We start from the raw sequence: 72,089 nt of genomic DNA, 5'->3' as shown, positions 1-72,089 counted from the left end.
TAGCCTACCAACCAAAAAAAGTCCAGGACCAGACGGATTCACAGCCAAATTTTACCAGAGGTACAAGGAGGAGCTGGTACCATTCCTTCTGAAACTATTCCAATCAATAGAAAAAGAGGGAATCCTTCCTAACTCATTTTATGAGGCCAACATCATCCTGCAACCAAAGCCTGGCAGAGACACAACAAAAAAAGAGAATTTTAGGCCAATATCCCTGATGATCATCGATGAAAAGATCCTCAACAAAATACTGGCAAACCGAATCCAGCAGCACATCAAAAAGCTTATCCACCATGATCAAGTGGGCTTCATCCCTGGGATGCAAGGCTGGTTCAACATACGCAAATCAATAAACATAATCCAGCATATAAACAGAACCAAAGACAAAAACCACATGATTATCTCAATAGATGCAGAAAAGGCCTTTGACAAACAGATATTTTAAACGCTCCCTTTCCTGATGATGAGGAATAGTTTAGGCCCTAATTTTGTACCCCCACTCCCACTAAGAAACCCTTAGTGTTCTCTGTGATAGGTACCTGGGTGGTATCTGATCTGTGTCTTTTACAGTATTCTTTGATAACAAAGAATACTTCTTGGAGTTAAGCAGATTTTGCAGCCTGTAACTTGCCAACGTGTGGTGGGAGACCCAAAGCTCGTTTTCAGTCTTAAGCACTCACAATTTCTTTTAAACAAGGCTGATGGTTTTTTTTATAGTAGTAATTTCCAAATGACTTAGGAAATTTCTGGAGATGAGAATATAATCAATTTGGTATCAGTCATTTCAGTCATTTCCATGTTGCAATAGCCATATCCTCAGTTCTTCTCTAGCTATATCTCTAACATTTGCTATATTTCTTTTTTTATTTATTTTATTTTTTTACATGGAGTTTCACTTTGTTGCCCAGGCTGGAGTGCAGTGGCCCGATCTCAGCTCCCTGTAACCTCCATCTCCTGGGTTCAAGTGATTCTCCTGCCTCAGCCTCCCGAGTAGCTGGGATTACAGGCACGTGCCACCAAGCCTGGCTAAGTTTCATATTTTTAATTGAGACGGGATTCCACCATGTTGGTAAGGCTGGTCTCCAACTGCTGACCTCATGATCCACCCCCCTTGGCCTCCCAAAGTGCTAGGATTACAGGTGTGAGTCACCTCGCCCAGCAGATTTGTTGTATTTCTATGCTTTTTTCTACTCTCGATTATTTCTTTCTCTAGAATTAACTGTGGGCATTTTGAGCTTTTTATACATCTATGTGATAGCAGCAGGAGGCAGACAAACGCCTAGGCAGATAGGGGCGTGTTCCTGGTGAAATTCCACCTTGAAGCTCAAAAAACAGCCTGAAGACTGGAAGACTGGACTGCTGGTCCCAGATGAAACTCGCCACCCAGAGTGACAACTTCTGTTCCTGTTTGCCTCCCGTTTCCCTATTGATTTTTCTGAATAAGGCCTTTTAACCAATTGAATGTTGCCTTTTCCAATACTACCTATGGCCTGCCCCTCCTCTATTCTGAGCCCATGGGTGCCCAGGACTACCCGGGACTGAGCCGCATTGGGGGAACTTTTCAGTCTTTGGGTAGGGGGACCACCTCCGCATCCCCTCTCGCAGAAAGCTGTTTCATCACTCAATAAAACTCCCTGCCTTGCTCCCTCTTCAATTGTTAGCATATCCTCATTCTTCCTGGATGCTAGATGAGAGCTCAGGACCCACTGAATGTGGGTACTCCAAAAGGCTGTCCCATTGCCCTTTTGTCCTTGCCAGCAGAGGGCAGCTGCCCCATGCAATGTGGCCTGGGGCCGACGACTGAGCTGTTAACACATCAGTGTCCATCTGGCTGTGGACAGCAGAATTAAAAGAGCTAATTAGCACACTAACACCCCCGCTGGGGCTTCGGGGTTGTGGGTACCCTTGCCTGGGTGCTGCCACATTCCCCTTGAGGTGATATGCCTGGTCTGGCTGTGAGCCCCGCATGGAGCTTGATCCTTTGTCAGTGCTTAGAGTGGCTGGCCGGATCCTGCACTCACTCAGGCGCTCCCTCCCACAAAGGACTGAGCATGGCAGGCAGAGTAGACGGGACACCCCTGCTGCAAGTCTGGTGTAGAGGCTGGGAGAAAATTCTTGTGTCATTTGGGAAAATCACACATTGATCTTATATATCTGAGTCATGTTGTCCAATTCAAAGCAATTGAACACGACATTTTCAACTGGATCTTTGACCTAAATCTAGTTAAATTTATTTTGTGGTTTTAGCAATACATGTGAGGACTATGTTATTGATTTGATTCTTGCTACAAAATTAAATTTTAATTGTCATTGTTTCCTCAAAGATTTTCTCGGTTTAATTTTTTTCTAGTACGTGATGAAAAGCAGTTGGATTTTCATTTTTCAGCCCTGAAATTTCCCAAATTTCAGGACTCTCCTGATTTCTTATTCCTGTTCTAAAAGCAGCAAATTATTTCCTGACAAACACCTTCTTTGCAGTAAGTTGCCAAACTCAGTCAATAACTCAGTCAACAACAACCAAAACACACCGGTAATATTTTGTTTTTTAACCTTTTCCCTTCAAGCTAATATCAACAAGCTCTATTACTTGTTACCTGGTCCCTAAACCAGTGCCACATATTTCTAATCAGGAGAGGTTACATTGTTCTTGTGTAATGACAAAGTCCAAAATATCAGTAGTTTAGTAGAACAGGCTATTTTTTTTTTGTTTCTATTACATTTCCCTTGTGGTTAGTGGAATGGGAAGTGAGGATAGGAAGGGAGTGTCTTCTCAGAAGAGACCTAAGTGAGTAACTCTCTTAAATGTAGCTGTTCACCCAGTCCAAAGGAGAGATTTTTGGAGGGTTCTGTATCAACCATTATATATTCTGTTACTTGACAGACTTATGCCACTTCCTACTTGCAGCTCATTGGCTAGAATTATTGACACAGTTTCATCCAGTCACAAAGGGGCCAGCAAATGCAGTTCGCTCATGTGCATTCAGGTGGAAAACATCATGAATGGCTGAGGCAACATGGTTGTTACCAGAGTTAGGAAAGAAAAAGATCATGAAACCAACCTCCCAAGCGACAGGTAGCCTGCTCTATGTTGACCTCTGCCAGGGAAGGAAATAATATTTAATTGTAAACAATCTTCAGAGTTTTGATTATTGCATTATATTGAGATCACCCTAAGTCAATTGTGTTTTATGACTCTAGATGACATTGGACTGTTTATTATCTAATAGCAAGAAAAAATTATGGATCTATCTATAGTTTTCATCCAGTGGCCCTACTGGATAAATTTCAAGGTGACAAAAGTGAGACAAAAATTTTCCTTCTGATGACAAGGGTTGTACCTCTTTGGGCATTAAATGAACATTTAAATCACCATTAAATGTCCACCTCCATCATCATCATCAGTTGCACTTATGTTTAGGAAAGCCTTGGATTGGTGAGCACATCAGCTCAAGCTCACCTAGCTGTCATCAGTCAATAATCCATAAAGGAGAAGGAAAAATTTCCTCCAGAATCAAAACCCATACCTGGCTCTTTGATTGAAAGTACCATACAGCAATTCATTTTTAGAGTTGTTTTTTTTTTTTTTTTTTAATTCCCCAAAGCACTCTGTCTCAGGTTGCAAGCACTACCAGGTGACTTCGGCAAAATTAAGCTAAAATATATTTAATGGGTGGACATGAGGCAGCTCACAGGGTTTTAATGAGGGCTAGAGAACTAAACTCAAAACAGATACAAAAAGGAAGCTGTAGAGACTCAATGGCACTAATTGTTAGGTTGTTTCTACATTGTTAGGATGGATAAACAAATTCCAAATTTTCTCTTGTCTTAGTCACTCCCCTAATGATTCGATTTCTGAGGAGAGAGAGAGGGTTGATTGGTTAAGCTTAGTTTGCTTGCATGCCCACTCATTCTTTACCGTATCTTTGTGGTGAGAAGAATTATGTAGTTTTAATGGAAGAAGTCTCCAGGGTTTCAAATTTTCTCTTCTTCTCTTGGTGGCAGAGCACAGCACCTTATGTTACCATTCTTAGGAACAGTGATATTGGTTGTGTGGTAGCTGTAAAACAAAACAAAAATGCCTGTAATCAGTTCACCCTGTTATATGAATGTAAAATGTTTGAAGAATATAACTTTAATAATTTTTTCCTTAATGTAAAGAACAACATTTTCAGGGAAACATTCTGGGAAGAATTTTTGGGTCAATAACATGCTTCCTAGGTAAATTATCAACAATAAGGTACAAAAAGACATGCTAGAAAAAAATGATAAAATCATCTTATCTAAGCCACTTGATTCTTGATCCCCTCTTTCCTGGTGTTGTACTCTGCTTTGAAAATCAAGCAGAGTAGCAACTAAAAGTTTCAGACTTTATAAAGACATGTCTTTGGCAAAATTTCCTGCTCTGTCCCCAGATATAGTCATTCCCTAGATGCTTGTTACCTAATGTAATTTCCTCAATGCAAATTAACTGATTTATTTGAGCCTTTCCCTGACACTGACTATTAATTCTTGGTGGAGGCGAGGCCCTGAGGTTGGTAATGTGATGGTAGCGGAGGGAGTGAATTATGACTGTGTTGATTTCTTGGAGCCTTCTATAACACGTTGAAGGATTATTCAATGCCTTGTCATTACAAATAAGCTAGTACAAAACAAAGAAGCAGTATTCAGTCCCTCTATAATATAAGTATTAGAGCTAACATGGTAGAATGGGGGAAGTTCTAGAAAGAAAAGAAAACTATGTTTTCTGTCTGCATGAAAGACAGCAAGAAAAAGCTACTTTAACATGCATTGTGCGTTAATGTTTTCTGTGCACTTCTCTGTCTACACATAAAAAATAAAACCTTTTGACTGGTTAGCAGTTGGCCATGATTCATTTTTATTCACCACTGTCCATAACTGGATTAAATAATTACAATTTATCTTACCATCTGAGACTCTCCCTGATATGTGGATGCCTCTGCCTTGCTGCTCACTTATGCTTAAGTTTGTATTTGCTCATTAACTGATTTGTCCTAAAAATAACTTTGAAAGTCTCAGTTCCTGAGCTGTTAGCCGTTAGCCTACAAAGCTAAGGTTATAAAATCAGCATCTGGCTAGAGCTCAAAAAGCTGACTCTGTTCTCATTTTTAAGGCTAACATAAAGAAATGTATATTTAAACCTGTTTCTAATTAGCTCTTAAACTGTAAGACACTGAAGGCTATCATGAAGGAGGTGTCTCATTGCACTGAAGAGTTTGTTACTTCCTTCCTGGCTTCAGAATTCATTAAGGCATCTCTCTTAGACATGTGAAAGCTACCATCTCTTGTCTATCCCACAAAATCTCAAGGTAAAATACCTAATAATGGTACTCTGCTTTGTTGTTAAATATTTCCATTCAGAAGGGGTTTTGCATTTTTGAGAAATAAACTTATCAGCCTGCTTTAACTTGATTTAATTCTAGATGTTTCAGAATCACTGCATTTGGGGGTGCCAGAATTTATTTGATAATATTTGCATTTCATATTTAAGTGTTTACAGGTCTGACTAAAACAATTCTAAACTTTCTTAGTAAAAGACAATTCAGAGATAATTCCATGTATATAAATATTCTAGAGAAAAGAAACATTTTATCTTCTCCTATGTTCACATGGGGGCATAATGGGTAATTTCCTTTCTGAAAAAGAAGCAAAACTACTTTATATTTTAATACTAATTAATTAGACATTTAATTCAGTTAACAAAATAGACTGGTTAACAAGCTGTGGGGAAGAGTAGAGCACACAGTTTAACAATTTGAAGTATTATAGTTTAAAGTTAAATTGTATAACATTTTGTATGTCTTCATCCACCAATTTGTCACTTGTAGCTTGTACAATTGTTGGTTCACAAAACATTATTTTGTATTCTAAACTATGTGAGGACAGACGTCTTGAAGTGCTTTTCTTTTTATATCTAGCAAATAACTTAGCATATATAATGAATGAGATAAAAATGCTTATTAATGGTATGCATATTCTATAATTTTTAATAAACTATCATCCCAAATATTTATAGAATTCTCATAGTGTGTCTCTTTTTGTCTTCTCAGACTGTTTATCTGAACAAAATATAATACAAATACGCAATATGAATTTTCTTCCTAAATCTCAGTCACCTCAGGTTAAATGACATTTCAAGCAGACTATAACTGTTTTTATTATTTTGTTGTTCCTTATTATTGTTATAAAAATAAAGCATAAGTAATATAAATTAAAATGTTTCAGAGAGATGCAGTGAAAAGTGAAATTTATACTTAAGAAACACGACGTCCCACTATACTGATTAGTACAATAGCCATCAACAATATTTTGTGTTTTTTTCAGAAAGTTCACAAGTATGTACATGTAGCTGTAACTATTGTAGAGATATAAAGGAAAAATACATACACATATAATATGCATAAAGTACTGTTATGGACTGAATTGTATTCCCCCACAAATTCATATGAAGACTTATCCCCCAGTGTGCTTATACTAGGAGACTGGACCTTTGGGAGGTAATTAGGTTTGAATGAGGCCCCGAGGGTGGGGCCCTGGGATTAATGACTTTATAATAAAGAGGCACCCGAGAACTTGTTTGCTTTCCTTGTGCCATTTGAGAACACAGCAAGAGGGAAGTCTTCTGTTTGGAAGTCAGGAAGGAGGCACTCACTAGGAACTGATTATGCTGGCAACTTTATCGCAGACTTTCAGCTGCCAGAACTGTAAAAAATAAATTTATGTTGATTAAGCCACACAATCTATGTCATTATGGCAACCCAAGTTGACTCAAACAGGTGTGATATAAAGGGGATGTATATGTCCCTTGAAAACTACTTTTGCATTTGAAAATTTCTGTCCAATAACAAAACTGAGAGATCTGTTGATATCAACATATATGAATATAGTTAATCACTGATCAGGATTCTGTCATACAAAATTATGATTTAACTTACCAAGTTCCTATAGATAAATATGTCCATTGATTCTGGATCTCAGCTATTACAAACAACATTTTAGTGTACATTCTTGTAGGCACATATTTGAGTAAAGCAGAATATATTTCTATGATAAAATCCTAGAAATGCTTCTATAATTCTATCTAAATGATTCTATGATATAATCATAGAAATGATCATCTGGGTAGATACCCAGTAGTGAGATTGCTGGATCAAATGATGAATCTACTCAGTTCTTTAAGGAATCGCCACACTGTTTTCCATAGTGGTTGTACCAAGATTTTGGTGCACCTATCACTAGAGCACTGTACCCTGCACCCAATGTATATAGTCTTTTATCCCTCACCTCCCTCCCACGCTTCTCCCTGAGTCTCCAAATTCCAATGGTTCCTTCTTATGCCTTTGTGTCTTCATAGCTTAGCTCTGACTTATAAGTGAGAATATATGATGTTTGGTTTTCTATTCCTGAGTTACTTCACTTAGAATAATGGTGTCCAGTTCCATCCAGGTTGCTGTAAATGCCATTATTTCATTCCTTTTATGGCTGAGTAGTATTCCATGGTGTATACATATGTGTGTGTATATATATAATTTTCTTTATCCATTTGTTCTTTGATGGGCATTTGGACTGGCTCCATATTTTCATAATTGTGAATTGTGCTGCTATAAACACATCTGCAAATGTCTTTTTCATATAAAGACTTCTATTCCTCTGGATCAATACCCAGTAGTAGGATTGCCAGATCAAACGGTGGATCTACTTTTAGTTTTTAAGGTATCTTCACACTGTTTTACATAGTTATTGTACAGATTTACATTCCTACTGCAAGTGTAAAAGTGTTCCCTTTTCATCACCTCCAAGACAACATCTATTATTTATTTTTTAATTATGGCCATTCTTGCATGAGTAAGGCGGTATTGCATTGTGGTTTTGATTTGAATTTCCCTGATAATTAGTAATGTTGAGCATTTTTTTTTCATATGTTTGTTGGCCATTTGTCTATCTCTTTTTGCGAATTGTCTGTTCATGTCCTTAGCTCACTTTTTGATGTGATTATTTGTTTTTTTTTCTTGCTGATTTGTTTGTTTAAGTTACTTGCAGCTTCTGAATACTAGTCCTTTGTCAAATGCATAGTTTGCAAAGATTTTCTCCTATTCCGTGGGTTGTCTGTTTACTCAGCTTATTATTTATTTTGCTGTGCAGAGCTTTTTAGCCTAATTAAGTATAATCTATTTATCTTTGTTTTTGTTTTTGTTGAATTTGCTTTTGGTTTATTGGTCATGAAATCTTTGCCTAAGCAAGTGTCTAGAATTTTTATGGTTTCAGGCCTTATAAGTCCTTAATTCATCTTGAGTTGATGTTTGTGTGAGGTGAGAGATGAGGATCTCGTTTCATTCTTCTACATGTGGCTTGCCAATTATCCTAACACCATTTGTTGAATAGGGTATCCTTTCCCCACTTCATGCTTTTGTTTGCTTTGTTGAAGATCAAAGTATTTGGCTTTATTTCTGAGATCTCTATTCTATTCCATTGGTCTATGTGCCTATTTTTTTTTTTTAACAGTACTATGCTGTTTTGGTGAATATAGCCTTGTAGTATAGTTTGACACTGGGTAATATGACGCCTCCCAATTTGCTTTTTTTGCTTAGTCTTGCTTTGGCTCTGCAGGCTCATTTTTGGTTCCATATGAATTTTGTGATTGTTTTATCTAGTTCTATGAAGAAGGAAGGTGGTATTTTGATGGGAATTGCACTGAATTTGTAGATTGATCTTGGCAGTATGGTCATTTTCACAATATTGATTTTACCTATCCATGAGCATGGGATGTGTTTCCATTTGTTTGTGACATCTATGATTTCTTTCAGTAGTGTTTCATAGTTTTCCTTGTAGAGGTTTTTTACCTCCTCCTTTAGGTATATTCCTACGTTTTTAATTTATTTTTCAGCTATTGTAAAAGGGGTTGAGTTCTTGATTTGATTCTCAGCTTGGTGTATAGCAGTGCTACTCATTTGTGTGCATCAATTTTTGTATCCTGAAACTTTACTGAATTCATTTATTAGATCTTGGAGCTGTTTAGATGAGTCTTTAAGGTTTTCTAGGTATGCAATCATATCATCAGTAAACAGTGACTGTTTGACTTCCACTTTACCAAACTGAATGCCCTTTTAATTTCTTTCTTTTATCTGATTGCTCTGGCTAGCACTTTCAGTGCTATGTTGACTAGAAGTAATGAATGTTGGGCATCTTTGTCTTGTTTCAGTTCTTAGGAGGAATGCTTTCAACTTTTCCCCATTTAGTATAATGTTGGCTGTGGGTTTATCATAGGTGACTTTTATTACCTTTAGGTATGTCCCTTCTATGCCAATTTTGCTAAGGGCTTTACTCATAAAGGGATACAGATTTTGTCAAATGCTTTTTCTTCATCTATTGAGATGATAATGTAATTTTTGTTTTTAATTCTGTTTATGTGGCGTATTACATTTATTCACTTGTGAATGTTAAACCATTCCTGCATCCCTGATATAAAACCCACTTGATCATGGTGGTTATCTATTTGATATGCTGTTGGAGTCAGTTAGCTATTATTTTGGTGAGGATTTTTGCCTCTATGTTTATCAGGAATGTTGGTCTGTAGTTTTCTTTTTTTGTTATGTCCATTCCTGGTTTTGGTGTTAAGGTGAAGCTGGTTTCATAGAATGATTTAGGGAGGATTCCCTCTTTCTCTGTGTTTTGGAATAGTTTCAATAGGATTATCACCAATTCTTTGAATGTCTGATGTAATTCAGCTGTGAATTAATCTCATCCTGAACTCTTTTTTGTTGGCCAATTTTTTACTACCATTTCAATCTCACTGCTTGTTGTTAATCTATTCAGAGTTTCTATTTCTTCCTGTTTAGTCTAGAAGGATTGTGTATTTCCAGGAATTCATCTATCTCCTCTAGGTTTTCTAGTTAGTGTGCATGAAGATATTCATAACAGCCTTGAATGATCTTTTGTATTTCTGTGGTATTGGTCATAATATCTCCTCTTTCATTTCTAATTGAGATTATTTGGATCTTCTCTCTTTTTCGTGGTAAATCTTGCTAGTGGTCTATTTTGTTTATCTTTTGAAAGAACTGGCTTTTAAAAAAATTTATCTTTTGTATTGCTTGTTTTTTAAAATTTCATTTAGTTCTGCTCTGATTTTGTCATTTCTTTTCTTCTGCTGGGTTTGGGTTTGGTTTGTTCTTGTTTTTCTAGTTCCTTGATGTGTGACCTTAGATTATCTATTTGTGCTCTTTCAGGCTTTTTGATGTAGGTATTTAATGCTATAAACCTTTCTCTTAGCACTGCTTTTGCTGTATCCCAGAGATTCTGATAGATTTTGTCACTATTATAATTCAGTTCAAATAATTTTTTAATTTCAATCATGATTTCATTGTTGACCTAACAATCATTTGGAGCAGATTACTTAATTTTCATGTATTTGCATGGTTTTGAGTGTTCCTTTTTGAGTTGATTTTTAATTTTCTTCCACTGTAGTCTGAGAGAATACTTGATATGGTTTCAGTTTTCTTAAATTTATTGAGACTTGTTTTGTAACTTGTCATATGCTCTGTCTTGGAGAATGCCCTGTGTGCTGATGAATAGAAAGTATATTTGGCAGTTGTTAGGTAGAATGTTCTGTAAATATTTGTTACGTTTATATGTTCTAGGGTATAGTTTTGTTATAGGAAAGCAAGTTTATTAAGAAAGTAAAGGAATAAAAGGATGGCTACTCCATAGACAGAGCAGCACCGAAGGCTGCTAGTTGACCATTTTTATACTTATTTTTTGATTATATGGTAAACAACGTGTGGATTATTCATGCCTCCCCTTTCTAGATCACATAGGGTAACTTCCTGCCATTGCCATCGTATTTGTAAACTGTCATGGCACTGGTGAGAGTGTAGCAGTGAGGACGACTAGAGGTCACTCTTGTCGCCATTTTAGTTTTGGTCAGTTTTGGGCAACTCTTTTACTGTAAACTGTTTTATCAGCAAGATCTTTATGACCTGTATTTTGGGCTGACCTCTTATCTGATCCTGTGACTTAGAATGCCTCAACCATCTGGGAATGCTGCCCAGTAGGTTTCAGCACCATTTTACCCAGCTCCTATTTAAGATGGAGTTGCTCTGGTTCACATGCCTCTGACAGTTTAAGTCCATTGTTTTTTGTTGACTTTCTGTCTTGATGACCTGTCTTGTGCTGTCAGTGGAGTATTTAAGTCCTCCATTATTACTGTGTTGCCATCTATCTCATTTCTTAGGTATAGTAGTAATTGCTTTAAAAATTTGGGAGCTCCAGTGTTAGGTGTATATATATTTATGATTATGATATTTTTCCTGTCAGACTAGTCCTTTTATCATTATATAATGTCCTTCTTTGTCTTTTTCAACTATTGTTACTTTAAAGTCTATTTTGTCTGATATAAGAATAACTATTCTTGTTCACTTTTTGGTGACATGGAATGTCTTTTTCCTTCCCTTTACCTTAAGTGTATGTGAGTCCTTATATTTTAGGTGAGTCTCTTGAAGACTGCAGATACTTGGTTGGTTAAACGTATCCATTCTGCCATTCTATAGCTTTTAAGGAGTATTCAGGCTATTTACATTCAATGCTTGAATTGAGATGTTAGGTATGATTGTACTCATTATATTAGTTGTTGCCTGAATACCTTGTTGTGGTTGTTTTATTGTGTTATTGTTTTATAGGTCCTATGAAATTTTTGCTTTAAGGAGGTTCATTTTTGGTGTATTTTGATGTTTTGTTTTAATAATTAGAGCTGTTTTTAGCAGTTCTTGTGGCACTGGCCTGATTGTGGTAAATCTCTCAGCATGTTTGTCTAAAAAAGACTTTATTTCTCCTTCATTTATGAAGCTTAGTTTGCCCAGATTCAACATTCTTGATTGATAATTGTCTTGTTTAAGAAGGCTATAGGTCAGTCTCCAATCCCTTCTACCTTATAGGGTTTCCACTGAGAAATCTGTTGCTAATCTGACAGATTTTCCTTTATAGATTACCTGATGCTTTTGCCTCACTGCTCTTAAGACTCTTTCCTTTGTCTTGACTTCAGATAACCTGATGACTGTGTGTTGTGGGAAGTCAGAGACCTGCAAATGGAGGGACTGGCCGGAGTTGTGGCAGAGGAACATAAATTGTGAAGATTTAATTTGAATATGGACATATATCAGTTCCCAAAATTAATACTTCTATAATTTCTTACTCCTGTCTTTACTGCAATCTCTGAACATAAATTGTGAAGATTTCATTTTAATATGGACATTTATCAATTCCCAAAATTAATACTTTTATAATTTCTTATGCCTGTCTTACTTTAATCTCTTAATCCCATTATCTTCATAAGCTGAGGATGTATGTCACCTCAGGACCACTATTGTGTTAACTGTACAAATTGATTGTAAAATATATGTGTTTGAACAGTATGAAATCAGTGCACCTTGAAAAAAACAGAATAACAGCGATTTTAGGGAACAAGGGAAGACAACCATAAGGTCTGACTGCCTGAGGAGTGAGGCAGAATACAGCCATATTTTTCTTCTTGCAGAGAGCCTATAAATGGATGTACAAGTAGGAAAGATATTGCTAAATTATTTTACTGGCAAGGAATATTAATAATTAAGACCCTGGGAAAGGAATGCATTCCTGGGTGGAGGTCTATAGATGGTCACTCTGGGGTGTCTGTCTTATGTGGTTGAGATAAGGACTGAAATATGCCCTGGTCTCCTGCAGTATCCTCAGGCTTACTGGGATTGGGAAACCCTGCCCTGGTAAATTTGAGATCAGACTGGTTCTCTACTCTTGAATCCTATTTTCTGTTGTTTAAGATGTTTATCAAGACAATATGTGCACAACTGAACACAGACCCTTATCAGTAGTTCTGTTTTGTTCTTGTCCTGTTTCTTCAGAAGCATGTGACCTTTGTTCCCCTTTTTGCCCTTTGAAGCATGTGATCTTTGTGACCTACTCCCTGTTCTTACACCCCATCCCCTTTTGAAATCCTTAATAAAACTTGCTGGCTTTAAGACTCAGGTGGGCATCATGGTCCTACCGATATGTGATGTTACCCCCGGAGGACCAGCTATAAAATTCCTCTCCTTGTACTCTTTCTCTTTATTTCTCAGCCGGCCGACATTTATGGAAAATAGAAAGAACCTACATGGCAATATTGGGGGTGGGTTCCCCTGATGACTGTGTGCCTAGGTGATGATCTTTTTGTGGATACATTTTCTGGGTGTTATTTGAGCTGCTTTTATTTGGAGGTCTAGATCTCTAGCAATGCCAAGGAAGTTTTTCTCAATTACTCCCTCAAGTAAGTTTTCCAAACTTTGAGATTTCTCTTCTTCCTTGGGAACACAAATTTTTCTTAGGTTTGGTCATTTAGCATAATCCCAGTCTTCCTGGAGGCTTTTTTGCTTGTTTGTTTTCATTTTGGTTTGTTGTTTGTTCTTTGATGCTTTTTCCCTTATCTTATTGGGTTAATTCAAAATCCTTGTCTTCAAGCTCTGAAGTTCTTTTTTCTACTTGTTCTAGTCTGTCATTGAAACTTTCCAGTTCATTTTGTATTTCTCTAAGTATGTCTTTCATATCTGGAAGTTGTGATTTTTTTTTTTATTCCTGCTATCTATTTATATGGAAGCTTTTTGATCCACGTGCTGTATTATTCTTTTACTTTATTTAAGTTCATTTTCAGCATTCTCTGCTGCCTCCTTGAGTAGCTTAATAATTGACCTTCTGGATTCTTTTTCTGGCAATTCAGAGATTGTTTCTTGGTTTAGATCCATTGCTGGTGAGCTAGTGTGATCTTTTGGTGGTACTAAAGAACTTTGCTTTGTTATGTTACCAGAATTTTTTTTCTGATTCCTTCTCATTTGGTTCGACTGTGTCAGAGGAAAGACCTGGGTCACAACACACTGCTGTTCAGATTTTTTTTGTTTGACAGGGTGATCCTTTGATGTGGTATTCTCTCTCTTCCCTTAGGGATGAGACTTCCTGAGAGCTGGACTACAGTTATTCTTGTTGCTCTTCTGGGTCTAGCCACTCCACAGAGCTACTGGACTCTGAGCTGGTACTGGGAAATATCTGCACAGAGTCCTGTGATGCGATTCATCTTCACGTCTCTCAGCCATGGATACCAGCACCTGCTTCAGTGAAGGTAACAGGAGAGTAAAGTGGACTCTGTGAGGGGCCTTGGTTGTAGTTTTTTTAGTGTGCTGGTTCTCGAATGCTTGTTGTGCTAGCAGTGAAGCTGTCATGTGGACAGACGCAAGACCTCTGGTTAGCCAGGATGTTACAGGTGTTGGAATTAGCTGTTGTTTTCTCTCTTCTTGGAGCAGCTTTACTCTTGTATTAATTGCTGTAATGACTTGAGTTGGTTGGCCTCCAGTCAGGAGGTGGCACTTTCAAGACAGCATTAGTGGTAGTATAGGGGTATATGAGATAGTTCTAAGGTCACCTGAATAAATATTTGAATTTCTCAGATGATGGACAGGGCCGTAGAGCTCCCAAGAGATTATGTCTTGTGTATTCAGCTACCAGAGCAAGTAGAGAAAGGCCATTAGGTGGGGGCAGGGTTAGGTGTGTTTGAGCTCAGACTCTCCTTGGGTGAGGCTTGCTGCAGCCACTGTGGGGGATGAGGGTATGGTTCTCAGGCTAAGGGAGTTATGTTCCTGGGGGAATTATGGTAGCCTCTCCTGCATCACAGAGGTCACTAGGGAAGTGGGTGAAAGCTGGCAAGGACCGGACTTACTCAGTTCCCATGTAGCCAGCAAGGTCAGTCTCACTCCCAACCATATCCATCAACAGCACTGAATTTATATCCAGGCAGCTGGTAAGGAGGACTGCAATCTTACCTCAGGCTACAAGCATCCCTGCTGGAATTTCAGACCCTCCCCCTCCCCACCTGTCTTGTCTTCTGTGCTCCTATCTGCACTTCTAATTCGCGCCTCGCCCGCCTCCCCCCATCCCCCACCCTGCCCAGGTTCTGCTCAGGAAAGTCTGTGCTCAGTCTAAATTATTACAAAGTTCAGCTGGAAGTTTCCTTCTCCCTGCAGTCATTCTCCAGTTCCATGGGCAGCCCTCCCCAAGGACCCATGTGAGATAAAGTCAGAAATGGTTTCCCTGCCAAACAGGAGTGCCTATATGGCTCTTCCCACTGCTTCTTCTACTTGTATATTTCCTTCCTCTCTCTAAATTTGTTTTGGCTCTAGGTAATGAAACCGCCTTTGCAAAATCATGACTGAGACAGTGAAAAAGGTCTAACTTAACTGACTCCATCTTGTTTCTAACCTCCAAGCTGTCCTTGTTCATTCCTGGGCATAGGCTGAACTAACTTTCGGAGAAATTTATACTTTATAGTTTAATCAAAGATGGTAACAGCCCTTTCCCAAAGCAGACCTCATTCTTGCTTGCGGACTAGATTGCCTTTGTAGGACTAACATTAGTCACATGATTAGAAATTATGGTTTAGGAATCATGCAGCTAGAGGCTACAAGATTCTGACCCTTCCTAAACTGCTCCTAAATTCAGTGCTTGAGATATTTTGCAGACCTTGCACTTGATGGATTAGCTGGCATCACCCAGATCAATAAACTGGCTCACCAGATCTTATGGCCCCCACCCAACAACTGTCTCAGTGCAAGAAGACAGCTTTAGCTTCCCATGATTTCATATCTGACCAATCAGCACTCTTGACTCACTGGCTCCCCACAACCCACCAAGTTATCCTTAAAAACTCTGCTCCCCAAATGCTGGGGAGACTGATTTGAGTAATAATAAAACTCTGGTCTCCCACACAGCCGCCTCTGCGTGAATTACTCTTTCTCTATTGCAATTCCCCTGTCTTGATGAATCAGCTCTGTCTAGGCAGCAGGCAAGGTGAACCCCGTGGGCCCTTACAGTAAGGTTAAATCCTTCTCCTGTGATCTGGATTTTCAGGTTCCCCAGTGAGGATGTGTGCTCGAGGTAGACTTTCCCCCTCTCACACTATGGGTACTCAGTTTTTTGGCTGCCTCGTGGAGTTTGCAGCCACAAACTGCTTGTTTCAAAGGGTCTGTGAATTCTTTCAGTTTTCTTGGTATGTTCCTGTGGTAGTTCTTGGGCAAACATTTACAAAGTGAGTCTCTACATGCTGTTCTGTCTATCCGAGTGGGAACTGCAAGTTAGTACTGCCTCCTAGCTGTCTTTTTTTCCTATAAGTTATTTTTTGAGTAAATTTAGGTAATTTATTTTTATTTTTTATTTTTATTTTTTTTGAGACGGAGTCTCGCGCTGTCGCCGGACTGGAGTGCAGTGGTGGGATCTCAGCTCACTGCAAGCTCTGCCTCCCGGGTTTGCGCCATTCTCCTGCCTCAGCCTCCCGAGTAGCTGGGACTACAGGCGCCTGCCACCTCGCCCGGCTAGTTTTTTGTATTTTTTAGTAGAGACGGGGTTTCACTGTGTTAGCCAGGATGGTCTTGATCTGCTGACGTCATGATCCGCCCGTCTCGGCCTCCCAAAGTGCTGGGATTACAAGTTTGAGCCACCGCGCCTGGCCGGTAATTTATATTTTTCTAAAAAATCTGTTTTATCCAGATTTTAAGGCTAATATGAATATGTTTTAGCAAAGGGTTTTCTTTTCTTTTATTTCCCAATGTAACAGTTTTTCCATTTTTACTTTTAAGCTAGCATATTTTTTTATCTTTCCAGTCTCTCTTGTTTAACTAGTAGATTATCTAGTTTCCAAAAAGAACTTCTTTGTTTTCAAATATTCTTTAAGGTTTTAACTTTATTAATCTCTACTTTTTAAAATTAAATGATCTCTGCTTTCCTTACACTTCTTTGCATTTTCTAACTACTTTAGGTAATATTTAATTAATTTATCAAGACTATATGCTTCATCTAAAATGAATCTTATTTCACATTTTTAATCTATAAACACCTTCCTGTCAAAAATGCTAAAATCAATTTGTTTATATTTCATTTTTTTCTAATTTTCCCCTTGACCCTTCTCCCCTAAATTTTATGTTCTAATTTTGCTATAGTCTCATTTCTATATCACCAGAATATATAACATAAATATTCTCTCAATAATTACATTTCCCATAATTTCTTAACATAGTTGAATATAGTTTTCTGTTTTTAAGTTTTTGACACTCATTACCAGGTATTTCAGCATAGCTTTTTCACTCCTTTCCTGATTAAATCAACTTCATCATCTTAAGTTTTTCTAAGAAAGAGTCTTAAGGTACATTGTTCCTTTTTGCTTGCCTAATGTATCATATTTTAACATTTTAGTAATATACCTTCTTATATGAAACCAACCTCTCCTAGTCTTAGTACTTATGGCTTAGATGAGGCTGGCTTTAACGTCTAGCAGCAAGAATAACCCAAATATAACCAAATAGGTGATCCTATCCAATTGGCCACAGCAATTGACTCAATCTTTGTCAACATAGAATGGTGAGATTTAGTGTTTGAATATTTACTGAAATCACAGGAACAAAGTGCTGTCTTTGGAGACATTTTCAATAATAAATCTGTACCCATCATTGCCATTAGGAGAAGTATTCTAAGAATAAAGATAATACAGAGGAAAGCAAAGTTTGTACATAAAGAAACAGAGAATCTTGATGTGATTTTTTTGAAGCTCTGCACTCAATTTTGGTTCAATCCACCTGCAATCTCCAGTGATATTAATACAGAGCCAATTCTCACCAGCATCACCACTCCAGTGTCCTTTCCATCCTGGTCATTTATCATTGATCACAGTATTGAGTGATCCACCATTCCCTTTTTATCAGGAATAAGACTTATTTATGGCTCACAATTAATCCAATATTTTAAAGGTTTTTTGCTTTTTGTATGTAATGAGTTAAGACTAAGATAATTCATTATAACAGTATTTTTACCAGACACAAATCTAATCACCACCCGCCAACACTCCTTCAATCTTTCATGCTAACAATGCGCATCAAATGCATTCAGGGTCTTTTTATTCAGCCCAATTTACTTGCTATAATATAACGTGACACAGAGTCACATGTCCTCCAGCCTTCATGCTACCAGAATTTCCTGTTCCAAGAATCTACAGACCATTGGTTAGGAGCTCTGAGAACTCATTGTGAAGTCCTTGTGTGTCTTCTGCTCAATTTTATCTAACACTCATTGTGGTTGACAGCTATTTTTTGTAGTTTGTGGTTTGCAGTTTTCTCTACTTTCTGGTTTTACCAAATATTAAATTTCTTCCTCAATTCGTTTGTTAGTTTGGCCAGAATCAAAGAAGAGGGTGGAATACAAATGTCCAGGGGAATTTTTAGGTGACTCCAGCATTAATATATATGATATGATGCAAATGTTTTCTGAAAGAATGCAGATATTACATAGTATTTTTTGCCATTCTTGTCATTATTCTTATGGAAGTTATGATAAATTGTTATATATTTTTCATAATTTTCTATTCAATAGATACTAACAAGACACTTGTCAATTTGCTTCACACTCTGCATATTGTACATAAGCTTTTGCTTATCATTTTGTATCCCCAAATACAATGTGATTTCTAGGAGGAGAGAAACTGTTTCATTTATATTTAACACAATTCTTGGCAAATATCAGGCATACAAATAATTGTTGTTGAATAAATGAGTAAACAGACAAAAGCTTAGAAAAGAGGAGAGGATCTTGTAATAATTTTCCATCCAAGAAACTATATTATTCAGTTTCATCAAGGATACATTAAATCAATTTATAAGTTGGCAATGAGATTCAATATGTATTTCTGTTCATTTAAGCATTCTTTTAAAAATGATAAACGCTATCCTCATGATATTTAAGATAGTTAATAATTGCTTAATAATATAAAATAGTGTTCAAGTTTCTCTATTTATTTAATTATTTGTTACTGTTGGTTGTTTAAAACAAGAGAGTCATTCAATTTTATTTTTAAAGCTTTTATTCAGAGACATAGAGTTATACTTTGGTAGATACATTCTTTCTTTACTACAGAAATGTATGCAGAAATATAATTTAATTATTGGCTTATAATATTTCTTTTAGCTCTTAGTTTCATTATTTTACCCCCATTTTCTCTCTTTTTACCATATGGTTGTTTTTAAGATTTTTTTTGTCTTTAGTTTTCAACAGTTTTACTAAAATTTGTATAAGTGTACATTCTGGTTTGATTTGTAGTGCTTTTTGAATCTGTGCTTCAATGCCACTCATGATTTAGAAAAAGAAAAGTCTATTTTATTTTCAAATATGGGTTCTGTACCTATTCTATTTCTGAAATTGAAATTACATGCATATTGTAAGTTTTCATTTTACCATCTACAGAGTTATACTCTTTTGTGAATTTTCATTTTTTTCTTTCTGTACTTCGTTCTGGATTTTTTAAAACATATTTTCCAAGTCACTAATTCTTTCTTCAGATGAATCTAATTTGCTAATAAAACCAGCTGTTGAATTGTTTATTTCAGTTTTTATATTATCCATTTCAGAATTTTTATTGGGATATTTACTATGATTTGTAGTAGTCTGTTGACATTTTCAATATCTTCTTTTATTTTCTGGAACTCGTTGCCATATTAATAGTTAAATCCGTATCTGATATCTTCATTATCTAAATACCAAATGGGCTGCTTCTATTCTTTATTTTTAAAAACGGTTGTGAGTCATGTGTTGTTACCACCTGTGTCTGATTATTTTTATTGAATTACATATACGAATTCATGAATTACATACATTTTACAGCTTGAAACATTACGGAAGTAACTTGAGACATCAGATCACGTTATCTTTTCCACAGAGAATTACAGATATTTCCTCAGGAGGACTAAGTGCACTCAGATATCCAAGACCACCTTATTCAACCAGGAATTGAAATGATTCGAAGCTGAGCCACGGTCCTTTCAAGAGCTGTTTCTACTTTTCCCTTAATCCTCAGATGTAAGCCTGCACAAATCATGGCAGGTTTGCCACGGTCTAAAGATCTGGTGCTCAAACTACATTTGATTTTCCTAGTCCTGTGAGTCTTTTGAAAGCTCTGCTCAGCTTATCAGCCCCTTAGTTATCTTACCATAATATAAATGCCATATACATCCTTCAGTTAAAAATAACCTTCAATATCAGAGCCCATATCATTGTCCTTTCTTGTTCCAGAAACGGACTCTCTAATTCCTCATTGCCTTGCTATTCAATGTATTTAAACATTAAAGTTTTCCATCTTTTTCAGTGGCTCTCAGCTGACACTTTAATCTGAAGTAATTAGTCTTTACCAGAGGAGAAATGCTGATTTTTCTTTGTGCTTTCTTAATTTTGATTTTTTATGTGTTCTGACACCTCCCAGAACATTTTGATATAACTGAATTTATAGTTAAAAAGGTACTGAAGGTATTTTTAAAAAATAGATTCTTTCAATTTTGAGGGAGCAATCATTTTTAAAATCATATTATACTGACAAAAGCATAACATATGGATGATAGTTATTAAATTCTGGAGTGGTTTTTCTACCATCCTGTATTTCATAATCAGAATAACTTTCTAAAAAACAATTTTTATCTTGCCACTCTCAATTTAAAAGCCTTCCATCTTAGCTGTATTTATTATATTTATTCTCTCTTACAATTAAAACCAACTTATGATTTAATTCCTGAAGAGGGCTTTGTACATTTCTATTTTCTGCCGCCTTTGCTTAGATATTTCCTTCTTCCCAGACCTTCTATTTCTAAGTCTATCTGCTAGAACCTTACACGTTTTTAATGACTAACTTAAATGCTACTTCTTTGTGACTATTTTCCCAAGTGTACTCATTAAAAAGTCTGATCTTATCTCACTTTTAAAAGGCATATTATTCATTGTACAACATACTTAAGGTACATAGATTTCTATCGTTTGTATTTGTGTCTTACATCTTTTCCTCAGTTTCAAACATCTTCAAGGCAGACACATGTTGTATTTACATGCTATTTAGAAGGCAGTGTACTGAATAGTACAAGTTTTTTCAGAGACAAATATGATGTACTTATCTGAAAAGAAAGGATGATACACATACATAGGTAAGTATGATGGGGTTGAAATTGTTTCCTTGAAACTTAGTTGAAGAAAGTTTTCCTATAAAGGTACGTGTTATTTTTTAATCAGGCTTAAGTGTGGCATATTTTATTGAATTTCATATTTTTCCTAAAGATAAGTCATTTAGAGCAGTGTTTTACATTAAAATTAATATGTTACAGTATATGTATAAATTCTGCACAAAGTCTAAAGATAAAACACGAGAACTCAAAAACTATATAAACTGCTATTAGTTTTATTTGTCAGTATCTAAGTCTTTCTGCTAGCCTCTCAATAGGATACTTTAGAAAGAAAATGTATTAAAATAATTGTATTAAGGGAAGTGCCACAGCGAGGGAAAAATTTGACATTAAAGAACCTAATTAACAGTAAAAAGCACTTTTAAAAAAATGCTTGGTATATAAGACACTGGAAAAACTCTTCATTTACAAATTCAAGTATAAATATGAAAGTATATGCAAAAGTTCAAGAATATTAAACTAATGGCAAATTATATCTTGAAAAATTGGAAAGTTTTATAAAATTTTGTAGCTATAAAACTGAACTCTTATATTTTGATAGGAGCTTAAGAAATCTACATACCACCACAGTATTTACTTTGAGGTAATAATAATTACATTTGTAACATAATCTTCATTGTCTTAATAATATAATTATATGTGAACTAATTATGTGTATTATTACAATAAAAGATTTATTAACGATTTTTTGATAAATGATTTTTTTCTTTTTTTTTTTTTTTTTTTTTTTTTTTTTTTTTGAGACGGAGTCTCGCTCTGTCGCCCAGGCTGGAGTGCAGTGGCCGGATCTCAGCTCACTGCAAGTTCCGCCTCCCAGGTTTATGCCATTCTCCTGCCTCAGCCTCCCAAGTAGCTGGGACTACAGGCGCCCGCCACCTCGCCCGGCTAGTTTTTTGTATTTTTTTTAGTAGAGACGGGGTTTCACCGTGTTAGCCAGGATGGTCTCGATCTCCTGACCTCGTGATCCACCCATCTCGGCCTCCCAAAGTGCTGGGATTACAGGCTTGAGCCACCGCGCCCGGCCATTTTTCTTCTATAATGATAGGAATAACCTTTTCTAAGCACATAATGTTGCCAATCATCTTCATCTAAAGTTTTTACTGTTGTTTCACTCTTAAACAACCATCCAAGAAATCATGCAACCAGTAGCAAATTACATTACACATTGGACAAGTCCTCAATTATGCAAGGTAATAATAAAAATTTACCTGTTTTCAATCATGTTCTTCCACTGGTTAAATTCTACTTGAAATATTTTTTAATTCTTTGTATCTTTTTTGGAACATGTAACTAATGAAAAAATGTTAAGTCTCTGTTTATTAGACAATTTCAGCCTGAAAACATGCAAAACCACGACACACTGGGATGGTCAAACCAGGCTCTTCACTCTCCATTCAACTTGCCATTTGCATTTCTTCTCCTTCAGCCTCTATAATTATATTGTTTCTCATTTAACATACCTTTTCTTAATCTCTACTCACAGGCTTTACAAATCCTAAAATGTCACTTGAATGCCTATGTTGACAGAAGAATTCCTCTTTTTGAATTCTGAGAAGCTATTTTTTGGGAACCTATTATGTCTCAAATGCTATGTACAATGACAGTTGCTTCAGTTCCAGAATATTCAGTTTTGCTATGAAATTCATTGATTAATTGGAAAATTAGGTATATCCTTTTGTGTGGTATTTGGTTTACAGATTCAAACTCTGTATATAGTAAACTTATTGTGGGAAGAAATCATTTCTCAAACTAATATAATAGTTACTCAAAAAAGAAACCATTTATACATTTTAATTTAATAAATATTTATCATTAATCTTGAACAGGATTTTCTGATAGATTATTTTAAGGTCTAGAGAGAGAAATGTGGGCGAAAGATAAAGCAAGCTTCAAATATAATTATAACATAATTTGTTCTGCAAGCGACATATAAAAAATACAAAATATAGGAGTCCAATGAGGAGATTCTTATTTGGTTTAATGTATTAGGAAATTTAAAGGTAGCTTTTATGACGAATACATTTTTCAAGCTATAAAGATGTGGTTAACTATAAGGGGCTAAAGAGACAGCAGAAAAATAGTCATATACAAGAAAGTAAAATATATTGAATGATTTTGCAAATTATTTGAGTTAGAAATTATTAGAAACAAATATTGTAGACTATTACAGACAAGGGGTAATAAAGACCTTTAATATGGCGACTATTACAAAAAAGGAAGATGAGTGCCAGCATATATTTCAAATATTGAATGAGTAACACATGACAACTGATATGCAAATAGTTCGGAGGGAGAAATCAACATTTTTAAGACTTGTGGAATGGAAGATTTTTGGTGTGATTAAGTCAAGGAGAAAAGTCAGGGGAAAATGGGCAGGTAATAGTGGATGAGGAGAACACCTAAATCAGTGGGGTTCTTAACGTTGTCTGTACATCGTCTGTGACATTTTTAAAACCACTAGTGACTCAATTGCACCCACTGAAATTCTCATATAATGAGTCTAGAGTGTGTCATGGGCATAGGCATTTAAAAAAAAAAACTGTCTAGGAAACTCTCTTATTAAGCTAGGAAAGTTCTGATCTAGATTTTGTTCACTTACCACAGAAATTCACAAGCCAGTAATGTCCATATTATCTGGTAACTTGATAGAAATCCAGATTTTTAGTCTCCACCGCAGAATGCCTGAATTAGAATCTGCAGTTTAAATGCTTCCTCCAGTGATTTAACTTTTTAGTACTGCTCACTTTGAACACACTAGAATTATCTGTGGTGCTTTTAGAAAACAACTGCCTAGTTCCTGTAACACAGGAACAGAAAACCAAACACTGCATGTTCTCACACATAAGTGGGAGTTGAACAATGAGAACACATGGACACAGGGAGGGGAACAACACACACTAGGGACTGTGGGGGTGGTGGGGGCCAAGGGGAAAGAGAACATTAGGCAAATACCTAATGCATGTGGGGCTTAAAACCTAGATGGTGGGTTGATAGGCGCAGCAAACCACCATGGCACACGTATACTTATGTAGCAAACCTACACATTCTGCACATGTATGCCGGAACTTAAAGTAAAATAAATTTTTTAAAAAATGTAAAAAACAGGTGGACAAAGGGCACAAGGCAGTTAATTAGCACAAATAAAATACACATTGCCAATAAACAGAAGAAATGTTTAACAACAACCAAAAGCAAATCCAAAAGACTTATTTTTACTCTGAAAAGAAGTAAGTATGGTAATAAAATATAAAGGAGACATCATTGTTGCTAGTAAAACTATATAATATATCCAGAGTAATTATCTAATGATGATAAAAAAGTCATTTATTTTAATAGAAATTTTCTAACTTGATTTTTTTTTAAATTTTAAGAGAATGACTCTATATAGGGTTAGGGTTATGAAGAAAGAGTTCACTTATGTTTGGACATAATATACATGATATGTTAAAATAAGTATTTTGCAAAAATATACTCATATTGACACGTAAGTAAGTTTGGCAGAATGTTTCGTTAATCTTCCTTTTCTTATTAAGGTGTCATAGTTTTCTTTTTCTTAAGCCTAAAAAAGTACATTAAATAGAGATAATGAATTATTCACTGAAAAAATAAAAAAAAACAAGACAACCACCTGTAGGCTGCACCCACAGATATGCTGATTTAATTAGCATAGGGTGGGGCCAAAGCACTGGTATTCTTTTAAACCACCCCCAGAAAATACAAATATGAGCCAGGTTTGAGAGCTATAGGTAGAGAATGGTGTTCACTATACATCTGAGAGTCTGACTCCCTACGCAGTTTTCTTTTCCTTTCATTGTTTATAACAGCATTAATATGTAACTAGAAGGAGAATGAGAAATGTTTTCTTTCTCTAAATGTATTGCAAGATAGAAGAGTATTTAATGAGAAGCCACAGAAATATTTTACGTGACTGGAATTGTAGCTGTATTTGAATCAGTTTGAAATAAAATGGAAGCATAAAGTTGTACAAAATAGATGTCCCAGAAAGCACAATAAATATCCATACCATCAATATACAGTAATCTACTGAGAGTTCAGGTAAACTTTTTAGGCATCTCTGGTTTTTTTCTTTTGAACTGATATGGATAGCAACCCTGTTTCAAGGGACTTTATAATGACAGCCAATGTGAATTGTTGCCACACTCAATTTGCAAGGGCAGAGTTTCAAGCTAGAATAATTGCCTATTCCACTCCAGAGATGGGATGCTGACTGCTTCATTACCAGCTGGATGAACCAGGGCATGAGCAATTTCAGACAATGTGAACCATGCTCCTTTACACTACCCATGGGCACTAGTTCCCAAATCTACTTACTCTCTGTCCCCAGGAGACGACAGACACATTTTGCTTGCTGAAAGGTGCTCTTGATGGGGCTAAAAGAGATGTGCAAATGCACCTGTGCCTTGCTCTGACATCATTCTACAAAGTGAATCATTAACCATATTGGAATAGCAGATAGACTCGCATTGGGGAATCAGTCATTGGGGTTCTTCCATTTTTAATTGTTTTCCATCCAACTTTATCTTACTTCTGAGGCAAAAGGATGGGCAATTATATAATCTATTATTAAACAGATTGCATACTAATATTGGAATATAGCAGGCCAATAAATATGACTCAGAAGGTTTAACTCACTATTTAGTATCTTGTGATTTCAGGTAGTTCTATAAGAACTACTAAGAAGAGCTGATAAGCCTGGGGAAATAATTGCTTTAAAAAAGCATCTGCATCTAAAACTTTGCATAGTTAATGTAAACTGTTATGAGAATCATTTTAGGGCACAACTCTTTTTGCTCAATTTAAATTACTTATAATAGGTCAAGTGTAGTACTTAAATAACCAGACCTCTTTAAAAAACGATAATTGTTTCATTTTGATTTAGAGCAAACGTTGCTTGCACCACAAGCCAAAGTCAGATTTTTTTTTAGTGAATTATTAAGTACAACTCTAAACCAGAATCAGGCATATACATTAGTTTTCAGTACAGCAGAAACTATGATGGAAATATTGGTAAGAATGAAATTGAAGTAATCATACTCAATCTATTTGTTGTTTTATTAATCCTGAATTACTTGTTATTTTATCTATCTATAAACATATGTGCATATAAAATATGGATGTAAAGTATAAACAAATAAAAATCTAAAAATACTTATGTCTATCAGCAAAATTAGAAATACAGCAGTATCATCTTTCCTGTCTCTGAATGTCTTCTTCATCCCTCATGCTCATTATACTGCCTAGACATAAATGGGATTTTGAATTTTCGATACTATTTTAACAGCTATATTAAGATATTTACACAGCATGCAACTTACCCATTTAAAGTCTACAGCTCAATGGTTTGTAGTATAATCACAGATATGTTCTACTATCACCATAGTCCAATTTAGAACATTTTTTATCACCCTGAAAAGAAACCTCATAGCAACTAGCAATATTCCTTATTCTACCTCCCTAGTTACCACTCCAGATAAACACCATTCAATTTTTTTTTTTTTTTTTTTTTTTGAGATGGAGTCTCTTTCCGTTGCCTGGACTAGAGTGTAGTGGTGTGATCTCAGCTCACTGCAATCTCTGCCTCCCAGACTCAAGTAATTCCGTGCCTCAGTCTCCTGAGTAGCTGGGATTACAGGCATGTGCCACCATGCCTGGCTAATTTTTATAGGTTTTTTTTTTTTTTTTTTTTTTTTTTTTTTTTTTTTTTTTTTTTTTTTTTTTTTTTAAGAAACGGAGTTTCACTACATTGCCCAGGCTTTTCTCAAACTCCTGGCCTCAGGTGATCTGCCCACTTGGGCTTCCCAAAATACTGGGGTTACAGGTGTGAGCCACCACACCTGGCCCATGAATCTACTTTTGGTGTATATATATTTGCCTATTCTCCATATATCAGATAAATGAAACCATAGACTATGTGATACTTTTGTGACTGACTTTTCACTTAGCATAAATGTTTTCAAGGCTCATCTATGTTGAAGAATTTGTCAGTACTTCATTTATTTTTGTGGCCAAATAATATTAGATTGTATGGGTTTACCACATTTTATCAATTTATCTGCTGATAAATATTTAGGTTCTTTCTACTTTTCTCTATCACTACTATGCTAAAAATGTTTACATACAAGTTTTTTCATGGGCATATGTTTTTATTTTTTGGGGGGTACATACCTAGGAGTTAAATTGCTAGGACAAATGGTAGCTCTATATTTAATAATTTTAGGAACTCCTAGCTTATTTTTCTTAGTGGCTGCACCATTTTATATTCCCAAAACAATTGTAAGAGGATTTTAATTTCACCACATCTTCACCAATACTTGCCATACTCTGAGTTTTTGATTCTAGCCATTCTAGTGTGTGTGAAGTGGTACCTCATTGTGGCTTTGGTTTGCATTTCCCTGTTGACTGATGACATTGAACATCATTCTTGTCTTCATCAGTCATGTATTTTCTTGGGAAAATTTTCTCTTCACCGTCTTTGCACATTTTTAAATTGAGTTAGTTGATTTTTAATATATTCAGTTGCAAAAATTTTTATACATTCTGAATGCAAATTCTTTTTTAGAATCATGATTTTCTAACATATTCTCCCATTCTGTAACTTATCTTTACATTTTTTTCATGGTGTCCATTGAAGGACAAAAGTGCTTATTGCTATTTACTTCTTCATTTGTCTAGTGATGGGCTGGATTATTTTAGTAAAGTGTCTATTCAGGCCACTGTGTTAAGCATCTGATGTTGCTCCTTAGGGAACCAAAGGCTTGGATATGCCCACAGTCACTCTAGCAGAGCAGTGGTTTTGGTGGAACCCTCTTCTTCTTTAACCACAGGCAGATGGCTAGCCCCACCAACTGCTGCCTATTGTTCAGTTGATTTCAATAATACTCTGGGGCATAAACTGCTCTTCAACCTACTCTAATCATACTGTGGGTCCTTTGAAGGAATAATGACTGAGGTCATTGTTTTATTTATATATTTATATATATATTTTTTATTTATATATATATAAATATATATGTAACATTTTATATATAATATCTATCTATAATATATGTAACATATTATATATATAATATCTATCTATATATCTGTATCTATACATATTTCAGGGGGGTTACTCTCAGTTGATTTATTTCCATTTACCCCTACAAACCAACAAGCCTACCATCAAGCTTGTAATCTGAATCTTCTCTTAATTGCTTTTCATTGAAGCTTCCAGTGTTTCTGAGGGTACCCATAGGCTTGACTTTCTCCATGCTGTGTTGCAAATGACAACACAAATTCACTCTCTGATCGTTTTTGAAGCCAGAAGTTCAAAATCACTTTCACTGGGCCAAAGCCAGGACCGTACTGTTTCTGGAGGCCCTAGAGCATAGTATGTTTTTCTGTCCCTTTCAGCTTCTAGAGCAGCCCCGTTTGACTCATAGTCCCTTCTTCCATCTTTAAATTCAGTGTTGGAGGATCCTCTCTTTTTCACTCTGCTTCCTTCACATAATATTTTCTCCGTGTCAAATTTGCTTTACTCTTAATCATGTGAAATTGGCTTTACTCTTAGTCGTGTCAAATTGGCTTTACTCTTATCAGAAACTTGTGAGTGTATTTAAGGCCCATCTAGACAATTCAGATAATCTTCTCATCTAAAGACTTCAACTTATTCACATCTTCAAAGTCAACTATATAACATTCCTAGGTTTCAGAGATTAGGTCGTTGATAGCTCTCAGAGGCGCCTACTACAGTGAGTATCCTTCCATCCCACCTCCAAGAAGACTCTCAAAATGGGAGTAGTGAAATGGTCTCTTTCCCATACAGAAAAGAAGAAACAAATATTTCTCCATTCTTCATCTGCAGATTAAACCAATAACACATGTAGGGCACTTTTCCTGCCTTTCATCCCATTGCACTGTAGGGCTGCTGGACACCTTAACACTGCAAAGTTAAGGTGGATATTGATTTTATTGTGACCATAATAGTACATTTGTCTGTGATCCAAAAGCCTTACATGCATAAGTTTAAAAATCACATTATTTATCTTGATATAAAGGCTCAACTAATCTATTTGCAAGAAATGAAAAGATAAACATATGTGGTTAGAGATTTATTTTTTGAGACAGAGTCTTACTCTGTTGCCCAGCAGTGGCACAATCACAGTTCTCACAGTTCCCTATAGCCTCAGCCTCCCTGGGCTCAGGTGATCCTCCCACCTCAGCCTTCCTAGTAGCTAGGTCTACAGGTGTGTGCCACCAGGCTCTGCTAATTTTTCTATCTTTTGTCAAGATGAGGTTTTGCCATGTTGCTCAGACTGGTCTTGAACTCCTGGGCTCTAGCAATCTACTCACCTGGGCCTCCCAAAGTGCTGAGATTACAGGCATGAGCCACAGCACCCAGCCAGAGATGTTTTAAAATAAAGCATTTTGAACTGGGTGTGGTGGCTCATGTCTGTAATCCCAGCTCTTAGGGAGGCAGAGGCGGGAGAATAGCTTGAGCCCAGGAGTTCGAGACGTGCCTGGGCAATATAGTGAGACCTCATTCTACACAAAAAGGAAATAAAAAAAAGACACACAAGAAATAGGGCGTTTTGAAAGACTTCTATGAAACATTCACATATAATGATGTTTTGTGATCCTAAATATCTGAAAATAGAGCAATTTATGACAAATGACTCAGCCTAGAGTAAAACTGCTGACCCCTTACAGTGATAGGCATATGTATGTATGGTGGACCCAGGTTATAAGATAACACCTGCTGTGGCCAGGCACCCCCAAGGGCTGACAAGAAAGTGAAATCAAAAGACAGATAATGGCTATGGACACTCTAACAACTGACAACTCTTCATTCACCTTGGTTGGAGTTCCGAGGGAAAATCATAGCTACTTCCTATGATTCTTTTCCTCCACTCTCTTATTACTGTCTGTGTGTGTTGAATATGTTGGCATGATGGTTGGTGTGTGAAAGCCTCTCAACAAACCATGAATTCAGAAGAACGTAATTAGCCACTGAGTCATTGTGACACCATCCGGCCTCCCTGTTGGAGTTAGTATAATTAGGCTGAGTCAACCCTGACACTAGAAACACTTATGCCTCTTTGAGTTGGATTTTGTGTCATAGGCCTGATGCTGTGTCAGTCCCAAATATCTTGCAAGAATGTTTTTGTTGTGCACTGGAAGAAAACACAGATTTTAGATTAGATAGGCCCAGGTTTAAATCTTGACTCTGATACCCATTATTTAGGATTATTTGTTGGTTCCACCGGGGTCCTGTTGCTAGAAGCATGGAAATCCTATCACTGAGATCAACAGTAAGACAGTCTTTTTTGTGGGTACTTCAGCCTAACTATTAAATTCCTCTCTCCAACCCACGAGAGTTAGGGGTTTATATAACAGGGAAGGGTAAGGAAGAGTAGCTGGTCAAGAGGCAGCTAGTATGTCTCATTGTCCAGATGTGGTGACCTGTAAAGATCCTTGACACCATCTGGGAGGCCTGACGGTCAGTCTCCTGAGAAAGGAATTCAGATAAGACAAATGTAAGTTTCTCAAATTTCAGTTTTATGGGAAAATTTGGCATGTTTCATATATACATATCATTTCATGTTTTCAATCATAGAGTGGTCAAAACCCTACCTTGTGAGGGTTATAGAATCAAAGAAAATGGCTGTATTTGGTACATAGCAGACAGCTAATAAAGATGGATGTTGTCATAATGTTATGTTATGGGCCTGTAAATAAAAGATGGAAAAATAGGAGAGCTCATAAAGAGATCGTTGTATTAAGTATTTTTTATGATTTTAGAACCTACTAATAGTTTATATACACATGCCTATATATGTATGTGTAATTGCATATTTATCTTGTATGTGACATTTTTCACATATAACATCTCATTATATATCGCATTTAAGATATGTAACAATCATATATGTAACATATCTTTTTAAGAAAAAAGTAGAGACGCACACTCATTTTTATAAAATTAGTGAGTTTTTGCATATTGAAAGTTTTAGCAGTTTAAAATTTACATTATCTTAGTTTATTTTTCCATCAATGTTTAGAATCATCTTTTTTCCTAGAGGAAATCTTTAAACGTGTTTCTGAAAACCCTCATAATAAGACTCAAGGCATACATCTTTTCACTAGGGGGTTATAGAGTATTCATTCATACAATCCCTTAACTGTTCAGGAATATATATTAAGAGATAATGAATCAGTAACACACCTATTTTCATTCCTTTAAATAAATGGGTTTAAATGTGAAGTAAGAAAGTTATCTGTATGAAGTACTGAGTAATTCAAAAATTTTGACAACTAGACTACTGTAGCATTAAAAACACAAATACAGCTGGGTCTGTTCTGTTCTTGTTGTGGGTACATATACTTTTGTTTCCAAATTTAGCCAAAAGTATTTTTATTTTAAGTACACACTTTGGCAATTGCCTTTTTTCTTTTAAGGAACACATTACAATGCCTCATTTTGGCAGGAAGCTTGAGGGGGAAATATTATAAAATTGGGAAAACAAACAAAATGAAACTAATAAAATAAGATCAAAATTAAAGTACTGTTTGAACCCTCAGAATTGACTGCATCTGGTGCAGAGCACAGGATGTAATTAGTGTGAGGTCCGGAACAAGTTATACACACATAATCACATTGGAGACTTTAGAATTGTTTCGAATCGGCTATATTCCTTTTATCCTTGTGATTTTTATAAAATAAATTACCTGATAAATCAAGTAAATCAGTCACTGTCTATACTATAAAATAATCATTTGGAATATATCTAACAACATATATTTTTCATTTCCTAGTTGGCAGGAATTGTGCAATATTATCAAAGAATGGTTGTCAAATGAAAAAGTTTGATAATGAACTTTTATGTAACTACTAGAAATGTGCTGTAAAGTTTTGGGTTAATCTACTCTATAGTATTTTATATATTACATATTACTAAGTGGTATCTCCCTCTCTCCATTTATACACATTATATATATATACACACACGTTATATATACACATTATATACATATGCATATATATACACATATATATGCACATATATAGTGTATAGATAATATATACATACACGTGTGTGAGTTTGTGTGTGTGTATATATGTTTATATGTGTGTGTGTGTGTATATATAAAGCAATGACATTGAACTCACCAGTTTACTCTTTGGGCATTGTATCTGATAGATAAATTAGACCTGGATTGAAAAAAAATGTATACATAGTAGTAAAATCCTATTACCTCTCCAAAAACAAACAAACAAACAAAATCCAACAGATAGCATAATAGACAACAAATGTACAAAATAAAATTAATTAAAATTTATATTTTATGGGTTCAAGTTAGTATCTACATCTTATTTTTCTCAGGATCCAAATTAAAGGTACAGATGTTTTCAGAAATTTAAAAATTTCAGCAGAAATAAAAACTTTTATGAACTGGATGAATATATAAGTTGGTATTTATAATCTCAAAGTTAATTATAAATGAATCATTAGAAGTCTTTCTAATGAGTTATTATCAATCAAGTTCTGCCACGGTCAGTCAAAATTGGTTCAATCATGGTAAATAAAATCCATTGAATTAAACTAACTTTAGTTCCTACTTCTTTTGTATAGCTCATGCATTAAATTTTGAAGTTAACTTCTCAACATATTATAAACCTATGAAATGTTATTTCTTAACTCAACTTAGTCTTAAATTTAATAGCATATATTGTCTTTAGTAGGAATAAGAGAGAGATAAATAGAAGTTACAGGGCATATACTATGTTCACATATTATTCATGGTCATACCTTTTCACCAGCTCTCTTATTTATTCCTTAAAATATCATTGTGAGGTGTTTAATTATTACACCATTTTGGAGAAGAACAAAAAGGTTCAGAGAGCTTTAGCAGTTTTCTGAAAATTAGACAGTATGACTGAACTAGAATTAAGGCTTAGATATGTTCAATTATAAAGTTCACACCCTTTCTTCTAAACTATTACACTTTGGAAATTGGAATCACATTCTTCAAATTATTTTGCAGAAATATAAGATGTCTGATTTCTGGATAGACTAGGTTACCCTGAAGTAACAAATATTCTGATAACCTTACTGATTTAGCACAGTAGCTCATGATACACCAACACAGGTTGCCTGAAGGCTTGGTTCTCTAGTTACAAAGAGACCCAGGCTAATAGTAGTTTTAATTTTCCCAGTCTTCCTTGATCACCTCAGAAGTGGGAAGAGACATGGCAAACAGTGCACCAATTCTTAGAACTTCAGTTAGGAAATAACACATATAATTTATTCTTACATTTTCTCAGCTAAAGAAAGCCACGCAGAGTCATGTATAATTTCACAGATGGGAGAGAAGTCCAATTCTACCGGGTGCCTGGAAAGGGGAGAAGGAGAAAAAAAAAACAATTTTATATAAGCATGAATGGTTACTTTTGCTCATCTTTTAGTAATAAATATTTAGTACACTTTTCCATAGGCAAAATATACTCATCCTTACTCAAGTGAGGCAAAGCCAAAATTTCTCATCTATTCACAGCTTCAATCTCAAAATTCAAGATTTCTATGTGATATCCAGTAGCATCAACATCTGTTTCAACATAGAGGTTCTTGATGTCAAGTTTTGTAAACTCAAAAGTGAAGTTCTGTGCCTCTTCCCTATCTAATTCTTAGAGGCCAAATGGGGATAAACCATTGTAAACGGCTTCATTCTGATAGAAGAGGATGTGAAACTATCTAATTCTCAGTGGCTACACGGGGATAAACCATAGTAAACTGTTTCATTCTGATAGAAGAGGATGGGAACTCTCTAATTTTCAGTGGCCAAATGGGGATAAACCATAGTAAACTGTTTTATTCTGATGGAAGAGGATGGGAAACACCAGCAGTTACTGCTCCTGAAATTCTGAAATCCTGCCTAGCAGAGGTTAGGGGGACTCCTACATTGAATAAGGCAAAGCTTCTTAATTAGGTCTGAATTCTGCTCCCTTGTAGCAATCTTCAGTACCTTGGCTGTGACCTCTGGAAGCTTTTTGTTTTTTGTTTTTCCTTCTTTGTTATCTTTCTGGGCCACAACACATCTGAATTTGGCATCAGAAAATATGTCCTCCTTGGGGGCTAAGCATCTTTCTCAGCTTGATTCCTGCTTGCACAAGATTTGAGATCTATAGGTCATTTTAAGGCTTAAATAATCAGAGACTTTTTGAGTGTAAGCTCACACCTTAGGAGTATAACTCTTAAAGGCTTTTTTTTTTTTTCTTTTTTCATTTAATTCTACTTGGTTCAATAAAGAATACTAATATAAGACTTCTTAGGTTTACTTTTTGTTTTCCTCCTTTCTTGGCCTTCATGTTTCACTTTTATCACTTAGTTTCAGTTACTTTGAGTTAATTCAACTGAATTATAGTCTGTTTTCACACTGCTATGAAGAAATACCTGAGACTGGGTAATGTACAAAGAAAAGAGATTTTATTGACTCACTGTTCTGCATGACTGGGGAGGCCTCAGGAAACTTACAATTGTGGTGGAAGGTGCCTCTTCACAGGGCGGCAGGAGAGAGAATAGCAGGGAAAATGCCAGGCACTTATAAAACCATCAGATCTCATGAGAACTCACCATCATGAGAATAGCATAGGAGAAACTGTCCCCATGATTCAATTACCTCCACCTGGTCCCATCCTTGACATGTGGGGATTATTACAATTCCAGGTGAGATTTGGGTGGGGACACAGAGCCAAACCACATCATTCCACTTGACTCCTCCCAAATCTCATGTTCTCACATTTATTTTTTATGTTTTTATTTTTTGAGATGGAGTCTCAGCCTGTCACCCAGTCTGGAGGGCAGTGGCACAATCTCAGCTCACTGCAACCTCCACCTCCCGGGTTCAAATGATTCTCCTGCCTCAGCCTCCTGAATAGCTGGGACTACAGGTGCCTGCCACAATACCCGGCTAATTTTTTGTATTTTTAGTAGAGATGGGGTTTCACTGTGTGAGCCAGGATGGCCTCGATCTCCTGACCTCGTGATCCACCTGCCTCGGCCTCCCAAAGTGCTGGGATTATAGGCGTGAGCCAACATGCCTGGTCATGCCCTCACATTTCAAAACACAATCATGCCTTTCCAACAGTCCCCCAAAGTCTTAACTCATTTCAGCATTAACCCAAAAGTCTAAGTCCAAAGTCTCATCTGAGACAAGGTAAGTCCCTTTTGCCTATGAGCCTGTAACTGAAAGCAAGCTGGCTACATCCTAGGTACAACGGGGGGTACATGCATTGGGTAAATACACCCATTCCAAATGGGAGAAACTGGCAAAAATAAAGGGGCCACACGACCCATCCAAGTCTGAAATCCAATAGGGCAGTCATTAAACATTTGAGTTCCCAAATGGTCTCCTTTAGTTCCATGTCTCACATCCAGGTCACACTGATGCAAGAGGTGGGCTCCCAAGACCTAGGACAGTTCTGCCCCTGTGGCTTTGCAGGGTACAGCCCCTCTCCCAGCCGCTTTCTCAGGCTGGCATTGAGTGTCTGTGGCTTTTTCAGATGCAGGGTGCAAGCTGTTGGTGGATCTATAATTCTGGAGTCTGGAGGACAGTGGCCCTCTTCTCACACCTCCACGAGGCAGTGCCCCAGTAGGGACTCTGTGTGGGGGCTGCAACTCCACATTTCCCTTCTGCACTGCTCTAGCAGAGGTTCTCCATGAGGGCTCTGTCCCTGCAACAAACTTCTGCCTAACATCCAGGTGTTTTCATACATCCTTTGAAATCTAGGTGGAGGTTCGCAAACCCGAATTATTGATTTCTCTGCACCTGTAGGCCCAATACCATGTGTAAGCTGCCAAGGTTTGGGGCTTGTACCCTCTGAAACCTGAGTTGTACCTGGGCCCCTTTTAGTCTCAGCTGGACCTGAAGCAGCTGGCACATGGTACCATGTCCCAAGGCTGCATTGGATCAGGGGGCCCCTGGGCTCTGCCCATTAAACCACTTTTCTTCCTTAGTCCTCTGGGCCAGTGGTGGGAGGGGCTGCTGTGAATTAACTGACATGCCCTGGAGACATTTCCCCCATATTCTTGGTGATTAACATTCAGCTCCTTGTTACTTCTGCACATTTCTGCAGTCAGTTTGAATTTCTCTCCAGAAAACGGGTTTCTCTTTTGTATTACATAATCAGACTGCAAAATTTTCAAACTTTTATGGTTTGCTTCCTCTTGAACATCTTGTATCTTAGACATTTCTTCCACCAGATACCCTAAATCATCTCTCTCAACTTCAAAGTTCCACAGATCTCTAGGGAAAGGGAAAAATGCTACTAGTATCTTTGAGAAAGCATAGCAAGAGTCACCTTTATTCCAGTTTCCAAAAAGTTCCTCATCTCCATCTGAGACCACTTCAGCCTGGATTTCATTGTCCATATCAGTATCAGTGTATTGGTCAAAGACATTCCACAAATCTCTAGGAAATTCCATTCTTTCCCACATCTATCTTCTTCTGAGCCCTGCAAACTTTTCTAACTTCTGCCTGTTACCTAGTTTCAAAGTTGCTTCCACATTTTGGGGTATCTTTGCAGCAGCACCCCACTCCCAATATCAATTTCCTGAATTAGTTTGTTCTCACCCTGCTGTGAAGAAAATACCCAAGACTAGGTAATTTATAAAGAAAAGAGGTTTAAATGACTCACAGTTTCTCATGGCTGGGAGGCCTCAGGAAACTTAAAATCATGGTGAAAGGCACCACTTCACAGGGCAGCAATAATGAGAATGAGTGCCAGGAGAGGCAATGCCAGACACTTATAAAACCGTTAGACCTCATGAGAACTCACTCACTATCACACGAACAGCATGGGGGATAACACCCCCATGATTCAATTGCCTCCACCTGCTCCCGCCCTTGACATGTGGGGAGTATTACAATTCAAGGTGAGCTTTGAGTGGGGACACAGAGCCAAATCATATCACCAACCTTTCTTGGAAAGCCTTTAGCCTCTTTTTCCTACGCTATTTTGTCCAACTGAAATGATTTACTAGGTAGCACAAACATGGCAGTGTTCCAAGACACCTTAATTCATTCAGAGGTTTTAACAGTGGGTGCTGTATTTGTTATCTGTTACTGCATAACACATTAATTCAAAACTTAGCGACTTAAAATAACACATGCTTATCATCTCACAGTTTCTATGGGTCGGGAATTTGAACATAGTTTGGCTGAGTCCTCTGTGTGAGGATTTCTTATGAGGCTATAATGAAGTTATCAGCTAGTGCTGAGATCTCATTTGACCTGGGAAGGATCCACTTCTAAGCTTATTTACATGATTGATGGAAAGATTCAATTTCTCCAGGGTTGTTAGAGGGAGGGTCTCATTAACTACATGACTCACTGCTTAGAGAGGGCCACCCTAAGCTTCTTGCCAAATACAGCAATTTACTCCATAAAGGCCAGTGAGAAAGACAGAGTTTGCAAACGCAGTAGAAACCATCATCTTACGTAATGTAATCAGGGTAGTAACGGTCTATTATTTTCGCCACCACTAAGATGTAAGGTCCTCTCCAAAGCCAAGGGAAGAGAATTCCTACAGGGTGTGGATACAAAGAGGCAGCAATTATGTCTGTCTTCCAAGCTGCCTGTCATAAATGTGATAGATACCCATAGGCTTGATTCAATCTTTGTGAGCATGTGAGATTTAATTTGTACTTTGTCTTCTGTCTCTCTTAGGACTTCTCAGTTTAATCTTTTACCAGTTAGTATTGAAACGAAATTACCTCTCTAAAATGGTAAATTCCTGGTTTTGGGGTCTCAATCATTCTCTTTCACTACCACTTTCTAACTGGCTAATTACTGTGCAGTATCTTGCCACTTCAGCCAGCTGCGTCCAACACACACTCCTAACGATCTGTTTCCAGTCTCTTCCCTAAGGCTGCCGTCCCATAAAAGTTCAGAGGCGAGAGAGTAGGTGAAATGGCATCAGATCTCTTTGCTCCTGGCTCCAAATGTAGCCATCTCCTCTGCTATCGCCACACAAGGTGATACAGGACATTTCTCCAGTACTCCAGACAGGCAGCAAGAGGTAAACTCCATATATTTCCAGACTGTGACACTTCTCTGCAGAGTATATTCCACCATCACCTTTTGAAGCCAGCCATGAAGGTAGAAGTGTCAGAGGAATCCCCTCTGAGCCCCACACAAGGAGGATATTCCTTTTTGATGCTGTAATTCATTAAAAGGCAGGGAAACTTTCCCTGGAAAGCTGGTTAGTACATCTCTTTTTACTATTGCAAAATATGTAGTTTTTGGCATTAACCTTTCCACTTGAGAATTAAAAATCCCTTCTTTTCTCCTACCATTTCATTCATAAAAATGTTTTGATTTTGAAAAACTGAGGACTCCAGTTTTATTCTGTGCTGGGATGTTTTCCTGGATAAGTTCAACTGCCTACGCTGCTAAGATAGTTTGAAGAATGAAACAAGAAGATAAAAGAATTACTAGTCCTGAAAAATAAAACAGATAAATTTGAAACATTGTCTCATTAGGTGTGCTTTCTTTTATTTATGTTTCCCTTATCTCTTTGCTTTCTGTCTTTTGCCTCATAGACTTTTTATGTGTCTTTAAATTCTCTAGCGTTTTTGGAACTATATATTCCATTTTCAATTCTACTGCTTGTTATCTTTTAGTTTTTCAAAAAATTTTTAAGCTGTCTTTTCCTATAATTTTCAGCCTCTCTACTAAAAGCCATTTTTAGTATTCTGTCTTGTTTTATCTTATTCTTTTTATTTCATGTAGATGCTTTTGATCTCCATCCTCATTCTTTTTTGGCTCTATTAACTTGTAACTCTTGATACATGAAGGCCAAAACTTACTGCAATTATTAGGGAATACCATATTCCAGATACTTTCTTCTACATGTCACAATAGATCATCTCTTGAAGTATGCTGTTCCTCTAATTAATCTTCATATTGTTTTTTGTTTTTATGTTCTTCAATACTTACTTGGCTCCGTGTTTTCTTTTTTTTTTCTCAATACTCGTATTCGAATAATGTGAGATAATGATACTGGGGTAAATATTTTTCATAGGTAAGAGTCAAAAGATTGCCTTTCTACTTATCTGGCAGAGGAGATACCATGATCACAAAAGTTGTTTTCACAGGGTGAGGCTTATCCATTGTATTCCAGATATGCTGACCCCTGTGATTTTCCCAGTTGTGGGAAACTTGACTGCATAATTTGTGTTAGTGGTGGACTGCATTTACAATCTCCCACAGAGATTGTGATATCAATCTCTGATATTATAATATCACAGGTATCACAATTTATATCTCTGATATAAATTTTTAAAAGATGAAAAAGAAAAACATTGCTTTCGGCCCTACTGTTTATGCTTCAATAAATACTTGAAAAGAAACTTGATATGTTCAACTCCAAGGGCAATTGTAGGTTTTAAACAGGCTTTATATGATTGCTTACCTTTTCTATATGCTAAACCTTGCTCAGAGTTATAGAATATTATAGAATTACATGAAAAATTAGGATTCCTACCCTTTTCCTACATTACTGTAAACTTTTATGAAAAAATTGTCTTCAGTGAGTAAAGTGTGATGACTAAACACTCTATCATTCTTATTTTTTACCATATTGTTATTTAGAATTTTTATCTTATCAAGGAAAATCGTGTGTGTGTATGTGTGTGTGTGTGTGCCTGTTGGAGGGAGGTATACACATGTGTGTGTTGGGGTTGTAGCCTGAATTGAAATACAGAACAAACCCCAAGGGAGAAAAGGAATTTATGCCACAGTTCAGATTTGTATATTCTCTGAATCAGGTAACAAATGAGGGTTGAATGCATGTCTATCACCATTATTTTCTAGATTATCTAGTGTAGTTGTGTGAAGCTGAATATATTATTGCCTAATGGACTTAGGTCTCAACAGTAGTTTTTTTCCTTCAATTAAATTTCATAAGTCCTATAATTTTTTAAGTTCCTACAAGATTTTGGCTTGTCTCTCAGCACTAAATTTCAAGTTATTGATGTTTTAAATCTTTTTTGTGTCTTCCCAGTTATTTTGTGAAGAAGTGGAAAAGGATATCAAAGGCTCTTAATGAAGCCATTAAGCCTGCTTTCCCATATGTATAATAATATGATTATATTTAAAACTATATTTATCTTCCTACTTACAACCCTACATTTTAAAAATAAAAAGTCTAGAATAATAAAAGTACGTATTAGATACCTGAAAAATACCTTTGTAGAATGAATTGAAAATTCACCAAAGTCACATAGCAATGGGGCCACTGTCCACTTAAAATACTTAAATCAATCAAGAACAGTAGAATTAACTTGTCTCCGATCAGGCTTTGGCTCAAGTGTCAATGATAGTGTGCTTCAGGAAAGCAGAAAGATGTAGTGTTAATACTTAAATAATGTCAGTACAATTGAAATGTGAATGACTGTGCAACATTAATTGGATTTATGTTCTATAAAATACATGAAAAATGTTGGTAAAATTATATGATATTTCATTTATATAAAAGGTAACTCAAAAAGAGATGCATGTCTAACATATTCTTGGTTTCAAGGATATTTTTGAATTATTTCCAATGCATGATAAATTATGGAAACAATAAGTAGGTTTGGAGAGTAACTGAATCAGAACCTGTCTTCTAGATGTTTCACTATCATACTTTGCATACTGAATATATATTTATATGGTTTTGGCTGTAATAATGAGATAATGAGTCACCGATTTTATTTTTTGTCTAACATCAGCAAATAATAGACAGCCAAAATAAAGAACCCTCAAACAACATATTAAGGGTTTCAAGGGATTTATACTTCAGAAGTTAAACTGTAGTAAAAATTTTCCTTTACTTATTTCATATCCACCACTTAAAGATATATATGACAATACATATCTTTCCAAGTAAGATCATTTGGAATCATATGAATAGAATATACCTCTTCTAAATATATTCTTGCAAAATTATCCAAAAATGATTGAAAATTTCTTTTGGAACAGTATTGCTTAAGAAATACAGCTCCCCTGAATCCTATTTCTTCAAACAGCCTTGCCATTGTACCAGATGGAGAGAGATAACACATGTAATTTAGTGATGTCAGGCTAACACCTCAATGTGTTTTCACAAAAATGGAAATCTTGCCTTCCAAGAAGACAGTAATAAATAACAGGAAAACTCAAAATAAGAATGATTAGGAAGCTCTTTTTATTGTAATTCTTTCTAAATTTATATTTAAATTAAATTGTGTATGTTATGCATGAAATAATTTTATATTTAAATTATATCTACAATTTAGAGATACAGGATTTATTTAAGGATGCACTATGGTATTCTTACATACAGCAGCCTATTATGCTTATTGCAGTATAAAAGAATATTAACTTCTCATATATTATTGTAGCTAAAAGAGTGCATTATTTTTTGACAAATGTGATATATTGTAATGGTTTTTGAGTGCCTCAAAATGAATATTCCATCAAAAAAATAAATTTTTATTCATTCAAGTATGAATTAATATGTACTACATTTTATTGGCCTTTTTTGGAAACAGGTATATATTTCTGCATTTACCTTAAATTTAATGTTGGCAATAAAACATGATATTGTGGTAGAAGTTGACAATAAATATCCTCTGTAGCCAACTGGATTTTGACACACAATTAAGGAGAACCTCACAGTGTAATTTCCACATAGATCAATAACATTAGTTTCTCCACAGAAGTCAGCCTCTGCTGATATAAATGAAGGCCTCATTTTAAATTAGTTCAGGTAAAATGGGATTGCTCAAGCAACATTTAGAAAAAATACCTTTCCTTAGCCAAATTGAAGGCTTCACATAAGAAAGATAAATATTTATGTATTAATTTGATCACAGATTAAAAAGAATTATTTTCACACAGATGGCTTATTTTACAAGAAAGGATAACTTTATAATATAAATTGATAGACTGGTGGAAGTTGTTCACTGACAACAATGTACTTGGCTAATAGATAAAGTCTAACTTTTTGTCCCTATAAATTCATTTATACATTGAAAAATCATCTACGGACAAGGCATGAAGAAAGGATACAATAGGCCTATTCTACCAATAGATTCGATTTCTTTATTTTTGTGTCTCCATATTGTCACAAAATTCTCCTCTGAATCTTATTTTATCTGTCTAAATTATACTTTTTTACTCAGAACCCACTTTATCCCCTCTATTCCTTTCAGAGGTTCAGAGGGGAAAGGGGACGATTTGCTCATAAAATGGAGTCCTTTCAATTGGGCTATGTGACAAGAACCTGCTATTATTGGAAAAAAAAATGCTTCTTGTACAACAAATTGTAACCATTAGTTTGCAGTCATAGAAGACTGAGTAAAAATCAACCATCACTTTTTTTAATGGATATTTTGAATGGATGAAAATATCCTTTGTTATATGGTGCAAATCCCTGAGAACAATTTGATGAACCACTTCTTGTTCCACAGGTCTTGTTCTAACCAAGAAGTTAATAATATTTATTCTTATGTAAAGCAAGAATTAAGTTCCAAAAATGTCTCCAGATTTTACTGGGACTGTAAACTTCTTGAAAGCAGAAATTCTGTATGATTGGTTTTTACACTCAACAGCATCAGGCACAATACTTTGCAGGTAAATATTGGATCACTTGATATATTTCTACCTTAAAATATTAAGTAATTTTTCTGCCTTAAAATATTAAGTCTATTAATTTGGACATTCATACTTTCCTTCTTGGTGGAAATAATTATTCCACTGAAAAAATTTTAAGGCAGAGAATATTAGTCACTTTCAAAAACAGGAAGGTTTAGGTTAAAAAAAATCTTGACAGACTTCACATCATACATACATGAGACAAATGCCTTAGACTATGTGTAATAAGAGATCAGCCTGAAAACATTTCCAATTCAATTATGTAAAATTAAATTAAAAAGATGCAGTAGAAATAAAAATTAAAATATCAAATACATACAGAATATAATATCCAACTTTTTATTATTAGATTCTACAGACTTTTTTTTTAAGTTTCTGTGAAATTTTCTAAATGCTTACTCTGTACATACTTATTTCATCATGAACAAGTAGCAAGGAGATCACAGGTGAACACCAATCCCCTGGCCATGCTTTGAGAAGCACTGTACTAGATTGGCTTTCTAATGTCAATCTTTATTTTCTAGTTCCTGTCACAGCCTTGGTCTCCTTGGTCTCATTATCTAGTACAACACACATAAAAATCTGTGTGACATAGTATAGATACAATATAAAAATATGTGTGTTATAATATAAATATAATATTAAAATATGTGTTTGTACTAGATAATGATACTTAATAATGTTGAGTGTTTAAGTGCTCTAAACACTTTACCTGCAAGAAACAATTTTTTTTTATTGTGGTGAAATACAACATACAATTTATTTACAATTTTAAGCATTTTTAAGTGTACAGTTTAGTGACGTTAATAAATTCAAAATGTTGTGCAGCCATCACCATCATCATTCTTAACTCTTTTCATATTGTAAAACTAAAAGTTTTGCTCATTTAAAAATTATTCCCAATTTCCCCCCTCCTCAACCCCTGGAAACCAGCATTCTGCTTTCTTCCTGCATAGTTTTGACCACTCTAAGTACCTCACATAAGTGGAATTTGTCTTATTTACCTTTTTGTGACCAGCTTATTTCATTTAGCATAATATCCTCAAGTTTTGTTCATGTTATACAGCCTATGTCATAATTTTCCTTCACTTTTAAGCTTGAGTAATATTCCATCATACATAGCTCACATTTTGCTTATCCATTCATTTCACAATGGACACTTGAATTGCTTCTATATATATATATTTTTTTTAAATTAATTTATTATTATTATACTTTAAGTTGTAGGGTACATGTGCATAACGTGCAGGTTTGTTACATATGTATACTTGTGCCATGTTGGTGTGCTGCACCCATCAACTCGTCATTTACATCAGGTATAACTCCCAATGCAATCCCTCCCCCCTCCCCCCTCCCCATGATAGGCCCCGGTGTGTGATGTTCCCCTTCCTGAGTCCAAGTGATCTCATTGTTCAGTTCCCACCTATGAGTGAGAACATGCGGTGTTTGGTTTTCTGTTCTTGTGATAGTTTGCTAAGAATGATGGTTTCCAGCTGCATCCATGTCCCTACAAAGGACACAAACTCATCCTTTTTGATGGCTGCATAGTATTCCATGGTGTATATGTGCCACATTTTCTTAATCCAGTCTGTCACTGATGGACATTTGGGTTGCTTCCAAGTCTTTGCTATTGTGAATAGTGCTGCAATAAACATACGTGTGCATGTGTCTTTATAGCAGCATAATTTATAATCCTTTGGGTATATACCCAGTAATGGAATGGCTGGGTCATATGGTACATCTAGTTCTAGATCCTTGAGGAATCGCCATACTGTTTTCCATAATGGTTGAACTAGTTTACAATCCCACCAACAGTGTAAAAGTGTTCCTATTTCTCCACATCCTCTCCAGCACCTGTAGTTTCCTGACTTTTTAATGATCGCCATTCTAACTGGTGTGAGATGGTATCTCATTGTGGTTTTGATTTGCATTTCTCTGATGGCCAGTGATGATGAGCATTTTTTCATGTGTCTGTTGGCTGTATGAATGTCTTCTTTTGAGAAATGTCTGTTCATATCCTTTGCCCACTTTTTGATGGGGTTGTTTGTTTTTTTCTTGTAAATTTGTTTGAGTTCTTTGTAGGTTCTGGATATTAGCCCTTTGTCAGATGAGTAGATTGCAAAAATTTTCTCCCATTCTGTAGGTTGCCTGTTCACTCTGATGGTAGTTTCTTTTGCTGTGCAGAAGCTCTTTAGTTTAATGAGATCCCATTTGTCAATTTTGGCTTTTGCTGCCGTTGCTTTTGGTGTTTTAGACATGAAGTCTTTGCCCATGCCTATGTCCTGAATGGTACTACCTAGGTTTTCCTCTAGGATTTTTATGGTATTAGGTCTAACATTTAAGTCTCTAATCCATCTTGAATTAATTTTCGTATAAGGAGTAAGGAAAGGATCCAGTTTCAGCTTTCTACTTATGGCTAGCCAATTTTCCCAGCACCATTTATTAAATAGGGAATCCTTTCCCCATTTCTTGTTTCTCTCAGGTTTGTCAAAGATCAGATGGCTGTAGATGTGTGGTATTATTTCTGAGGACTCGGTTCTGTTCCATTGGTCTATATCTCTGTTTTGGTACCAGTACCATGCTGTTTTGGTTACTGTAGCCTTGTAGTATAGTTTGAAGTCAGGTAGCGTGATGCCTCCAGCTTTGTTCTTTTGACTTAGGATTGTCTTGGAGATGCGGGCTCTTTTTTGGTTCCATATGAACTTTAAAGCAGTTTTTTCCAATTCTGTGAAGAAACTCATTGGTAGCTTGATGGGGATGGCATTGAATCTATAAATTACCTTGGGCAGTATGGCCATTTTCACGATATTGATTCTTCCTATCCATGAGCATGGTATGTTCTTCCATTTGTTTGTGTCCTCTTTTATTTCACTGAGCAGTGGTTTGTAGTTCTCCTTGAAGAGGTCCTTTACATCCCTTGTAAGTTGGATTCCTAGGTATTTTATTCTCTTTGAAGCAATTGTGAATGGAAGTTCATTCCTGATTTGGCTCTCTGTTTGTCTGTTACTGATGTATAAGAATGCTTGTGATTTTTGCACATTAATTTTGTATCCTGAGACTTTGCTGAAGTTGCTTATCAGCTTAAGGAGATTTTGGGCTGAGACAATGGGGTTTTCTAAATATACAATCATGTCATCTGCAAACAGGGACAATTTGACTTCTTCTTTTCCTAACTGAATACCCTTGATTTCTTTCTCTTGCCTAATTGCCCTAGCCAGAACTACCAGCACTATGTTGAATAGGAGTGGTGAGAGAGGGCATCCCTGTCTTGTGCCAGTTTTCAAAGGGAATTTTTCCAGTTTTTGCCCATTCAGTATGATATTGGCTGTGGGTTTGTCATAAATAGCTCTTATTATTTTGAGGTATGTTCCATCAATACCTAATTTATTGAGCGTTTTTAGCATGAAGGGCTGTTGAATTTTGTCAAAAGCCTTTTCTGCATCTATTGAGATAATCATGTGGTTCTTGTCTTTGGTTCTGTTTATATGCTGGATTATGTTTATTGATTTGCGAATGGTGAACCAGCCTTGCATCTCAGGGATGAAGCCCACTTGATCATGGTGGATAAGCTTTTTGATGTGTTGCTGAATCCGGTTTGCCAGTATTTTATTGAGGATTTTTGCATCGATGTTCATCAGGGATATTGGTCTAAAATTCTCTTTTTTTGTTGTGTCTCTGCCAGTCTTTGGTATCAGGATGATGTTGGCCTCATAAAATGAGTTAGGGAGGATTCCCTCTTTTTCTATTGTTTGGAATAGTTTCAGAAGGAATGGTACCAACTCCTCCTTGTACCTCTGGTAGAATTCAGCTGTGAATCCATCTGGTCCTGGACTTTTTTTGGTTGGTAGGCTATTAATTATTGCCTCAATTTCAGAGCCTACTATTGGTCTATTCAGGGATTCAACTTCTTCCTGGTTTAGTCTTGGAAGAGTGTAAGTGTCCAGGAAATTATCCATTTCTTCTAGATTTTCCAGTTTATTTGCGTAGAGGTGTTTATAGTATTCTCTGATGGTAGTTTGTATTTCTGTGGGGTCGGTGGTGATATCCCCTTTATCATTTTTAATTGCGTCGATTTGATTCTTCTCTCTTTTCTTCTTTATTAGTCTGGCTAGTGGTCTGTCAATTTTGTTGATCTTTTCAAAAAACCAACTCCTGGATTCATTGATTTTTTGGAGAGTTTTTTGTGTCTCTATCTCCTTCAGTTCTGCTCTGATCTTAGTTATTTCTTGCCTTCTGCTAGCTTTCGAATGTGTTTGCTCTTGCTTCTCTAGTTCTTTTAATTGTGATGTTAGAGTGTCAATTTTAGATCTTTCCTGCTTTCTCTTGTGGGCATTTAGTGCTATAAATTTCCCTCTACACACTGCTTTAAATGTGTCCCAGAGATTCTGGTATGTTGTATCTTTGTTCTCATTGGTTTCAAAGAACATCTTTATTTCTGCCTTCATTTCGTTATGTACCCAGTAGTCATTCAGGAGCAGGTTGTTCAGTTTCCATGTAGTTGAGCGGTTTTGATTGAGTTTCTTAGTCCTGAGTTCTAGTTTGATTGCACTGTGGTCTGAGAGACAGTTTGTTATAATTTCTGTTCTTGTACATTTGCTGAGGAGTGCTTTACTTCCAATTACGTGGTCGATTTTGGAGTAAGTACAATGTGGTGCTGAGAAGAATGTATATTCTGTTGATTTGGGGTGGAGAGTTCTATAGATGTCTATTAGGTCTGCTTGCTGCAGAGATGAGTTCAATTCCTGGATATCCTTGTTAACTTTCTGTCTCGTTGATCTGTCTAATGTTGACAGTGGAGTGTTGAAGTCTCCCATTATTATCGTATGGGAGTCTAAGTCTCTTTGTAAGTCTCTAAGGACTTGCTTTATGAATCTGGGTGCTCCTGTATTGGGTGCATATATATTTAGGATAGTTAGCTCTTCCTGTTGAATTGATCTCTTTACCATTATGTAATGGCCTTCTTTGTCTCTTTTGATCTTTGATGGTTTAAAGTCTGTTTTATCAGAGACTAGTATTGCAACCCCCGCTTTTTTTTTGTTCTCCATTTGCTTGGTAAATCTTCCGCCATCCCTTTATTTTGAGCCTATGTATGTCTCTGCGTGTGAGATGGGTCTCCTGAATACAGCAGACTGATGGGTCTTGACTCTTTATCCAGTTTGCCAGTCTGTGTCTTTTAATTGGAGCATTTAGTCCATTTACATTTAAGGTTAAGATTGTTATGTGTGAACTTGATCCTGCCATTATGATATTAACTGGTTATTTTGCTCGTTAGTTGATGCAGTTTCTTCCTAGCCTCGATGGTCTTTACATTTTGGCATGTTTTTGCAATGGCTGGTACCGGTTGTTCCTTTCCATGTTGAGTGCTTCCTTCAGGGTCTCTTGTAAGGCAGGCCTAGTGGTGACAAAATCTCTAAGTATTTGCTTATCTGTAAAGGATTTTATTTCTCCTTCACTTATGAAACTTAGTTTGGCTGGATATGAAATTCTGGGTTTAAAATTCTTTTCTTTAAGAATGTTGAATATTGGCCCCCACTCTCTTCTGGCTTGGAGAGTTTCTGCCGAGAGATCTGCTGTTAGTCTGATGGGCTTCCCTTTGTGGGTAACCCGACCTTTCTCTCTGGCTGCCCTTAAGATTTTTTCCTTCATTTCAACTTTGGTGAATCGGGCAATTATGTGTCTTGGAGTTGCTCTTCTCGAGGAGTATCTTTGTGGCGTTCTCTGTATTTCCTGGATTTGAATGTTGGCCTGCCCTACTAGGTTGGGGAAGTTCTCCTGGATGATATCCTGAAGAGTGTTTTCCAACTTGGTTCCATTTTCCCCCTCACTTTCAGGCACCCCAATCAGATGTAGATTTGGTCTTTTTACATAATCCCATACTTCTTGCAGGCTTTGTTCATTTCTTTTTCTTCTTTTTTCTTTTGGTTTCTCTTTTCGCTTCATTTCATTCATTTGATCCTCAATCGCAGATACTGTTTCTTCCAGTTGATCGAGTCGGTTACTGAAGCTTGTGCATTTGTCACGTATTTCTCGTGTCATGGTTTTCATCTCTTTCATTTCGTTTAGGACCTTCTCTGCATTAATTACTCTAGCCATCAATTCTTCCACTTTTTTTTCAAGATTTTTAGTTTCTTTGCGCTGGGTACGTAATTCCTCCTTTAGCTCTGAGAAATTTGATGGACTGAAGCCTTCTTCTCTCATCTCGTCAAAGTCATTCTCTGTCCAGCTTTGATCCATTGCTGGTGATGAGCTGCGCTCCTTTGCCGGGGGAGATGCGCTCTTATTTTTTGAATTTCCAGCTTTTCTGCCCTGCTTTTTCCCCATCTTTGTGGTTTTATCTGCCTCTGGTCTTGATGATGGTGATGTACTGATGGGGTTTTGGTGTAGGTGTCCTTCCTGTTTGATAGTTTTCCTTCTAACAGTCAGGACCCTCAGCTGTAGGTCTGTTGGAGATTGCTTGAGGTCCACTCCAGACCCTGTTTGCCTGGGTATCAGCAGCAGAGGCTGCAGAAGATAGAATATTGCTGAACAGCGAGTGTACCTGTCTGATTCTTGCTTTGGAAGCTTCCTCTCAGGGGTGTACTCCACCCTGTGAGGTGTGGGGTGTCAGACTGCCCCTAGTGGGGGATGTCTCCCAGTTAGGCTACTTAGGGGTCAGGGACCCACTTGAGCAGGGAGTCTGTCCCTTCTCAGATCTCAACCTCCGTGTTGGGGGATCCACTGCTCTCTTCAAAGCTGTCAGACAGAGTCCTTTGCGTCTGCAGAGGTTTTGGCTGTGTTTGTTATTGCCCTGTCCCCAGAGGTGGAGTCTACAGAGACAGGCAGGTTTCCTTGAGCTGCTGTGAGCTCCACCCAGTTCGAGCTTCCCAGCAGCTTTGTTTACCTACTTAAGCCTCAGCAATGGCGGGCACCCCTCCCCCAGCCTCGCTGCTGCCTTGCCGGTAGATCACAGACTGCTGTGCTAGCAATGAGGGAGGCTCCGTGGGTGTGGGACCCTCTCGGCCAGGTGTGGGATATGATCTCCTGGTGTGCCTGTTTGCTTAAAGCGCAGTATTGGGGTGGGAGTTACCCGATTTTCCAGGTGTTGTGTGTCTCAGTTCCCCTGGCTAGGAAAAGGGATTCCCTTCCCCCTTGCGCTTCCCAGGTGAGGCAATGCCTCGCCCTGCTTCAGCTCTCGCTGGTCGGGCTGCAGCAGCTGACCAGCACCGATCGTCCGGCACTCCCCAGTGAGATGAACCCAGTACCTCAGTTGAAAATGCAGAAATCACCGGTCTTCTGTGTCACTCGCGCTGGGAGTTGGAGACTGGAGCTGTTCCTATTCGGCCATCTTGCTCCGCCCCCCACCTGCTTCTATATTTTAGCTGTTGTGAATACTGCCGCTATGAACATGGGTATATAAATATCTCAAGACCTTTTTATCAGTTTTTAAAATATATAGTCAGTAGTAGTTTAGCTGGATTATATGGTAATTTTTTTTTTAATCTTTGAGGAAATATTTTACTCTTTTATTCAACAGCAGCTATAACAATTGACAATTGGCATTCCTACCAACAGGGTATAAGGGTTCTCAATTCTCTACACACTCACCGATACTTGTTATTTTCAGGGTTTTTTTTTTTAAAGGGAGCCATGTTAATGGGTACAGGGCAATATTTCATTACAGTTTTGATTTGCATATCCCTAATGATTAGTGATATTAAGCATCTCTTCATGTGCTTATTGGCCATTTGTATACCTTCTTTAAAAAGATATATATATACACTCATTTCTTTGCCCATTTTTGAATTACGTTTTTTTTTTGTGGTTGAGTTTCAACGATTTTCTACGTAACCTAGGTATTAATCCTGTATCAGACTTAAGATTTTCAAATATTCTCTTTCATTCCACAGGTTGCTAATTCTCTCTGTTGATAATATCTTTCGATGCTGTTGTGTCCGGAATTGGTTCCTTCTGGTGGGTTCTTGGTCTCACTGACTTCAAAAATGAAGCCGCGGAACCTCATGGTGAGCGTTACTGGTCTTAAAGATGGTGTTTCCAGAGTTTGTTCCTTCAGATATTCAGATGTGTCCAGAATTTCTTCCATCCAGTGGGTTTGTGGTCTTGTTGACTTCAGGAATGAAGCTGCAGACCTTCACAGTGAGTGTTACAGCTCTTAAAGATGGCGCGTCCAGAGTTGTTTGTTCCTCCTGGTGAGTTCATGGTCTCACTGACTTCAGGAATGAAGCCACAGACCCTTGTGGTGAGTGTTACAGCTCGTAAAGGTAGTGCAGACCCAAAGAGTGAGCAGCAGCAAGATTTACTGTGAAGAGCCAAAGAACAACCTTCCACAGCATGGAAACGAACCCAAGCAGTTGCCGCTGCTGGCTCAGGTGGCCAGCTTTTATTCCCTTATTTGGCCCCACCCACATCCTGCTGATTGGTCCATTTTACAGAGTGCTGATTGCTCCATTTTACACAGAGCTGATTGGTGCGTTTATAATCCTTTAACTAGACACAGAGTGCTGATTCGTGTGTTCTTACAGAGTGCTGATTGGTGCATTTACAATCCTTTAGCTAGACACAGAGCACTGATTGGTGTGTTTTTACAGAGTGCTGATTGGTGCATTTACAGTTTTTTAACTAGACACAGAGTGCTGATTGGTGCGTTTATATTCCTCCAGCTAGACAGCAAAGTTCTCCAAGTCCCCACCGGACGCAGAAACCCAGCTGGCTTCACCTCTCACTACTATACTTTGGACATTTGTCCCCCCAGAATCTCATGTTGAAACATAACCCCTAATCTTGGATATGAGGCTGAACTGGAGGTGGTTGGACCATGGGGCTGTATCCCTCATGAAAAATTTAGTGCCCTCCCCACAGTAATGAGTGAATTTCCACTCTATAAGTTCATGTGAGAGCTGGTTGTTTAAAAGAACCTGGCATCTCCCTTTTGCTCACTCTCTATTGCCACGTAATGTATCTTGCTCCCCCTTTGCCTTCTGCCATGATTGAAAGTTTCCTGAGGCTTCATTAGAAGCAAATGCTGGTGCCATGCTTCTTGTACAGCCTGAGAAGCCATGAGTGAAATAAGCCTCTCATCTTTATACATTTCCCAGCTTCAGGTATTTCTTTATAACAACATAAAACAGAATAACACAGATGTACAGTTCTAAAACATTTTTATAAAGAAAAATTTGTCTTTTTTTTCTTGTATTATCTGTACCTTCAGTATCATATCTAAGAAAGCACTGACAAATCTAAGTAGTAAAGCTTCAGCCCTATATTTTCTAATAAGTTTTTATTAGTTTAATACTTTTGATCTATTTTGAGTTAATTCTTGTATATGGCTTTAGGTAAAGATCCACCTTCATTCTTTTGTAAGAGGATATCCAATTTTCCCAGCACTATTTTTTGAAAAGACTGCCTTTTCCCTATTGCATGGTTGACAACCTTGTGAAAAATTGTTTGACCATATATATAAGGCTTTATTTCTGAGCATTCTATTCTATTCCATCTGTCTACATGTCTGTCTCTGTGCAGTACCACACTGTATTGATTACTGTGGATTCGTAGTAAGTTATAAAATCTGGGAGTATGACTTTTCCACACTTCTTTTTCAAAATTGATTTGGGTATTTGGCATCCCTTAAGATTCCACTTGAATTTTAGGATTTTCTTCTATTTCTACAAAAAACATCATGAGATTTGTATAGGGATTACATTGAATCTATAGATTGCTTTGAGTAGCACTACTATCTTAATAATATTACATCTTCTAATTCATGAACATAAAATGTGTTTCCATTTATGTTTTCATGTATTTCTTTCAGCAATGTTTTGTAGTTTTCATTGTGCAAGTCTTTTACCACTTTAAGTTAATTGCTAAATATTTTACAGTTTTTTATGTTATTATAAATAAAATAGTTTAGTAATTTCTCTTTCAGGTTGTTTGTTGTCAGCATATAGAAATGCAACTGATTTTCACTTGTTTGTTTTGCATCCTACTACTTTGCCAAATTTATTAGCTTTTCGAGTATTTTTTTTGTGTGTGGAATCTTTAGTTTTCTACATATAAGTTTATATACTATGTGAATGGTGATAATTTTATTCTTCATTTGTAATTTGTTTGCCTTTTATATCTTTTTCTTGTCTGATTGCTCTGGCTAGAATGTCCAGTAATACTATGTTGACTAAAATTGGTAAAAGCAGTTATCCTTGAGTGGTTCTTCATCTTGGGGGAAAAGCTTTTAGTCTTTTACTATTGTGATGTTTACTGCAGGTTTTTAATGTATGCCTTTAATTATGTTGAGATATTTCCATCCATTCTTATTTTGTTGAGAATTTTTATCATGAAAGGATGCTGAATTTTCTTGAAAGCTTTTTCTGTGTCAATTGAGATAACTATGTGTTTTTTTCTTTAGTCCATTAATATCATATATGACATTGATCAGTTTTTGTATGTTGAATTATCCTTGCATTCCAGGAATATATTCCACTTGCTCATTGTGTATAAAACTTTCAATATGCTGCTGAATTTTATTTTCTGTTATTTTGTTGAAAAATTTTACATAAATGCTCATAAGGAAAATTGATCATAGTTTTCTTTTCTTGTAGTAATTTCATCTGACTGGTATTCAGATAATGTTGGCCTTATAGAATGAGTTGGGAAGTATTCCCTCCTATTCAACTTTTGGAAAAGTCTGAGAATGATTGGTTTAATTTTTTAAATGTTTGGTAGAATCACTAGTGAAACTATCACCTCTAGGACTTTGTCTGAAAATCTTTGACTGCTGATTCAATCTCCTTACCAATTGCAGGCATATTCAGATTTTCCATTTCCTTGTAATTTAGTCTTGGTAGTTATTGCACTTCTAGAAGTTTTTGGTTTCATCTAGGTTATCTAATTTGTTGGTGCACAATTGTTCATAGTACTTTTTAAATAATACTTTTTATTCCTGTAGAATCTGTAGAAATATCTCCACTTTTTTTTTCTGATATTATTAATAGAATTTTTTTAGTACATTTAACTAAAATTTTATCAGTTTTCTTGGTCTTTAAAAAAAATTACCTTTTGTTTCATTAATCTTTAAATTGATTTTCTATTCTCTATTTTTTAAATATTTGCACTAATCTCTGATTTTTTCTTTTTTTTTTTTTTTTCTTTTTTTTTTTTTTTTTTGAGACGGAGTCTCGCTCTGTCACCCAAGCTGGAGTGCAGTGGCCGGATCTCAGCTCACTGCAAGCTCCGCCGCCCGAGTTTACACCATTCTCCTGCCTCAGCCTCCCGAGTAGCTGGGACTACAGGCGCCTGCCACCTCGCCCAGCTAGTTTTTTGTATTTTTTAGTAGAGACAGGGTTTCACCGTGTTAGCCAGGATGGTCTTGATCTCCTGACCTCGTGATCCACCCGTCTCGGCCTCCCAAAGTGCTGGGATTACAGGCTTGAGCCACCGCACCCGGCCCTCTGATTTTTTCTTTATTCAGCTTGCTTTGGATTTACTTTGCTCTTCTTTTCCTAATTCCTTAAATTATTAAGTTAGGTTGTTGACTTGGGATCTTTCTTGTTTTTCAATGTTACCATTTATAGCCACAAAATTCTCCCTTAGCACTGGTTTTAGTGGTTCAATAAATTTTGATATATTCTGTTTTTGTTTTCATTTGTCTCTAAGAATTTTCTAATTTCCCTTGTAATTTCTTCTTTATTTCATTAATTGTTTAAAAGTATGTTGTTTCATTTTCAATAATTTGTGAATTTTCCATTTTTTTCTGTTATTGATTTCTGACTTCATCTCATTGTGGTCAGAGAATATTGTATCTACATTTTAATCTATTAAGACATAATTTCAGGCCTAACATATGGTCTATTCTGGAAAATGTTACATGTTGACTTGAGAAAAATGTGTATGCCATTGTTCATGGGTAGAATGTCCTGTATACATCTGTTGGATTTAGTTGATCTGATGCATTATTTGAGTGTTCTATGTGCCTTATTTTTGTCTGATTGTTTTATACTTTAGCGAGAGTGGGGTATTGAAGTCTCCAGATACTATTGTTTACCTGTCTATTTCTTTCTTCAGTTTTGTCAGTTTTTGCTTCATGTATTTTGATAATCTGTGATTACGCATGTAAATGTTTGTGATTATTATAATTGTTATTTCTTGTTGCTGTATTGAATCTTTAATTAATATGCACTATCTGATTTATCACTTGTACGTTTTTTGATTTAAAGTTTGTTTTGTCTGATATTAGTATAGCTGCTCCTGATCTCTTTTGTTTACGATTTGCCTGAAACATCATTTTCCTTCCTTTTTACTTTCAATCTATTTGTGTCTTTGGTTCTCAAATTAGTCTCTGGTAAACAGAATATAGTTGGATTATGTAGTTTTTTTTTTTTAATCTGTTATGCATATCTCTGTTTTTTGATTAGATAATTTAATACATATACATTTAAAGCAATTACCAATAAAAAGAGACTTCTGTGATAGCTTTCTGTTTCTAAATATCTTGTAGGGTTTTGACTTTCATTTCCTACATTACAAATTTTGTATTTATCTGAAATTTTTGTAGTGAAGTGTTTGCATTTCTTTCTTATTTTCCTTATTGTATATTCTGTAGCTATTTTCTTTGTTGTTACCGTAAGGATTATATTTTCCTGCATAAATTTATGTCAGATTAATTCTATTTTTTTTTTTTTTTTTTTTTTTTTTTTGAGACGGAGTCTCACGCTGTTGCCCAGGCTGGAGTGCAGTGGCGCGATCTTGGCTCACTGCAAGCTCCGCCTCCCGGGTTCCCGCCATTCTCCTGCCTCAGCCTCCTGAGTAGCTGGGACTACAGGCGCCCGCCACCGCGCCCGGCTAATATTTTGTATTTTTAGTAGAGACGGGGTTTCACTGTGGTCTCGATCTCCTGACCTTGTGATCCGCCCGCCTCGGCCTCCCAAAGTGCTGGGATTACAGGCTTGAGCCACCGCGCCCGGCCGATTAATTCTAATAAAATATAAATAGTTTCTTTATAGCCCTGTCCCATCCCTTTCAGTTTTTGATATCATAAAATTATGCCTTTAGAGATAGTATGCCCCAAAACAAAGTAATAAGTATTTTTAAAGTCTTTTAAATTGTGTAGAAAAACACGTGGAGTTCTAATTAAAGTTGTATTAATACTAGCTGTTAAACAATATTTTAAAAATGTATTTGTTTCTTAAGTTATGTACATTAAAAAGTAGAGTTATATGCCTTTGTTAGAATAATGCTAGCTTTTATAATTGCCATATATTTTCCCTTATTGAAACATTTATTTAATTTTATGGCTTTGAGTTATTGCATAGTCTTTTTTCATTTCACCCTCCAAGACGCCCTTGAGAATTCCTGGCATTATAAGTCTCAGGGTAGTAGATTCCTTCAGATTTTCTTTATCTGGGGATGTCTAAGTGCTCCCTCAGTTTTGTAGCACAGTTTAGCCAGATATCAAATTCTTGTTTGACAGTTTTGTTTTGTTTTGTTTTGTTTTGTTTTGTTTTGGCCCTTTTAATATATAGGTCCACTGACTTCTTTCACCTGAAGCTTCGAATGAGAAACCTTCTGATGAACTTCTGATAAACTTATTGCTGCACTTGATCACAGAGGTAGCAACAAAGGTGTGGGTGGTTATTGCTTTTGCACATTCCTCCATTGTTAAAGCCCCTCCCTTCTTCTAACATTACTTTCAGGAGATTTAGAGAGCCAGTACTCTTCCCTACTTTCACTATTCTCTTTTTTTCTTTTTTGTGCACCAGACATTAAAGATCTGGCCATTCAGAAAAGAACTGCATATATAGGAAAAACAATTAAAAGGGAAAAGTTCAGGCTCAGAGAAAAAACCTGATAATACCTTAAGTTTAGATGTCAGTCTGATTCTGAGCACAGAGAAGACTTCAACAATTAAGAAAAATAGAAAGCAATAAACAAACAAAGAAAAATAACCAAAACAGGAAACCTTAGGAAGGGGAAAATATGATTTCTAGAATTACCAAACTATTTGATTTAAACGTCAATTTTCAACAAAAAATTACAAAGCATACCAAGAAAGAGGAAAATATGGCCCTTTTATGTTACAAGTCATTTTCTTTAATGAAACCTTTGAATTCTCTCTTTGTGTTTGGCTTTAGAGAGTTTGATTGTAATGTGCCTTGTGGATCTCTGAGTTCATCTTACTTGAAAGTTCATTGAGCTTCTTGGGTGTTTATATTCATATCTTTTATCAAATTTGAGATGCTTTTGGCCATTATTTTTCCTAATATTCTCTTTTCTTTTATCTCTCTTTCCTTATGGAACTATCATAATGCGCATGTTGATTTGCTTAATGGTACTCTACAAGTTTCTTAGGCTCCATTCAGTTTTCTTTTCTTTTCTTTAATCTTTTTTCTTTCTGTTTCTCAGACTTGATCATTTCAATTGTCTTACCTTCAGGTTCACTGATTCTTTATTCTGCCTGCTCAAATCTGTCTTTGAATCTCCTTAGTCAATTTTTTATTTCAATTTTTGTGTTTTCAGCTCTAGAATTTCTTTTTGGTCCCTTTTTATCTCTTTGTTGACATTTCTATTTTGTTAATATGTTTTTCTCTGAACTTTCTGCACGTATTCCTTTGATTCTTTAAGCAACTTTAAGACATTTTAAAGTTATTGTCTAAAAGATTTACAATCAGATCTTTTTCATGGCTGGTATGTTCGACTTGTTTTTTTCCTTTGAATGAGCCATATTTCCCTCTTTCTTGGTGTGCTTTATAATTTTTTTGTTGAAAATGGGGCATTTGAATCAACCAATCTGATAATTCTGGAAATCATATTTCCCCCCCCTCAAGCTTGCTATTTTTTGTTATTCTTTTTTGTTTATTGTTTTCTTTTTTTTTTCTTAATCATTGCAGTCTTCTCTGGGCTCAGAATTAGACTGACATCTAAACTTAAAGTATTCTCAAGGTCTTTTCTGAACCTGAATCTTTCCCTGGACATGCATGATCACTTTTATTTTTTTCCCCTTATATGCAATTGCTTTCTGATGGCCCAATCTTTAATGTATGGTGCTCTAAAAGGAAATAAAGAGAATAATGAAAGTAGAGAAGAGTGCTGGCCCTTTAAATACCCTGGAAGTAATGTTAACAGAGTTAGCAGAAGGGAGGGGCTTTAAAAATGGAGGAATGTGCAAAAGCAATAGCCACTCACACCTTTGTTGGCACCTCTGTGATCAAATGCAACAATAAGCAACCACAGCACAGATCTTTGATACTTGGAGAACACTTTTTTTTTTCTTACCCTGGCTCCTACAACCTTTTAGTGAACTGCTCTCAGCACTCATACCCAGCTGCCTGTCATAAAATTAACCACAATTTGCTGTCCAAGTCTTTCCCTGGAAGTTACAAGCCTTAACAGAATCCAGAGTTACAAAAAATTATATGAGACAGATTTTTCCAGTGTAATTATTGTTCAGATATGGAGACAGATTTTTGGTGCTTCCTACTGTGCCATCTTCCCAGCTCCATAATATACATTTAATTCTCAAAACAATTAGATGAGAGAGATATATGGAAATTGAGACAAAGAAGTGCTCAATAGATTGAATATTGACCGAGGTTTTACATTTGGTTGTAGAGCTGGGATTTAAATCTAGCAGGTCTGATTCCTGAACCCACACTCTTAACCACTATGCTATACAACCTCTCTCTGTCACTCTTCATGTCCTCTGTGGCCATCTCTGATGACATACTTTACACTGTATTAATTAGCACTAGAAAATTGAAGTTACATTCATACTTTTAATTGTATACATTTTAATTGCACATTTGTATTTTAAAAGGCTGTACAAAAATGCTTAGTGACTCTTTCAAAGTCTGGCTGTCAAGGCTATAGGAAATTCTCATTCAATTGAGCAATGAGTCTTTCTTGTTAAGAATATGGAAGTTGTGAAATCTGTTTATTTTCTCTTTTCTTTGAATCTTTTCATGTGTCAGCTGTAATGCTGTTTGAATCAAAGACATTTGATTACCATCTATCTTCTTCCCTTAAACTGAATGGAGAGCTTTGAGGAAGATTGGCAGGCTTGCATAATGGACTATTTTGACATTTGCAAAGTATTGCAACAGGAGAGAACTTACAACTCCTTTGCTGTATGGTTGTCAAAGCACAGTTCAGTGCCAGACTTGGCAGGGGTTTCAGAGCTTTTTGCTTCACCAAGTATTGGTTCCCTAAAATGTCCAAGCCATCATCTCTTTCTATTCTACAAAGGCAGGCCCATTGGATAGAGAGTATAAAAGTCTATAATAGTTGTTCCTCCATATGAAAGAGATCCCATTTTTGTAAGTGTTTTTAGCAGAAAACTATATATATATATATATATATATATATATATATATATTCATTGGTTAGGAGGAAAAAAGGCAATTCAGCATTTTTGTAATTTACTCATCCCTCCTTAGTGGAACTATCACTTGATTTAATATGAAAGTGTTGGGGGTGAGAAGGCAGGAAGATCATACTATGTAACACTCATTCCTCCCCATTTTCTCAGCAGTTAAACTGATGGTACTTCTTAATGTTAACGCTTTTCTGCTGCTTCTTACCTGATAAGAAATTGTATTATCAAAGCCTGTCACAAAAAAATTCTGTGAAATTTTAAATGCCAACTCCATAAACTATATAAAGTTTTTCCAGTTTAGATATCAATGTGATAAATTATACTGTCAAACACTTTTTACTACTTGATGACATAAATAGCTTTCAAAAACTCTGATGATTTAGGATTAATTACCTCCAAGTTCCCTTGACTAGCACAGTATTCCTAACTAGTTCATTTTTAGAAAAACTATTTCTCCAATGCATTAGAAAAAATTACTCCCCACATTCTATTCCAGGCCATAGTAGGAACCAGAAGAATCCTGTAGATCCAAAATAAGAAAGGCTATAAGGCAAAGTTTCTACAAACATATTGCCAACATGTATATCTGAATGTTGAACAAGGTCTCTTTCCTTATAGATGGAAGCACACTGTTCTTGCTATTTTTGTAGATACACCTCAATGAATAACAGCAACATATCCTATCATATCCAGATAACAGATATGTTTTCTAAATGTTGAATGATGAATGGCCTATAGTCCATCATGTGTTCCCTCCTAGAGAAGGTAACCAGCCCAGGGAAATATTTCATTCCTCAGAGTCTAAGCAAAATGTGGAAAAAAATCACCATGAATGGTGGGAATCCAACAGAAGACAGAGAACTGGGAGAACAACAGTGCTAGGAAACAAGATTTTAAGAAATAAAAAAATAAGTTGGTCATCCAACAATGTAGTCTGAGTTAGTTGCTAAGGATTGAATCCAATCCAATTGTTTAGATCTTAAATATATTTGAAATATTTCTCCAGATCAAAATACGCCTTTCTTTTTTTTTTTTTTTTTTTTTTTTCAGAGTCCTGTTCTGTTGTCCAGGCTGGAGTGCAGTGGTGTGGCGTTGGCTCACTACAAACTCTATCTCCTCAATTCAAGCGATTCTCCTGTTTCCTCAGCCTTTCTAGTAGCTGGGACTACAGGCACCTACCACCATGCCCAGCTAATTTTTGTATTTTTAAGTCAAGATGAGGTTTTGCTGTATTGGCCAGGCTGCTCTTGAACTCCTGAACTCAGGTGATCCATGTGCCTCAGCCTCCCAAAGTGCTGGGATTAGAGGAGTGAGCCACCACACCTGGCAAAAATATGTTTTAAATGTTCACACCATATACAGGCAAATGCATTAAATGCACACATTATTTTGATGGATTTTAAAGTATTATATATTATAAGAATCACATGATTGGAGTAAGACTAATTGAGATCCTAGAACTTCGTCCTGAGCTGGTTATTAATCTATGAGGATTTCAATAATAAGGTTAGGATACTGCTGTCCATCTCAAAGGGGAGTTGTGAATATTAAGTGGGAGAGATTAGTCAAAAGGTGCCCAACAGAGAAACAGCTAATAGGAAACACTCGATAAACTTTTGTGCCCTTTCCCTGCCCTATTATTAATAATGCTGCATTATAAACATTAAGTATTTTAATGGCACATATTTTTAAGTACATTGCTTCTGATACTATTCTATACAGAGGGAAAGAGCTGAGTAAAAATAGAAGAAAAAATATTCATATATTTGTGGCTGTTTCTCTGAGCCAAACAGCTTAGGCAGGTGGATCATAACTGTGAGACTACTTAATATTAATGGTGTCAATGTCCTGATAATAATAAGCCTACTGTTGATTAAGAAAGTTATATGTGCACAAAAGGTCTATGTGGTATTTGTTGTACGAGTTTAGAAATTCAATTTCTATCTTTCCATCATGACAATCTTTTTTTATATATAGAGATGTGACCTTAAGCTCACTCAAAAGTAGGTTCCACATTTTCTTCTAACAGTGGCTTCATAACAGCTTGTGAATGTAGCAAGTTGAGATGCCAAGTTGCATTGTTTAATACAAAAGAAACGATTTGATCTAAAAAGAAACACATTGTCAAACAATATAGTTTTTAGAGAAATTCAGTCCCCACTAAAATGAACGAATTCTAAAATGTTCACTTGACCACTGTGAATAAATTTACCTGTAGAACATAATTTTTATGTTTTTAAATTTTAAATGTTGGAGAGCATCACCAAACTACTCTTTTTTTTTTTTTTTTTTTTTTTTTTTGAGACGGAGTCTTGCTCTATTGCCCCGGCTGTAGTTCAGTGGCCGGATCTCAACTCACTGCAAGCTCCGCCTCCCAGGTTCACACCATTCTCCTGCCTCAGCCTCCCGAGTAGCTGGGACTACAGGCTCCCGCCACCTCGCCTGGCTAGTTTTTTGTATTTTTTAGTAGAGACAGGGTTTCACCGTGTTAGCCAGGATGGTCTCGATCTCCTGACCTCGTGATCCGCCTGTCTTGGCCTCCCAAAGTGCTGGGATTACAGGCTTGAGCCACCACACCCGGCCCCAAACTACTCCTATAGCCAGCAAGTTGACCTGATGCATAAGTCTGCCTCTAGGTCAAAATATTAAAACCTCATCAGTATAAAGAATGTTTATGTTATTATTTTCTATACAATGCCAATTAAGCTAATTGTCTATTGAGTTGTTGATGTACAACTTGAAAAGGAAGATGCTAGAACATAGTCCAGTTTTACAGTTTAGAATTTGTAGTAATGTTAGACAGCTCTTGAAGATGTTTAAGCAGCTGGGATTATCGAACAATTATACATTAATGAACTCCTATTTAAAGGATTCAGGATAGATAAGGGTAATCAATAATATGGTAGTATTTTTTTATTTATTTTATAGGTTAAGTGATATAGAATAAAAATATTAATGATAGCTATCACTTATAAATGTACCATAGGTCAGGCATTGTGTTGAATTCTTTATGGGTATTATTCATTTAACTTTTAACGTATCCCTTTAAGAGATGGAAGACATTATTAATATTTTTAAACAGTGAAATTTAAGCTTGGATTACAAAAGGAATTTGCCAAAATTTTACATTTCTAATTTAACTGGAATGCGATATGTATACATTAAAACAGCAGGACTGTATACAAACCTAATTCCAGTACCAATGGATTCTTAGGATTAATACAGCTTGTGTGTCTTAATGAGTATCACCTTTTCCTCATCCCTCCCACTGTTACTGGCATGAAAACTGAGAACTAAATAACTCCTAAAATCCCATCATGAATCAGACAACTTACTTCTAAATGCCTTTGTGATTGGAGCCAAATCCTTCTGATTTTTGAAAGCGTATATCTTTCTTTTGAGGCTGAGATATGTCAATTGCCATGAAAACATTTTTGACAGTAAAATCAATTATGCTCTGAAAATGTTTAAAATGGTAGCAACAGAAGTTCTATCCAGACAACATTTACAACATCAGAAAAAGAATATTCCTTATATACAATATTCTGGGAAGTTACCTCTGCTGTGAAATATTACGATACTCTTGTAGAAATTAAGAATTAAGTGAACCTAAGATAAGATTTAGGGAAACATAAATTAGATTTCTTTTTTGGTTTGTACCAGTTAAGATGCTATAAACAATGCAAGCAACATCTTAAGCATTAACAAAGGAACTTTGTAGGCTGAAGGTATTTTCTTTAAATACTGTGTTGAGATCAATTAGCATCCCTAATGAAATATACACAGCTACTCTAAATGACATAAACTGAAGTATGTAAAAGCAGAGGAATGTAAGTTTTCTAGGAGAAATTTAATAAATTTACTTTGGAACCATATCAAAGCTTTTACCTTCTGTGAGCAACATCTAAAATCATGTCAAATAGAATGACATTAGATATATTGTCTTTAATTGGGTTATACTGTATTGAAAGGATCTGGAAGAATAAACTTCTATAAATATACTTTTAAAGTATCTAATAGAGTGGCTTGTGCCAACATTTACATTAGGGACCATTAAAAAATAAGAATGTGAGTTGGAACAGAAAAAAGGCAAGAAGATTTGTGTGAAAACGACCAGGACTTTAATGGGAGTAATGAATTAAGAGAAAAATTGTCAAGGGTCTAGATCTACCTGCATAAGAAAATAAGATTTTAAAATTCTCTTCTTCATGTAATCCAGAAGTTAGAGAAAGAGATCAGATATATGATACTTCTATAACAGACCACAATCCAACATACCCATTAAATCCTAATATAGAGCATCTGTTTTTAGAGTTGTGGCAACAGAGGATACAAAGGTCTTTAGGGCAAAGATGAAGGAAGGATGAATAAAGGGGAAACAAAAGGAAAATGGGGAGGAATTAGAAGGGGATTAGCCAGGAGAATGAGAAGAGGTAGAAGAAGAGAAGGAGGAAGAAAGTAGGGAGAGGTATTTTGAGAGCACCAAGCTAAATACGGGTTCCAGGACCAGAGTGGTTAGCAACCCTGTCCTAATGGAAAATGAAGGGGAGCTGGACATGGGTATTTTTACAGGGTACTTCTTTGACTTGGTGGATGACCTAATGACTAGTTGTCCAACCAGTAACCAGGGGATCCCTCACATGGGATAACTGCTTGTACTGGGAGATGCTCTTGTGACTCCTTTGGCCCATGTCTAGTTTATGCCAGACTGATCATTGCTCTTGCACTGTGAGTCCAACCTTGTATTCTCCCTTGTGTTCTGGGGAAAATCCAGCTTGAGGCAGATGGAATGTGCAAATTCAATACACTGCCACAATAGAATACAACTGCAAAGATTTTTTTACTTACAGATCCTGGGCAAGGTGGGCATGAGTCAGGAGGGCAGACTTCCTTCCTGAGTTGCACAAGGCAGAAATGAAGGGTCAAGCAGAAACAGAGAGAAGTGGCAACTAGCAGTATATATGAGGAAATAGAGTTTGGGTCACTTTAAGTTTGTGGGCAAATGCCTCAATCTTTCCTCTAAAGAAAGGGAGAGCCCAGTCCACTAGGCTAGGCAGAAGAGATGGATCTGAGTTATCTCTGGCCACTGGCTTGAGCTACTTGGGTGAGGTATAGAATTGGAAACTGTGTCAAGCATGACTGAACCTTGCTTCTAGTATAAGAAAGTTAAACTGGTATTCAAAATGGATACTAAGGCAACAACAAATTATAAGAATTCACTATGACACCGAAAAGTGACACAAAAGGAAAATACCTCCTCTCGCAAAAGTAATCCAATTATATTCTTTTATGTATCACTCCAAATTAAAAAAAAAGAAAGTTGTATTTACTTCGGAATAGTCATGACTCTCATGTACTGCCTCAGTTTCTTTCCATTTTAATCATCTTGTCATCTCTCCATTCCCTGATACCCCAACATATCTTGATGTTACTTCAGGTCATTTTCCTTTGTCTCTTCTTTAAGCATCATAGAATTTACTTTTCTTTGTATTTTTTATTTTTTGGTTGGTCTTTTTGCTCATGCACTGTAATATAACAAGCGAAAATAAAATTATTTCTAAAAATAATTGCAAATAAAATTAAATGCCAAAGGAAACCTTATAGAAAATATTTACTTTACATATAATAAACCAAAAGTAAATGTCTTTAATACATTAAGGGATTATTCACACAAAGAGAAAAAATATATAATCTAGACAAAAACGAAAAATACCATCTAGAAGGAAAAACATGGTCCGATGGTGAAAGAAATAAATATCCAGCAAATATACCAAAATATTTAACTTCTGTAGTCATTTTGTTGTTGTTGTTGTTGTTGAGACAGGGTCTCGCTCTGTCGTTCAGGCTGGAGTGCAGTGGTGTGATCTGGACTCACTGGAACCTCTGTCTCCCGGGTTCAAGTGATTCTCTTGCCTCAGCTTCCTGAGTAGCTGGGACTACAGTCGCCCGCCACCATGCCTGGCTAATTTTTGTGTTTGTAGTAGAGACAGGGTTACACCATGTTGGCCAGGCTGGTCTCAAGCTGCTGACCTCAAAGTGATTCGCCCTCCTCAGCCTCCCAAAGTGCTGGCATTACAGACGTGAGCAATGCAGGTACTTAATCAATACGCAGAAACCTATGCAAAATGTGAAGAAATGAGCAAATTTCTTCAATTAACGCCATCATAATGCTTTATTATTGTCATCTATTAAACTGTAAATTGAAGGAATATTTACACTTGATTAGCAATTTCTCTTTTAGGAATCAACTTTAAGGAAATTAAGAGTAAAGAATATAAAGTGCATTGATTACAATTATACTTTTAATGGTGTAAACCTGAAGGCTTTTTAAATCTCTCCAAAGAGAAATGTGTTTAATTATATGAATGGGTATATAGAGATATACATTAATGTATGTCAACAATGTTTTCAGATATTAACACTATTGATGGGTCTTATATTATTTTTATGTTTTCATATCTAAAAAATTTATATAATAATATGTCTGCTGTACTTATACTCAATATATTTGCCAAGTTCTACATAATTTTCTCTAAATTGCATTATTTATTCTTCAAGATTTCCCACTGTGCATTTTTACCCATTAATGTGTATAAGCAGTTATACTAACTTTAGCTACTTTTGCCATTCCTCTTCAAACATGCACAGATACCGGTATTTTGGTTGTATAATGGGAAACTCCCTCAAAGCAAGTTAATCAATAAGGAAATATATGGGCTCATATGACTGGTAAATTCAAGGGTGTGCCTAGTGCTCTTTATCTAAGATTAGACTCATGTCATCGAAAATTAAGCTTCCTTGATTTCTGGGCAGGCTTCTTCTATTTGCTAGCAAAGAAGGCGGTAAAGAGTTCAGGCTTCCATGGATCTTAACGCCTACAAATAAAATAAAATACTTTCTTAAAATGTGAGCAGTTTAAATTCTAGATTAAGAATTTTGATTGGTTGTATTAAGTCATATACATTTAGAACTCTGACTCACTAGTATGGCTCTACTGACCTCTCTTTGGCAGAAGAAGAAGAGCTCCTTAATTGACAACTCTACTAGAGGGAGGAGGAGGTCCTAGTAATAACATGATTTTATTGTTAACAGTTCAGGCAAAAATACAGTTTTCAAGTACAGTATACAAATATTCTAATTCTTTCCCCAAATGTATTTCTTACCTTAATCTCTTTTTCTTCTTCTTTTTTTTTTTTTTTTTTTGCCTTCTTCTGTCTAATTTATACCATAATTTTTACAGAAGTTTTAAATAGTATTTAATTGCATATTCGGATGGGCTCTTTCTTGCTGCATTTTGAGAAATGGCTCATTTCTTCACATTTTGTATAGGTTTCTTCATATTGATTAAGCACCTACATTGCAGTAAAATCACAAACCATGTCTAATATTAACACTGGTCAGAAATGTCGCTTTTTGTGGGGAACCACTTTTATTTTAAAAAGTAGGATCATGGCCAGGCGTGGTGGCTCACACTTGCAATCCCAGCACTTTGGGAGGCCGAGGCAGGCAGATCACAAGGTCAGGAGATCGAGATCTTCCTGGCTAATATGGTGAAACCCCGTCTCTACTAAAAAATACAAAAAACTAGGCGGACGAGGTGGCGGGCCCCTGTAGTCCCAGCTACTCGGGAGGCTGAGGCAGGAGAATGGCGTGAACTCGGGAGGCGGAGCTTGCAGTGAGCCGAGATTGCAACACTGAACTCCAGAGTGGGCGACAGAGTGAGACTCCCTCTTAAAAAAAAAAAATAATAAAAGTAATAAAAATAATAAAATAAAAAAAATAAAAGGAGGATGACATCGATCCCAGAAATAGCGAGAACAAATGTCCATCATTCCATTCTTCCTTTAATGCCACTGACCTATCCTTGGTCCCAAGGACAGTACTTCTTTGAGGTTGTTTCCTTGTATACTAGGCCTCATATCCTTTAGCTTATTTATTTGTCTTAATTTAAATAAATTATGTTTCATTAATTTTAAAAATTAATTTTAATTCATAAATCAAACATCAAATTTTAAATATATAAATTTAAATTAATATGTTTGTTTGCTTTATGAGTGATGTTATAGAAAATAGTGCAAGTTGAACATTAAAAGACTTACTTAGGCAACCCTTTGGATTGTCCCTTTGTCTTGCCATCTCATGTTCATTTTGAATTATCAATATTCTAATCCTTTCCAGTGTTCACTACATACTCTTTGGAATATACAGTGTATAACCCATACCACGTTCTTAATGAAACTTGTATTCACAATGAGATTTTGTCATAGTAATATTTATTTTACTGTGAGATGTGCCTAGGAAGACAGCTGCTTTAGTTGTTAAGGTAAAACCCTGTAATTAAGGAGGTATACTGCGGTTGGCTACAGCTTTCATATTTCTGGTTTTTACTTAGTTAAGAACATCACAATAATTTATAGAGCTTTTGACACATGAATGTTGATTAATCTTGCAAATTACTACTATCCAAATAAACAATATTCCTGCTGGAGAGGCAATAAAGAATGTTGATTTATTCTTAAATATCGAATGTAGAGTCAACTCTCAATTAACTATATTAATTACAGAGATGGAACATTAAAGATTCCCAGGTAATTTATAAGCATTACTTTTGACAAATAATTGAAATCTATCCTCTGTTATTTATTCCGTAACAGAAAGCAAAATTGAATGAGTTGAATTACATGTTTTTAAATTTCTCTGTGCTAATGAAGGGGAAAAAAATGGGCAAAAGTCATTTAGCAGAAGGAAGGAAAAGAAGTCAATGGCCTGGATAATTTACAAACTTATAATCAGCTCTCAAACAATCATGAGTTCACTGACTCTCTTCTGGAAAGTGATATAAGGGAAAAGAGTATCGAGGTTAAATAACTGGAAATTTCATTTTAGACGATATTTATTTCATAACTCTTGCTAACTTTATTAGTTGTCTTTGAAGTCAATTACATTAAACTTATATAAAAATTCGATAACAACTTTGTCCAAGGGAGGGCAATATAAGAAAAGAAATTTGACATTGGATGTCCTGCCTTTAAGTCCCAGCGAACACTAATGTGATATTTTACTTTAGGCACTTCAAGTAAACTTAAACTATTGAACCTTCATTCGGTGTAAGTTCCTCCGATAATTACGAAGCAAAGGCACAAATAAATCATATTTTGAGAGAAATGTGTAGTTAGTTGTAGGGGGAAAAGACTTGTTTATAAATAATTCTAATACAAGTTACTATAAAGCAATGTACTAAGGAACAATAAGAATTACTAATTACTTCTCAGAAGGAAAACAGTCACTCCTTCCTGGAGGAAGTAGTATTTAAAATGCTCCTAATGGAAAGGATTCCAAAATTTAGGGATCATGAAGAGGGATAGTAACAGATAAATCAAGTTATGATAATAGAGTAATGGAGGAAGAAATTCTGAAGGCTTGATTAAGGGTTGTCATAAGTTTCAATAAACTACAGAAAATATGAAGTCAATGAATGAAATTAAAGTTGGAAGAAAAAACAAGAGTTGAAGCCAATTCATGCAGGGCTTGCAACATTGTGGACTTTAATGGCAGATAACTTGATAACCTGGGAAAAAGAGTTGCCTTTGAAGTGAGAACATGATTTCACCTTAGATTTGCACCTGATGAGATGTGTAAGCAAAGCAACTACTCTGTGTTTACATTTACTCATCTAAAGGATTATAATAATACTTCTTGGATTAGCAGCAAGCCTGGAAACTCTAAAAGTAAGGGATCTACAGCACTGTCTGCACCGGATATTGCACAGGTATTGCCTGCTCTGCAAAATATAGGGAGTCATGATCTAGGATTACTATAGAAAAGTACAAGCGTATCACTGTGGGAAAGCGGTTTGGATAAACCGATTTCAGAAATGGAGAGACCAGATGGAATATTAAACCAATACTCCTGAATTAGGTAAATGTGATTATGTGAATAGTGCAACTGAGAGGGATGAAAAGAGCTTTGCAAATCAGAAGAACTTGAATCTGGAAGCATCAGTTGGGCAGCTTTTCACTAATCATTCAGAAGAAGGTTTGTGGAAGGGTACAAAAGTACCCTTTACCCCACTAAAAATTACATAGGTGAGTGATGTTTTCCTGGTACTGAAGAGCACTTCTGGAAAGAGCATCAAAATTCTTGCAGTTAAACTGGAGCTTCCAGACAACCTAAGTAGAAGAACAACAAAGGACATAAAGGATGTACATTGTTTTTACATTTATGAAAGAATGCATTGATATTTGTTTAAATAACCGGTGTGCAATAAAAAACAAAAATTTAAAGATGTAAAAGTTTATATTAACTGGCTCCTCTTTCAAAAACTATGACTTGCTTAGGCACCAATATAACCAGCCATAGTAGTTCATAGCAAAATCTGGGATTGATAACTATCTATTAATCAAATATTCATATGAAGTTACATAACAGTAGACATAAATTTTGCAATAGTTATGGTGATACTGATAACAATAACACCACCAATAATAATATAAAAGTAATAATAAAAAGCCAGCCACCACCAATAATAATATAAAGGTAATAATAAAAAGCTGGTATGTATTTATTACTCAAGACATAATAGAAATTAACAGGATAATGTTAATTTCCTCAGCTTATAAGAGAGGAAATTCACTCCCAGAAAAGTTAAGTAACACTGAATGGTCATGCTAGTAGAAAATGGCATTATATTTTACCTTAAGTCCATTCTTAAAATCCCCCATTTCCTACCACTCAGAATGGAACAGAAGTTTCACATGCAATTTGCAGGTCTTGAGTGATGAAAAACCAGTCACGATAGGAAGAATAGTTAAAAGATAACTTATTTGATTCTTATATGCGTGTCTCTATGTCAGAGTCCTGGGCAATACCTACTATTTGAAATAGCTCAGGATATTTTATCACACTTTTTACAGTTGTTCTCAGTCTAACCTTAGTAACTCTTATATCTTTGAATAAATGTATTAACCATTAATGAAACTGTATTGGAGATAAAATAAGAGGAAGAAAATACTGTAGGAAAGAGAAAAACCTGGGCAGCATTGGTTTTGTCATTTTTCATGCACAAATCAATTATAAGAAAAAAAATGTGATTCAAATCCCCACACAATACAGATAAAGAGGAAAATAAAATCAAACAAAATATAACAGCACTTTTAAATAAAAGTTTTTCTAAATTTAGAAACACAGAAATATGAATGACATCAGATGCTTTTCTCTCAATTATTATACAGTAGAGATAACTAAGCAACTTTTACAGATGTTTTAGAGTTAAAACCTGTCACTAAAGATATCTATATTGTCAGGATATCATTTGGGAAGCATGAGAAGGGTATCCCCATGTGTATAAGAGATCAAGAAGTAGAATGCTCATGTATTTATCAAGAAACAAAATACTGAAAGTTTATTAATGATCCTTCAGAGATTGATGAAAATAATTAAAGAACAGAAAAGCTACAATATGTCTTAAAAGAACACATTGACAGAATCATGGCCAACAGCAAAACACTAAGTCCAAATAATTGATAAAAACATGAGTTAAAACTTAAAGCAAATGTGAAAATATTATGTAAATATTTAGTATTCAAAGTTAAAGAATTTATTACAGTTTGGAACTGTAATAAATTTATTTTCAAAACTACAAAAATAGGTTGAATGATAAAGGAAATATCAATTTTATCTTGTTATGGGGAAAGCATGTTCAATATTAAGATTTATTTGAAATAGACAAGTTTCTTTAAAAATATAATTTAGCAAAAGTGAAACAAGAAGAGAGTCATAATGTGAACAATTTATAACTATCAAAGAATTATTTACAGAGAGTAAAAGTGAGATGCACATGTCTTCAGAAATATATCTACAAAGCCATTTAGAAACAAATGAAGATAAGACCACATTAAAAAGGTGGGAAAATTTATAAGTCAGGAATAACTTTGGAATCAACTTTACGGTGACATTACAGTTCAGGAAAATTACAAGCCAATTTCATTAATAACCACAAGTGCAAATCCCTACACAAAATATTAACACATCAGATGCAAAAATTTATAAAATGAAAACTGTGATGTCACAAATTTGTATTTTCTTAGGAATAAAATATTAATTTAACATTTGAAAATTAATCAAGGCATTTCATCACATTAGCAGAACTAGAGTAAACTTATTAAATCAACCTAATGGTGTCATAAAAATCATTTGATGAAATCAATGTGTATTTTTATAGACAGTTACTAAACTGAAAATAGAAGTCAATGTGATAGAAGGTAACTACAAAAAAACATAACTTATTAATAAACAACATGCTTCTAAATATTACATTTGTTAATAGAATTTTGAAAGCTTCCTGTCATATGCTACATGAGATAAGAGAATTCCTATTTTCACTATTTTCATTAAATATTTTAGGCAGTATAATAAGGCCGGAAAAAATGGTATAACACGTAAAAAGGAATAAATAGAAGTGTATTTACCATAATATGATCATATACATTGCAAATATAAAAGAATATATATACATTGTTAGCATATGTAAATTAAACTATGTTATTTGTCATATCATTATATAAAACCATTTGTATATCTATAATCAGACACAATGGTGAGATAATACAATTATCAAAATTTTATGATTTACAAAAGCATTAGAAACATAAAGCACTTAGAAATATGTCTAATAAAAGACCATATTAATAAATGCAAAGATGTGATATATCCGCAGGTCAGATTGTCAGTTTTCCTTGAATTGATCTATAGATTAAATTTATTTCATTTAAAATTCCCAAATTGTACATCTGCATGTGAACTGGCAAGCTGACTCTAGAGGAAAAGCAAGGGCCAAGAATGCAAGTACTCTTTAAGCAGAATAATAAAATTGTAGGACATATATTACCATATATCATAATTTATTATAAAGCTACAATAATTAAAACAGTATAGTGTAGACTGAATATAGATAAATATAAAAATATAAAAATGGAACAAAACTGAGAGTC

General features: G+C 35.9%; 1 non-coding gene across 1 annotated transcript; it reads left to right on the top strand.

Annotated features, from left to right (window-relative positions):
* Positions 1–39,170: 39,170 nt before the first annotated feature.
* On the top strand, positions 39,171–39,332 carry LOC126957824 (U1 spliceosomal RNA). Its single transcript, XR_007726980.1, has one exon. It is a non-coding gene; the product is annotated as a U1 spliceosomal RNA (small nuclear RNA).
* Positions 39,333–72,089: the final 32,757 nt, after the last annotated feature.

Source organism: Macaca thibetana, chromosome 6, assembly GCF_024542745.1.
Source record: "Macaca thibetana thibetana isolate TM-01 chromosome 6, ASM2454274v1, whole genome shotgun sequence".
Taxonomy (NCBI): Eukaryota; Metazoa; Chordata; class Mammalia; order Primates; family Cercopithecidae; genus Macaca; species Macaca thibetana.
The sequence above is the reverse complement of the archived record's forward strand: the minus strand, read 5'-3'. Positions and strand labels throughout refer to the sequence as shown.